Genomic DNA, 72,089 nt, shown 5'->3' on the forward strand with positions numbered 1-72,089 from the left:
AACCCAAAGTTTTCAAGGTTGATGCCACAAAACTACAAAAAATTCCAGTTTGCGCGGAAAACTCTGAACATTTCATGAGGGTTGAAACAGTGCTTAAATTGGAGTGAAAAATTGGAGGCATGCGCTGTGTGATGAGCGTGCTAAAACAAGCCCCTCCCACAACCATAAACCAAACCCATAGTTATAAAAAGCCTTACGCACCAATACTTTCTGGTTTCACCCACTTTAAAGCACAGCCATTTTGCTATTTCTTTTTTTGGTATTTCATTCTAATGTACAGTTTGATGCCCAGTATGCACAGATTTATGTATGTGACCTGTAGGGACCCCAAAATGTAGATTGTGCATATGACTTTTCTTGGCTGACAATTCAGTTACTGCAAACACAGCACCTTTTCTGTGTATTGTCTGTCATAACATAGTTTGTCATCATATTCTCTATTACCCAAGATTAATCTGCTGCTGTTTAATACCTTCATTTTCTCTTTTTCTCATTTTCTTCTTCTCTCCTTTTCTCTATAACCCTCTCTGATGCCTCCACCTTCTTTATCTGTTTACCACTTCTCAATCTTTTCTACTTCTCTCCCAGCAATCGTTTCTCTCATTTAACCTTCTATATACTGTATTTAACTATATTATATTTTACCTCTGCATTGTATTTGCATACAGAAGTGGAGAGGAGCAAAAGACAGTTCCGAGATTCAAAATACTTGCATCCCCGCTGAAGGGATGCTATTTCACAGAAATAAAGAAGTGAAGGGATGTTATCCCTGTGCATCCCTCCCCAATTCCAGCACTAGGGTTAAAACATCTTTAAGTGGTTAAAGGAACATCTGCCATTGACTATACACAACTATCCATTTGTAAGCAGGGGTCATTCATTGTGTACATTATTATAGGAACCATCATGGGCAGCATCCCAGTGGGCATTATTATAGAGAGTTCACATTATTTAGTAGTCACATAGTCTTTTTGTTCTGTTTTTTACTAGCTAAGCTAAGCTAGTATTTCAAGCACCACCTTTAACACTGAGGTGAGAACAGCAGGGAATATATTTCTGGATGCATATTATTTCCCTAGGCTATCATTAGTGTTTATAGGGCATTGTACCTTATAGAGTGAAGAATGTTAAATATGTCTTTAAACTTGCAGGCAGTAGGATACAAATAGGGGAATCTCTCTCCCAAGCTGAGCCCATTCATGCGAGAAAGAAATTTCAAAAAGACCACAGAATGTCTTCTGCTGCTCACTTCATCTCTATTCGGAGCTTTCAGGCATGCATGGGTAAAACATCAATCATTTCTTTAAGAGCAGGCACTTGGGAAAGCATACAATGGGACGTTATAAATATTCATTATCTGTTGTGTATACCTTTCTTGTGTATTTAATTTAACTTAATTTAAAGTTTTCTCTACACGTAGTTAATTTTCAAAAAAAACCTCCAAATGACCCCGTGAATCTGATGCCTATAGTTACACAGTTTGTTATCCACAAAACGTCCCAAATCCTTCTTAATAAAGGAAAGTCCCAAAACACTGGCATTTAGGGAGTTATTTATCAAGGTCCGAATTTATCTTAGTATTTCTAATTAGTGATGGGCGAATTTGCGCCGTTTCGCTTCGCCGAAAAATTTGCGAATTTCGCGAAACGGCGAAAAATTCGCGAAACGGCGCCGGCGTCTCGTTTTCAACGCCGGCGCCGTTTTTGACGCCGGCGCCCGTTTTTTTTCGACGCCGGCGCCCGTTTTTTGGCGAATTTTTACCGCGAATTTTCACAGGCGTTTCGCGAATTTATTCACTCGGCGCGAATCGCGCAAATTCGCCACGAATTCGCGCCTGGCGAATAAATTCGCCCATCACTATTTCTAATATCCAACTTCGAGCAACTCCGATTTCCCAAATGGACCTGACATGGACATGAAGAAAGTAGCCGAAATAATAGGGTCCGGCAAACTTCAGAGTTTTCCGCAAAAACGAAATTTTCTGAGTTTTTTGCTCAGAAACCCCGAAATCATCGGATATCGGTATGGACATCAGCGCAGACACTGGGACCTGGGGTTTTGGACTCTGTGTTTTTAGACCATCGGACTTTAATAAATCTCGCAAAACTTGTCATTTTTTTTTTTGGCACCAAAAACTACGAATTATTCGAGGTTCGGATATTCAGACCTTGATAAATAACCCCCTTAGTGTACAGGTGTGGGATCCGTGAAACCCCAGGTCTTGAACATTCTGGATAACAGGTCCCATACCTTTAAAACGTTGAGCTTGATTTGCCACACAATTTTCCAGTTTTCCATACTTAAATGTACAGTTTTGAACAATTCACAGCAAAGCTATAAATAGTACTTTCAATGTCCACATCATGGTCATTAATGAACTAGTAAGAAAACAAAGGTCCAATGAAGGATCCCTGTTGTACTCCACTAACAACACTAGTCCAATTAGAAAATGCTCCATTTACCACCAATCTTTGTAACTATCCTTCAGCCAGTTCTCTATCCAATACAAATACAGGTATGGGATCTTTTATCTAGAAACCTGTTATCCAGAATGCTCTGAATTATGGAAAGGCTGTCTCCCATAGACTCCATTTTATCCAAATAAATTGGAAACAGAACCAGCCTATTGGGTTTATTTAATGTTTACATCATTTTCTAGTACATTTAATGTATGAAGACCCAAATTACAGAAATATCCATTATCTGGAAAGCCCCAGGTCCTGAGCATCCTGGGTAACAGGTCCCATACCTGTATTATTTTCCAGGGCAGTATACCTTAACTTAACTAGTAAACTTCTGTGTTGTACTGTATCACATGCTTTTGCAAAGTCTAAGTAAATCACATCCATTGCTAACCCATAGTCGGGTTCCTGCTCACCTCCTAATGAAAGGCAATTCAATTGGTCTGGCAAGTGGCAATATCTATTAGGCATAAAACCATGCTGGCAATTGAATTGTGATTCTCAGTCTACTCAAATATCTTATTCCTTTTTACGCTTAAAATAACAATCTGAGACTTGGTGAATTCTATTTTACGAGAGAAAAAGAAAAAGATAGTAAAACCCCCGCACTCTCAAATGCAATCAATTAATTAATATCTAAATTGTACCGTGAACCAATCAATTAATATGAATTAAGTGCATGTGCTAAAGTAGAATTAATTACTTATTTAAAAAACCTTCTAATAAATTAATTAAATGCAAAGCGAATTTCAAACAACCAATTCAAAGGCAGAAAATTGTTTTAGTATGTATTCAAAATTGCTAGTGCTAACGTAGTACAGGTATGGGACCTGTTATCCAGAATTCTCGGGACCTGGGTTTTTTTACGGATAACGGATCTTTCTGTAATTTAGGTCTTCATGCCTTAAGTCTACTAGAAATTCATTTGAACATTAAATAAACCCAATAGGCTGGTTTTGCTTCAAATAAGGATTAATTATATCTTAGTTGGGATCAAGTACAAGCTACTGTTTTATTATTACAGAGAAAAAGGAAATAATTTTTAAAAATTTGGATTATTTGGATAAAATGGAGTCTATGGGAGACAGCCATTCCGTAATTCGGAGATTTCTGGATATCGGGTTTCCGGATAAGGGATCCTATACCTGTAGTAAGATTATCCGGTGTGCGTTGACAATTAATTCGGGATGCTAATAACTTATAAAGTGCTAGTGCTAAATTGATTGCAGTCTCAGACTGTTTGTGGTTCAAAATTGATAATCTTTTAAAAGTGCTAGTGCGTTATATAATATAGTCAAGAGGTAATTCATTTATCAAAAAAATTGTTAAAAAAGGGATCCAGAACCGTCATTCAAGGAACATTGAGTAGGAAAAAGAAAATAGTGTAGAGGTGGAGCAGTCCCAAAGAATCTGCTGCCTATTAATTTTCTATGCCCTGGGACCCCACACGGGGAGAAAGTAGTACACTGAGCACTGTGGTCTCGTGATTAAATAACCTCATTTGAAGAGCTAAAATTTCCTAAAAAAACACAAATCCGCCAGTGCAGATGAAAGAGATTGAATGCGGTTTCTTGGACCAGGCAATAGGCGTTCAGTATTCGGTTAAAATTCTCCAAAGTATTCAAGCAAATTATAAGAATCAGGGTAATATATAAAATCAATTATGAAGAAAGGCTCTGCCGACGCGTTTCGCTAATAACCTTTGTCAAGGCAAATGGTCTTGACAAATTCTATTTTACAATGCTATGGAGAGCCGATATAAAAGGATCAAAAAGCAGCTTTGCTATGAATGCTTGGCTGCTATAAACCAGTAATCTCTTTGAAGACCTCCTGCTAAAAACCCAAAAAGTCCGAATGCAGTTGATTCAACTCAATGCAAAAGGAACAACATACTCTACAATAGGGCGTGCTATGTTCCCTTGTGTTCAGACAGATGTGCCATTAATCTCTGCTTCATCTTCACAGGAAGAAATTGTTCAACAAACTATAATGTAGTATTCAATAATGTTTTATTAATGTACAGCATAAAGTTCTCATATTATATATTTCCCATGACTTAATATTATGTGCCACACTCAAAAATTACATTTCACAGCTCCAAAAGACAGTAGATTTCTCAATGATACACTCAGGCAATACATTATAGAATCCCATTTGCATGTTATATTGAAAGCATCTCTGTTTCATTTTCACATGAGTGAACACAGTTCATTCATTTTCTCACTTGCACATACAAGTAAAGATCAGAGCTATTTCCTTTGCGCAGACCACAAGAACTTCCAAATAGGATAGGGACCATCTCCCATATATATATAAAACCTCGGCAGGTCTGAGAGGTTTTTATTAAAAAAAAAAAAAATAATAATTCGAGTTTTGCCCCAAAAAGCTATACCAGAGTTAAGTAAATAACCTTCTTGGTCTGTAATAGGTTTATATTTTTCCCTAGCATTGGTTTAGTTGATAAACAGCCAAAATCCATCTGCTGGATTGGTCTAAAATTCAGCACGCAGACAGGTCTCTGGGGTAGAAATATAGCCTGATAACTAGGAGAGTGAAATAGAAAGTAATCTTATTGGCAGAAAATGATTGTAGAACTCAAACATCACTGTAGAATTTTATGGGTTCCATTTGAATCCTATTCAATCTTACTGTTTTGTACTTAGGTATGTTCCTGTTAATCTCATCACTTGTGCAGCTCTCTGGCATTGATAAAAATATATGGTTGAAATTATGGGCTTTCAAAGCTGCCAGCGTTCTTTTTCAGGTAGAAAATTACATGTTAGCCCAGTAAAAGGTATCAGGTTCAGCAGCTGATCTATACTTCTGACAATAGCAAAAAAACATGTTGTCTTAAGACTGTTAATGAACAGAAATAAAAACAGCAAACCCCAATTAACAGATGTTCCCTTGGTTATACAGAAGCATTCGCAATCACCAGCGAAAATCTGACATTCTCTTTTATAGCGTGTTTTAATGGGCTTATTAAAGCAGATAAGTAACGTGCTTATAAGAAACATTCATATTTTATGAGATTTTTATACCATCAAAAGCAGAAGTAGTTTGATTTTTAAAAGTGACCTATAAAATAAGTGAACACCCTTTAAACTTGTAGGCAGTATTGAATAATATATGGTGCTGGTTTTACTCTGGGATAAATATGATCATTATCTTTAGAAATGGCCCCTTTATTAAAGTTCCCTATAGATCTGCTACTGGCCCGATTTCAAACGAGGGGTGGACGTGTTCTATTGGTAGCTGCCAGAAGCACATTAGGAGGGGGATAGCCAATCATGGCCCTGCACCCACACAGGCAAAGAAATGCTTCAGTTCCCTATCAGGTCAGTCTAGCTGCTGATTGGTCCCTATTCTACAGTGCAATGAGCTGAGTGCCGTCTGCTTTCCTGCATAGCCTGGGAAAGGAGGCAGCAGGAAGTGGAAAAGATGGGTGGGACTATAGGCTTTTTCGCAGAAATTTTCAATAAATCAACCCCAAACACAATTTTTTCAGCACATTCCTTCTATATTTAGAGAGGTGTAATGCACGGGCACAGTCTTCAAGGAGCTAACAATAATGCAAGATACATTTCAGAATTCAGTATTGAGTGGAAGGTCTTTATTCAGTTAAAATGTTTATTGAGACAGGGTAGAACACAGGACAAATAAGGGTGTGAAAAACAGAGACAGAGGTAATGGTAAACGCTCACAGACTTACCTTTTGATATTTTGAGGAATTTTTGCAAAATGAAAGTAAACATAATTCTAAACTGCTTTCTATTATACAATAATACTATATACAGGTATGGGATCCATTATCTGGAAACCCATTATCCATAAAGCATCCATTAAAGGAAAAGTAATCTCCAATAGACTCCATTCTATCCAAATAATCCAAAATTTAAATTTTTCTCAGTAATTTGTACTTCATCTGATTTAAGATATAAATAATCCTTATTGGAAGCAAAACCAGCCTATTGGGTTTATTTAATGTTTACATGATTTTCTAGTAGACATGAGGTATGAAGATCCAAAATTACCGAAAGATCCGTTATCCGTAAAACCCCAGATCCTGAACATTATGGATAGCAGGTTCTATACCTGTACTATTTTTAGTGCTTTCAAAGTTATTTTGTTATAGTAAAATCTTGCTGTTTATACTCTCTGCACTGCAATGCATCAGAGGCAATGCATCAAAGGTTAGATGATAAACTTGAAGAGAAGTGAGCTACTTGTTTCAGGTAGGAGCATAAAGGAATAAACAGTTACTGCTTTTAATTGCAATTCCATTAACTAACAGCCCTTGAAAAATGCTTCCTCTGCTCATATTTTTCATGGGCCGACACCTCCCTGTTTGGTTGCAGTTCTTAGGGAAAGTGTCTTCTGACCAAAGCATTGGTCTCGCAGTCTAACCCTCCCCTGTTGTAGCTTTTATAGGGAGAGAACTTCAATCAAGCGAAACCAGATAGATCGAAGATTCTCAATTCGTTTTTCCCCCTTTTTTTTTTTACGTTTCATCTCATTGAAATCCGAAAATTGCGCTGGCATCAAACACTCCATTGCTGTACAAAGCTTGTGATTTAAAATATACCTGGGGTCAAATCTGCTGGATAACCAGCCTTCTGAGCAGGACACATTAGGGGCTTATTCTGAGCTCTGTAAAAGGAAAGGATTAAAAAAAATCACCCTTGTTTTTAACCACAGGCTTTACTTCTAGGCTTGGCTCATGCTGGCATTTAAAAGCAGATGAATTCACGAGATGAAGAGAAAAAACAGTAGATGCAACAAAAACTCCAGACCCATAAAAACCTTCAGATAACGAAAGGCCTTTTATTATATTCTTTAAAAATAAGACAAAGTTTTCTATGCTAAGGTAACTCGAGTGACATTGCCAGGCCATAAATACTGTATAGAAAATCCTGCGGCCAAGTTCTTTCCAGTTACCTGCTGATAAAGGCTTCCGTCTGTTTCATTTACACCTCTGATTTAACAGTTGAGATACTTCTTATTAAAGACCTAAGAAAGAAATCTACATTTGGCCATTATGTTCCCTAATGGTACAATCTATTTTGTTTCATTGCTTCAGGTGCTGTATTCAGAGTTCTTTCAATATACAGATCTGAATTATTCATTCCAAATTGCAGCAGCATTTACAGCTCCTCTGGCTTTGTAGCAGTAAATATCTGTCGTATGCCGGCTGGCACAGTAATAGGTAACATTTGTGTTTTGGCTCTTGTTGTATTCATTTCCCAGCATCCTCATCAGCAGATGTGCAGTTTTTTTTTTTACACATAGAGGAGATGGATTAAATGTGTCGTTCACCTTTATGTTAACTTTTAGGGGCAGATTCATTAAGGGTCGAATTTCGAAGTTAAAAATACTTCGAAATTCGACCCTCGAATTGAAATCCTTCGACTTCGAATATCGAAGTCGAAGGATTTAGCGCTAATCCTGCGATCGATCGATCGAAGGATTTTTCGTTCGATCGAACGATTAAATCCTTCGAATCGAACGATTCGAAGGATTTTAATCCAACGATCGAAGGAAAATCCTTCGATCAAAAAATCACAGGCAAGCCTATGGGGACCTTCCCCATAGGCTAACATTGACTTCGGTAGGTTTTACCTGCCGAAGTAAAGGGTCGAAGTTTTTTTTAAAGGGGAAGTACTTTGACTATCGAATGGTCGAATAGTCGAACGATTTTTCGTTCGATTTGTTCGATTTCGTTCGAATTCGAACGAATTTAACCAATTCGATGGTCGAAGTACCAAAAAAATACTTCGAAATTCGAATTTTTTTCATTCGAATCCTTCACTCGAGCTTCATGAATCGGCCCCTTAGTATGATATATAGAATGATGATATTCTGAGACAATTTGCAACTGGTTTTCATTTTTTATTATTTGTGTTTTTTGAGTTATTTAGATTTTTATTCAGCATCTCTCCAGTTCGCAACTTCAGCAATCATGTCGATGAGTAGTGACGTCAATGAGAAATGGTAAATTGCCCATCTTGTGGTATCTTGTGACTTTTACACAATTGCCCTTATTCTGACTGTATAACTAAATATGTTTCTATAAACTATAGCAGGACTGAGGCTGTTGTTATTATTATTATTAGCACATATGAATAAAGGGCAATATATTCTGCAAACATACAAATGACATGACTAAACAGTGCTGCAGAGTGGATAGGAATTGGGCAGGCATGAGGTACAAAACAAGGGGGGGATTGATCAATGCACTTCATTAGTCTCCTGTCTTATGGCACATGAGGTCTCATTTCTGCATTGCTGCATTTTTTCATGCATGTGCAGCGAGGAGCTATTCCTGATTTAATTTTGCTAACTTGATCAAAACATGCACTATCACATTTGCGTTTTGAGACAATTCTGATACAATTGCACTGGAGAACTTTGTAGTGGGAACTTTGCAATAATCTCCATCTTGGAGGTGGCAGTAGCCAGCGCTGGGCTAGCTGGCCAGTCGCATTGCCTCCCATTGCCTGACACGTGAAGGAAGCTTGAGCTCACAGACCCTCTCACTACGAGGGAACAGCCAGGCATGAGAATGAGGAGAGTGGAGAGAGGGTACCGGACTAGGGGTAGGAGGCAGAGAAGTTACGTGCCTGGCGTCCTCCAGCTTTGCGCACTAGGCATGTGCCTTATTTGCCTACCCCTACTTCTGGCCCTGGTGATAGCTCCAGGCTTCTCCTATGTCAATAGGAGCATTTGCTTGTGATTCATCTGAACAGACCAGACAGACACAGTTGCACTTGCCACAGTATACACAAGTGGAATACATTAAGGCACAAATACCTTAAATGAATGGAGTCAGTATTCACAATAACTTCATCCATCTTTTACAGGATCTGGTAACCTAATGGTTAATGTAGTTACAAAAGGGAAAAATATGTCACCTAAGGCCTATTCCACACTGAGGATCGCCTAGGTGTTCCTGAACAATTCCAAGAAATGCAACCAATAACATAACTTCCAACCATGTAATATTTAAGCTGGCCATAGATGTTGAGATTTTTAAAAGATCAGATCCTCATCGTGAGACCACGATTTTCTCGGATCGATCGTACGAATTGACCATCAACTAAAAAGACCAATTTGCCAGGAAAACAAAGGGGAGCTGCCTGCTTGGCCCTGCAAACATAGATAGATTGTACCGGGACCAACAAAGATTTTTTGACCTGGCCGATCAATTTCCTGAAAGATGTCGGCCGAAAAATCGTAAGATGTACGATCGTTGGAATCCCACTAACCGCACGATAATTTCGAAGGATTGGTCGGACTTCCCTAAAATCGGTCGTTCGGCAAGAAGAATCGTCGCGTATATGCGGAGCTTTAGACCATGCTACGGATCCACAGGCCACACGCAGGTACTCCTAGAGATAGTGATACCCTGCCCCTTGAGGTCTGAATATTGGGACTGTCCTACCTAATGCAGGACAACTGAGAGGTAAAAAAATTTATAAATTGAGGATGCCCTGGTTTGGGTTTACCCGGATTCAAGTAATGTACCTAGCCTTTTTCAGCAGGATTTCTATTCAGACAGAATTACCTGTCTCCATCTAGATTTAGATTTGTGAGCATGTGTGGGCGAGAGAGTGTGTACAGTAGCAAACAATTTCTATTAACAATGCTTACTTTTTCTATTCTGCCATCCATAAAAGAGTCTAGTCCATAAGTAGTCTTGTTGGTTATTTCTCCATGGTAACAAGATACATTATATGCAAACATGACAATTGCCCAGCAATGAATAAAAAGGCCAGGTCAGAAAAGGGGGCCTTTGAGCCAAGTTTGGACATTATTGATCGGTATGTATATATCTCAATTCCTATCTATTATATAGGGCATACTGTACCCATTTTTGTAAAACATAAAGGTACAGATCATGGAACTCCAAGGTGACCTGGTGAACTTGTAGCAGACTGATCTCAATTTTAAATGTTGGCATTTGCAACTAGGTACCTGGCACCACTTCCATCTTTGAAGTCACATTTCAGACTGAGAAGCCATAAGCTCACAGCACAGATGAATTTTCAAAGTCCCTCTGAAGTCAATGGATTGAAACGTGTCTCCAATCTGTATGCCGGTGTCACAATGGCCGCAGTGAAAAGTGACTGGAATGCTATCAGGACAGAATGCAGAAGAACACCAGGGTGACTAACAAGGGCAAAGGGCAACAGGTTATTTTCTTCAAAACAGGGCTGTTACAACATGGCTGATAAATTAATTGTGCTCTGTACAGTTTCTTCATCTCATAAAGCATATTTTATGGGAAATGATATGGATTGCACTTAGTGGTTAAAATAATGCTGTTCTGTCATAGTTAAGAAAAATAATGAATAAAATAATAATAAGAATGAGGGCACAGAAAAGTCACAAAACAAAATAATAATCAACAGTGCAATCACTGCCTCTGGAATGAGTGGGGAAGAGAATACCTGAGACAATAACAGAGAAGTTAGGCTGAAAAGAGGGAAATGATTTCCAATTATAATGGGGAATGAGACACACGTTTCCCGGTGTTTTGAGCAGTAGTAGTCAATATGCCTGTCACCATTGGCCACAGAAATCTATGGAAATGCAGGGACGGGCAGTCTTCGGCGCAGAAGCAGCAGAGCAGTGACCACACAGAGAGATAGGGATGTTTAGTGAACCTAGTTTAGTAATTCTGATCCACATTGATTCCATCATAAACCATCAATTTGGGGGCTGGTTAAAGAGTAATCTTACCATTACACTGAATTGAATTAGAGGTAGGGCTAGAGTTGCAGAATGCAGCAATACATCACATCATATTGTTTAAATGGACTGTTCTTCATCTTGTCCCATTTGCCATTATAGGCCGTTGTGGTTTAGAGAGGGTGCTGAATGGCAGAAGTTATAGGGATGAAGAATAATGTGGGGATAAAATGAGGTGGAGAGCACAGAGTATGTAGAAGTAGCAACATGTAATATAGGTTACATGCTTAGCTCCTGACATGGTCATGGGTGCTTCTTCCCCCAGATGCTCATCACTTAACCCATGGGGATTGGAGGTAATAGATAATGTCAAATGCATAAGGGATGCCATATGGAAAACCAACAGTTGTTTGGCAATAAGAGAACAAACGAGCTGTGAGGAGAGATCAATGAGCAGATTGCTTCAAATATATAGTGTGCATCCTGTCTATTGACTCTCTCACAGCAGGTAACCCCAATTGTTTCAGGATTTACCTATCTGGTTTACCTCTTGTTATCTATTTAACCCTCACCATAAATCCCCTATTACATGTGCATCTTAAACTACTCTCCTGCTTATATGCTTGGGCAGGATGCAATTCACCTGGGCTTTTATTTATGCTTGAGCTTTGAGGCCCTACAAAGTGACAGTGACAACAGTGTGGGTAACTCTATAGCCTAACGTTCTGTGGGATAAGGGGACACCCCTGGTGCTTTACTCCCAGTCAGGCAAAAGTGTAAGGGCCTGGAAATAGTTATTTTTTTTTAGCTGTTTTCAGGTCCTTTCTGTCAGGAAACAGCAATATAAGCTCACAGTGATTGGATCAGTCTGATGTTCCCCAGAGGGCAGGCAAATATGGATTCATCTGGAGAGGTCATCAAATGAAGCGACCTTACCCTGTATGCTCAACTTTAGACTAGGGTGGTCCAAGATCCGATCTGAAACCCTCTGTTTACATTATTGCAGGATCTGGAGCCCATACCAGGATTAATTAACAAGTAATTGAGATAGGAAAGCATATCAAGGCAAGCAAGAGCTAATTTCAAATGTTTCATTTTTATAAAAACTAACAGAAAACAACATAGCACACATTCGCAGGAAGCCCTTCCCCAGGGAACCGGTATTTATGCCTTTGTTGCCATATCGCTATAATACCTGCCTCCTCCTATATTAAATTCCAAGGTTACAATTCTAAGCTTGAATACTCCTTTGCTGAATGATCAGGACAGCAGTGGATGGATTTCCCCGAGTGCCTTCAGTTTCCATTAAACCGTTGCTACATATCACATTGTGGAAAATCTCACTCTCCGTGTCCCATTAATCCAAGACATAATTAAATGCCAGTCATGTTGATCTTGCCTGCTGTTAGTGGCAGACCTTCTTCTCTTTCAACATTTTCATTCCACGTGACCCTTAAGGATCTGGGATAAAGAGACACGTGCAATTTAAAGATGTGCATGCATTTGTGCCAAAGAAAATGACAACTCAGTCTGCAAACAGAATAATATTCTCATAGACCTTTCTCCCCCCGAAACACGATTGGATTAATTTTCCATACACAGGATATGGCCGTTAAGCCTGTTTACCCTCTGAGCCTAACTACAAGCAACATCAAGGGCAAGGTTATCAGGGCATTGTAACATAGTAAGTTAGGTTGAAAAAATGTCCATCAAGTTCAACATTTTAACTCCTAACTGTCAGTTGATCCAGAGGAAGGCAAAAAAAACCCCCATCTGAAGCCTCTCCAATTTGCCTCAGAGGGGAAAATAATTCCTTCCTGACTCCAAAATGGGGACTAGTCCCTGGATCAACTTGTACTGTGAGCTATCTTACATAACCCTGTATTGCTCACCTGCTAAACACCATCCAACCCTTTTTGAAGCTATTTAATGTATCAGCCTGTACAACTGATTCAGGGAGAGAATTCCACATCTTCACAACTCTCACTGTAAAAAAACGAGGACCGGATTTCTGTGCCTGGCACCCGTAGGCTATTTCATGCATTCCCCATTCCCGGTGCAAGCGTGTGCGTGCTCATGCGGCTGCTCGCTGTCCTAACAGAGAATGTGGCTGAGCGGCATGCAGCCCCTGAAAATGTGCTGCCCTAGGCCCGGGCCTTTGTAGCCTTGCAACAAATCCGGGCCTGAAAATATCGAATAGTTAGGCGGAACCTCCTTTCTTCTAATCAGATTGGGTGACCCTGCTTCAAATGGAAAGTACTGGTAAATAAAGCATTAAGCATTAAGAGATTATTATATGATACCCTCATATATATATATTCATAGTTAAGAGCCTCTTTTCCAGAGTGAACATCCCCAACTTGGCCAGTCTTTCCTCATAGCTAAGATTTTCCATACCTTTTACCCGCTTAGTTGCCTTTCTCTGTACCCTCTCTAATTCAATAATGTCCCGTTTGAGTGCTATATTCTAGATGGGGCCTTACCAGTGTTCTGTATGGTGGAAGAATAACCCCCCTACTCCCGTGAATCAATAGCCCTTTTAATACTGTTTAAGACCTTATTTGTCCTTGATGCTGCTGACTGGCATTGCTTGCTACAGCCAAGTTTATCATCTACAAGGACTCCAAGGTCCTTTTCCATAATGGATTTGCCTAGTGCAGTCCCATTAAGGGTATAAGTGGCTTGGATATTTTTACATCCCAGGTGCATGACTTTACATTTATCAGCATTGAATCTTATTTGCCACTTAGCCATACATGTCAAGATCCTGTTGCATGGATGCCGCATTGGGCTGGATAGTTTTGTGTCATCTGCAATCATTGATACATTACTTACAATGTGTATTCTTAGCTCTCAGTTGTCCTTTATTTGGTTCTTCAACTAAATTTGTTACATAATTTAAGGACCATTATAGTTACAAATGCGTGTTTATATTAAACCCTATGTTCATTACTGCCTACTGTACCAAAAGAAAATTGTTGTAGTTATTGACTTACAGCAGGTGGGCGTAGGAAGGAGGAATGCTGGAAGCAAGTGCTTTCAACCAACTATTGCTCCAGTGATTGCAAACTGTAAATACAGTACAGGTATGAGACCTGTTATCCAGAATGCTTGAGACCTGGGATTTTATGAACTAGGAGTCTTTCTGTAACTTGGATCTTGTCTACTAAAAAAAGTATTTAAACATTAATGTAACCCAATAGGGTTGTTTTGCCTCCTATAACGATAAAGTATATATTAGTTGGGATTAAGTACAAGCTACTGTCTATTATTACAGAGATACCGTAAATAAAAAATATAAAAATTTTATAATAAAAATTATTTGATTAAAGTGGAGTCTGTGGGAGATGGCCTTCCCGTAATTCAGAGCTTTCTGGGTAACAGGTTTCTGCAAAACCTACACGTATGTGTTTATATGGCTGCATGAGAGGTTGCAAGACGATGAAGGTATAGTAGAGAGATTGCAAGCTTCGCATGTTATTTAACTGTAAGATTAAAAGTGAATATTCAATATACCTGCTGTAATGCCAAATGGACTGTTTCTTACCTTGTCAAACACACCCAGACAGTTATTCTTCCAGAGACTTCTTCCTTTTTTTCTTCATTAACTCTCACCTTCATACTCCCTCTCCTGATACGAAATTCTCCGCTCACCCTCTCCTTCCTAACATTATAAAAACTACTGCAGTACTGGTAGCCATTGAGAAAAGTTACCACCCCAAAAAATAAATTGTAGGAACACTTAGAACTACCCCATGCTACATTAACTAATTACAGGGACATAGGTAAGATTACCACTGTGATTTAAGCCTTTGGGGGGAGGGATAATACTAACACAGCAGTGTATATAGAAAAAAAATTGAACAAAAAGGGCAAGTAGTAATTAATTCATATTCGCATTACATGGCAGCTCAGAAATCAATGCAATTAGCATCAGAATGTATTAATCAGCCCTGTAGCATCAGGCAAATTTCATTTTCTGCTTGATTATTTCTGACAAGCCCTAGCATCTCAACAGCTGCCCAGAGCCCACTGAGCATGTGCAGTGCCATTGACACTCCTAACAAAATCCAAGATGGGAAACTACTGTGACAACACTTTAGGCCTGGATCATTACTGTTATAGGCATGGTGAACCTTAAAGCCATTGCAGTAAGTACAGTATATAAAATACAGCATTTCTAGACATATTTATTTTTAGGGTTTTGTTCTCCTTTTATATAGACATGTTATGGCACTTGGCCAGCATTTAGACCAACATTTGATCAGCCTCCACAACTGCATATTGAGGTATCAGAGGTCAGTTTGTCAGTATCAGCAACCATTTCCACATCAAATTACTTGACTTTAATAGGTTGTGCAAATTGATAGCAAAAATTCTGTTTTTCAGGCAGCTTAAACATAACACAAAGACTTGTAAAATACTGACTATTTGTATTGGCTGATTTCAGGGACTGTGAAGTTTGGTATAAAATTCTGCAAAGGTAGAAATGTACAGCATATGTACACTATTTAATTATATATCCAGAAAGCTCAGAATTACGGAAAGGTCATCTCCCATAGACTCCATTTTAATCAAATCATTCACATTTTTAAAAATGATTTATTTTTTTCTTTGTAATAATAAAACAGTACCTTGCACTTGATCCCAACTAAGATATAATTAATTGTTTTGGACTAAAAACAATCCTGTTAGGTTAATTTAATGTTTAAATGTTTTTTTAATAAATTTAAGGAATAGAGATTCAAATTACAGAAAAATCCCTTATCTGGAAAACCCTAGGTCCAGAGCATTCTGGATAAAAGGTCCCAAACCTGTACTACTTTCAACACTGTATTTCTGGCATGAATAATTTTACACAGCTGATCTGTACGAGTCTTCCAGGTATATAAGCTCAGCAGGCATTCAGACTGTCCATCTCTTCCATTTTGGGTGCTCCTAGAGGGCATCAATTAAATTACATTACATTATTTATTACATTACATTATTTAAGAACTAGTGCAATGCACAGGTATGGGACTTGTTATCCAGAATGATCAGGACCTGGGGTTGCCTGGATGAGGGATATTTCTGTAATTTGGATCTCCATACCTTGTCAACTAAAATAAAAAAATGTAATAAACCTAAAAGGATAATTTTGCTTTCAATAAGGACTAATTAGATCATGTTATTATATCTTGACTTAGTTGGGGTCTATGGGAGACGGCCTTCTGTAATTTGGAGCTTTCTGAATAACGGGTTTCTGGATCTTTTATTCCGGAATAAATGATTGGTTAGTATATTGTTCCTTCAAACAGAAGAGTAGGACAGATAGCTAAAACGGATAAGTAAAGTGATACTTTCCGTACTGCAGCTTGGAGTATATTGTTGCCATATAAATGCTTGCTGGGCAGCAGCGTGTCCGGAGGTGTTTGTTATGCATGTTCCATTAAAGTGCTGCAGCTTAATGGCCAGTAATTAAGTCAGCTCTGTGGTCAATGCAAAAGAAAGCACCAGACACAGCAGAGAGCAGATGGTATAAAATCCCAGCACCTGACAGGAGAGTAATAGCACGGTGGAGATGTTGGACGGAATGAGATGATGTTGTTATATCACACTGCCCCAATCACAAGCCTTTCTCCCTCACCACAGGCTCTCGCTGCCTGCGCTTCCAATGACAGCTCCTGTCACAATGAGGTGCAAACAAGCAGCAATCAGTAGTACTAAATGGAGCTAAATGCAGGAACACCTATTTATCGATCACAGTACAGCTTACTATAGACTTGCTGATTATGATCTTCTACATGGAGCCCTCCTGCTGCAGCAGTTTCACTCATCCTGGGAATAACTAGTAGTTACTGGGCTTCATCTATGAAAAATGTTATATGTGTTCCATACAGTATATATATTGATAGTATTTATAAACCAGGACCCCCACTGGGCACTTGGTACTTGCTGTCTCTATTGTTATGAGCTTAGAGCAAATTCACAGCACCCTGAACCAACATAGGCTCTCTGTAACAAGTTGGGTAAAGCTCCTCGCCTTGCTCCATTCAGATGCTGGTCCAGGGCTTGTCTAGTCGGGTGCAAGCCAAGCAGTACTCTGTCCGCAAACAATACTTGTCAATCTACTGTAGATCCGTTAAAACAAAATTTTATTGGCATGTCATTAAAAACAATGGCCCACAATTAGACCTACTGATGCGTTTCGGGCACATGCGCCCTTAGTCATAGGCTAATGAGAAAGCAAGCATTTAAATAACACTGGGCACAGTACTCAACTCTGTGAGTTATTGAGTGCCTGTCCATTTTTTGCTGATATGGTAAGTTCCTGATCATTGTCATCGTTAGAAAGCAATTAGCATTTTTAGGCCAGGCCCTAAACAAATAGGACATCAGGCCCTGCAAGAGCAGATGGGAGAAAATAGAAGTTACAAGTAACAAATGTCCCACTCCTGCAAAAAAAAATTTGAAGGGGGACCGGTGCACTGCAGCTCTAGCCCAGTACTCCCTCCAATTTCTTAACTATATAGGAATCAGACCCGCAGTCCAGGCCTCCCTGTTCCCTAGTTCTCTATAGTTACGCCAGTGGTAGTCACAAGTATACAAAGGTGGTAGAAATGGTTGGGTAGTGTAGATTGATATCAAAACATTTGGTTGAAATAGAAAACACATGCCACCCTATTTTGGCATAAAAAGACAAATACAAACATTTATATGTCATACATGTCTTAATAAAGCTGTGATCTTCACACATTTAACATAAAGTCGTTGTCTGTGTCATTATTAATGGGTTTTTGGGAAAAAGGTATTTTGATAATTGAGATAAGAGGGCTCACTGGCGGGACACCGGGAAAAAACCCTCATTCCGACCCTGAGGGCTGATGTATTATTGTTATAATTTCAGGGACTTGCTTAGGTGGTAAAATGTGGACAGAAGTATGCCTATAAAAATTCTTGAATTAATTGTTCCTAATACTAGAAATGAGGTTTAGGAGAGCCCTGTAGCAAACATCTGCCATTGACCAGGTACAAGGCATCAAGCATCATTTGCGTATTATGCCCACCCTGAATTCTAGACCAAATAGCAGGGCTGGATTTACATAGTATGCGCCCCTAGGCCCACTGCCGTTCATCACCCCTCTTCCCTCCAGGGGGACAGGAGCAATGGGGATTGGCGCATGGGAAATTTAAAAAAATGGTTGTATCTCCAGTGCATCCCCAGTGTTTTTGAACCAATGTGGGTGTGGTTGGGCAGCATGCCGCCCCCCTAAAATCCTGCCACCCTAGGCCCGGGCTTAGGTGGCCTTTCCACAAATCCGGGCCTGCCAAATAGAGAATTAAACCCACCGTCTGTGTCCTGCAGTAATGGTCATTCCCTGTGTATGGGGGGGATGTTACTTAAGTGTCCCACTATTGAGATCAACTCATTTAATGGGTGGTTCACCTTTCAGTTAATTTTTAGTATGTTTTAGAATGGCTAATTCTAAGCAATTCTAAAGGTATTTGTTTCTTCTTTTTTATATATATATATATATAGTTTTTTAATTATTTGTCTTCTTCTTCTGCCTCTTTCCAGCTTTCAAATAGGGGTCACTGACCACAGCTAGTCAACAAATGTTCTGTACGACTACACATTTTATTACTCATCTTTCTATTCAGGCCTCTCCTATTCATATTCAATTGCTCTGTATGGCTACACATTTTTATTACTCATCTTTCTATTCAGGCCTCTCCTATTCATATTCCAGTCTCTTATTTAAATCAGTGCATGGTTGCTAGGGTAATTTGGACCCTAGAAACCCCATTGCTGAAATTGAAAACTGGAGAGCGGCTGAATAAAAATGTAAATAACTCCAAGAAATGACAGATAATAAAATATGAAAACCAACTGCAAATTATTGCAGAATATCACTCTACGTCAGTGTTTTTTCTACTTTAATATACCTTCAGCGGAAACAACAAGATATGCTAACTATACAGAAAAATAACAGTCTAATCACAGACCAGATCTATATGTATATGATTTAGTTTCTCTATGGCTTTGCTTAATAGAAGTGTTAGAAGCTAAATATATAATTATCTTCCATTTGTTTTATTTCTTTAAAGACTGTGAAGGTTTTACTGGCCACACGCTCTTTATTACCCCCACACTAGTTATTACAATTAAAGAGGGTCAAATGGACAGCAACATGTTCCTAATTATTTTTATATTATTTCATGTTAATCAGTTCAAACACTAGAGGGAAATGTAATATATAAGTGTAATTTATGCCCCACAAATGCAGCCATGCAAAGTTCACTGCAACGAAAATTTTCATTTATAAGGTACTTATTTCCAAAGGTTTGTCTTGTTCTTGTTGAGCTCAGCTGCATTGTCATTGTGCAAATATATCCATTTGCACAGGGGAACCTGGCCAGACCCAGACTGGGATTAATATAGGCCCTATAAATATACAGTAACTACACAAAGGCCCAAACAGCCCCAAAAAATAGTCTATGGCATCTTACAGCAGCCCCTCTTACAGTATGTTACTTCAGCCTCTGTCTGGAATTATCACAACTTTCAAAGATGGTGATAGAGGCAGGTTTCCCAAAGCAACATGAGTCATTTAGTGCAGCAAATGAAAAGGTGATGTTAGGACTCGTGGTTACAAGTAGCATAATCTAACCCCAACTCTACTTTGTGCCCTAGCACTTTTTTTTATTTTTACTTCCTCATGGTATCAATTTTGTTACTCGCCCTGTTGTTGATATCTTTAAAATCGACAGCGGGTATGGCACTGTAAAGCAGCTCATTGAGACTTGATAAGGTTTTACACTATTTTTCCCTTGTATTTAAATATTAGCAGTTTTTGCACTGTTAATATGATGATTTTGAAACAACAGTTGTTTATTCTGATAGGACACAGTCAGTAGAAAATTTAGTTAATAAGAAGAGGAAAGACAGCACAGCTCTAGGCCTTCAGAACTGTTCTTCTGATGTTGTTAGGCTATCTTCTGAATGTCAGTGACTCTGCACATGCTCAGTGTGATCTAGGCTCTTGTGAAGACTGTCAGAGAAACAATCTTAGCAAGAAAGGGTACATTGCAGTTCAGTTGAAATTCAGCAGTAATTGACTCAGGGAGCACTATGATTGGGATCAAGATACACCACCAGCAGTGGCTAACACCTCCCTTCATGAAAAAAAATTCATGAAAAGAAATACTGCTAGAATGGCTGTAACTAATAAACATTTAGGAATGCAGAATGACATATTCCTTTTTATTTGGCCCTAAATACTAGACTAGTGTTATGTGCAGGTCTAAAAACCATGGGATTCGGGGAGGTATGGTGCCAAACTGCCAAGGGACCATGAAGCTCAATACCAAAATCAGAGCTATGTATTTAAAACTGCCTAGTCTTGGCCATTTGGAATAATAATGCTACATGCAACACTCTGACATTGAATTCAGAAACAGGCCAGACAGCTTAAAAAAAAAATAAAAAATAAAGCTTGGATTTTCTAGCCCCTGGGTCTTAGAGTACAAACAGTCCATGTGTATGATAGACTTACTATTTTCTTATCTTAATTAAATGTGTAAATTTACATTGTTGGCATGATATAAATAAAACCATATGTACATGCAGAGTAGGGGCACAGCCAGGAATGGGGTACAAAGTAACTGCTAGAGGGGGATACTATAAGAAGAAAAGTGTAGAATGCAACATTCTTAAAATCTCATAATAGGAATGTGCTTCTGGGAGAGGGTGAAACTGCAGGATTTGGTTCTTGGAGGTGCTTCTCTCTCTGGTATAAATAGGGATGCACCAAATCCACTTTTTTGGATTCGGCCGAACCCCCGAATCCTTCGTGAAAGATTCGTCCGAATACCGAACCGAATCCGAACCGTAATTTGCATATGCAAATTCGGGGTGGGAAGGGGAAAACATTTTTTACTTCCTTGTTTTGTGCAAAAAAGTCACACAATTTCCCTCCCGCCCCTAATTTGCATATGTAAATTAGGATTCGGTTTGGCCGGGCAGAAGGATTCGGCCGAATCTGAATCCTGCTGAAAAAGGCAGAATCCTGGCCGAATCCCGAACCGAATCCTGGATTCGGTGCATCCTTGGTATAAGAAACTCATATTTATTGCTGGTCTGGGCTACCATAGCTTTATACTCGGTTTCAGGGCCCTGCTTGCATGGTTGGTAATCTTTTTCAGTTCCTGGTGTATGAAAAGCGCAGGATGAATATCTACCATAAGCAAGTGGAGCAGATCCATCTAGCCTAACAGCCAACTGGCTCATGCTGGGGAGACAAAAATGGCAGCCATTAAAAACCCAATTACAGCAGCAACACCTCCATTCTGGCTGAATGGAGGTGTTGCTGCTGTAATTGGGTTTTTAATGGCTACCAAATAAAATCTCTACGTTTTTAACTTTTATACTGGCTTCTTCAGTGCTCCATTCATTTACTTCTTCTTGGATACATACTTGGCCAAATGGAATAGTGGTGGAATGTGCAGCATGCAGAGTCAGCAGTCCGTTTAGTGTACCCACTGAATATTTTTGTGCAGGACCCTAATTAATATATATTGGTGAAACAGGACACTCTGGATATGTGGGGGCCCAAAAATTAATTTGCTGTGGGGCCTAGTTACATCTCTGCATGGTTAAGCCACTGACCACGCAGAGGCAAGAACAGTGTAGGACTGGTGGTTTGGGGCTTACCAGGGCCACCACCCTAAGGGCCTACCCAGAGTCAGACTGGGCCGACGGGATATCGGGAAAAAACCTGGTGGGCCCCCTTCAGCCCAGACCTCTGCCTGTCCCATACAAAAACTATTTGTGGCGCCGCACTCACACCATGCGCGACAGTGTTCGTGCTGTCAACGTCCAGTCCGACCCTGGATCCACCACAGGCAAAAATTCTCTGTATAGTATATTTCTCTAAACATCCACAATTTGCCCTTTAGTAAATGTGCCCCAATGAGTGAAAACTGCATGTATCAGAGGCACACATGTGCGTCTGTGACCATCTTTTACAATGAGCAAAGCAGGGGCTGCTGTATATTTTGGAGCCGAACTTGGGTAGCCACCACGGAAGGACAGGGAGACAAGACTTTTACTAACCGCAGGGTCTGACCAGATAAACTTATCTACAACAAGCAAAAAGGCCACGTCTGTCTGCCTGCTCAGTGTTGCTGCTGCAAACCTGCTGCATTCCCCTCCTCAGTAGTGTACAGAAGGGGGGGGGATCAGATTTCAGGAGGACAAGGGAATGATGAGTGCACAGGACTCCGTGCTGAAGGACCTGAGAAGGGGCAAACAAGACATCTCACAGCAGGGAAGGAGGGCAATAGTTCTGGTTTGGTGGCCAGTCTAACCCTGGGCAAGAATATAAAATTATTTAGATGATCCCACAGCCATCACTGGCTTCTATTTATGTGGCACTGATAATGACTTAATACAATGTGTATAGAAAATACATCATATTTATTTGCCTCTTATGAGGCTACTCATCCAAGTCGTACCACTAATGCACACGGTATGCGTCATTAGAAACGATTAAGCAGAACACAAGCGCAATTCTTAGATTGGGGGAAATCAATAAACACAGTAATGACAAAAGAGAGCAGAGAGCCAGAACACTGCACTCACTCCCAAACAAACTGCTCACGGCTGGCTGATTTGTGGCTGAAGAATCACAGCGAGCGTTGTGCAGTGATTCTATTGGCCACCGGCTGACACACAGGCACGTCAATGATCTAAAGCCTATAATAAGAGAGAGAAGGAGGCAGTGTACACAGTAGGCATGTGCTCCACCAGAGAGTTGGCAGATTGCAAATGCAGCAGCCTTGTTGTTGGGACTTATTATTGCTCTAGATGGACAACTTTAGGGGGGCATCAGGGACTACCCACGGCTTTCGGAGTAACCTACTTCCAAATGCACTAACATGACCAGGCACGTGTGGTTTTCCTTACCTTATGCGTCCAAGCCCTTCAGGAGAACTGGTGCAACCAACTCATCGGGTCTCTTCTCCACCTTGTATGGCTTCCCAAACATCTCCTCGCTCTTTAACGGGGACCTCAACATAGACGACATTGGAGACTTTGAGAACGACACTAAATATGAGGCAGAATCGCAGAGTTCCACTGTGAAAGCCCTGCTGATCGTTGCCTACTCCGTGATCATTGTCATCTCTCTGTTTGGGAATATCTTGGTGTGTCACGTTGTCATTAAGAACAGCCGGATGCAGTCGGCGACCAGCCTTTTCATTGTGAACCTGGCGATAGCTGATATCATGATCACCCTTCTCAACACCCCCTTCACCCTGGTGAGAGACCCCCCCCTGGTTTTAAATGTAACCAAAATGCTCCTTGCTTGGTTATTCAATAAGTTACACTTGGTGCTGAGATCACTGAAGCTTGGATGAAGTCTAAGAACAGCCCTCAAAATCAGTTCCAGTATGAAACTTTAACATTCATTCCGTCCCCCTTAGTTCTGATAGATAAGTGGTTGCCTGGGTTTTGTTGTATTGGAAGGTGTGCCTAGTGGCAGAAATACCCCCTTGCTGTAGTCTGTAGCTTCTTCTCTTCTAAGGGTTGTTGTACCAGCTATGTCTCTATCAGGCAGCTCCCAAAGCATTTTAGTGTGGTATAAACAAGGCAGTGCAGCGAATGATTTTCTATAGAAACAATTCCATTCATGCCGTTGCAGGGTCTTTAATAGTCCTTCCTATTAAACAACTCCCAGCAAGTAACCCCTCCCGTTACCTGCCTAAATGTTATAATCATGATTATAATGTACTGGCCACGGTTCGGTTCCTTTAAAGTATTACATTGTCATGGTGTTGCCCATTACTTGTATTTTGGGGCAACAGAAATTCACTCTGCTTAATGGCAGACAGTATATAGAGTGCATTTTTCCATATTTCCTAGATTAAGATGATCAGAGCTCACCCTACTGTTTAGTCTGATTTCAGTCAATAACTGCTGTCTGTAGCCTTGACATCTCAGCAGTCACTTTGAATCACTGCCATTATAAGAGACACAAAAAAAAGACAAGATACTAATATAAAACCAGTGGGAAGACAAGAAAGAAAGATATCTTCAGAGAATATCTAAACTTAGCATCTGCAGTCTGCATGAAAGTGTCACGTCTGTATGTATTGGGTAAGGCTGGAAGTATAACAAATGGTCACACGGGGGGAAAGTGCTTAACACACAAATCTAACGCAAATAAAAGATTAATAAACAAAAGAAAGCTGGAAGTGGGAATATCTACCACTTGCCATATACATATATATAAAGTCCGATGTGCCTGCACTCAGATCCAATTAATGATTTTGAGGTGTAAGATCAAGGTAGCGTAATCAGCACTGATTCCATATTTATTCATGGTGAAACACATCTTAATCCGATGTTTCCATCCCACATGGGACCTTCATCAAGGATATATATAAATACTCTTGTTAGTTTGGATATTTATGTCTATAGGACTTTTGCCAGGGTACATCTATAACTAAAGGACATGCTAGTGTGAGTATATCTATACATATATGATTAGCCAGTGTGGGTGCACATATATATGAAAATAATGTCCTGTACCCTGTATTGGATGCTGATATAAAATTACATCAAATTGTATGGCAGCACCAGCTGTAGTAGTCATGCGATTGCTCATTTCATGCTTGGGGCTGAGATCCGTTCTATAGGTAAATCATGACAGTGCTGAATACCCAAATGTTTATTGTCTCACTGTTGCCTCAGGAGATGAAATGCCAATGTGGAGGGTCCCAACTGTTGCAACTTTCAGAATCCACCAGTTAGTATCTATCCCACCTGCCATTTGCATATGCAACATCACTGGTGTATTGTGTCTGGTTTTAAACAAGGGAGTCCAGTTTTTACACAGCCCTTTCTGGTTCAAAACTGTATGGATTTCTGGTCTCTGCCCTGACCAGGTTTAGACCTGCGGGACACAGGGAAAACCCCAGTGGGTCGCACCCCTCGTGTCAATCCAGGGCTGCTACCCTCCCTCCCTGCTTACCGGGATCTGCAGTCCCTTGTGACAGGGTGTTGGGGGGCAGGATTTCGTGAAAGGAATGAGGGTTGTGAGCCTTATAGTGGCAGCTCCAGTAAGACCTGAACCCCCAGTCCGATACTGGTCCTGACACGCAATTTGGCAAATCACAGGCCACCATTGTCAACTGTCTGTTCCTAAATGTCCTTGTTCAGTAACATCACCCACTCTGCCCCCTGTCCAGATGCTCATGCCGATCAAAGGTGACAATCCTAATTGTGGTGAAAGCTACTCAATAGAATTGTTTGTGCCACCAATATGGATTCATGCAGCTCAGTTACCATGAAGTACAAGCTACTGTTACAGAGAAAATCAAATCATTAAAAAAATTATTTGCATAAATTAATGTATGGAGATGGCCTTCCTGTAGCTCTGAACTTTCTGGATTACAGGTTTTTGGATGTTGGAGCCCATATCTGTACTACTTTATACTGGTATGGTAAAATTAAGGTCTACGTTGTTTTCTATAGTTATCAAGCATTAAGCCAAATGCACTGGATTGCAACATTTATTAGCCCACACTAAAGCATTCAGTTGTTGGTAGATGTTGGGTTGGTTATTATAGTAGAGGAATCCCTCAGCTGTGTTTCATTTGTATTAAACATAGAAATCTGGGGGTCCATACAACCAATCCATACAAGTGGTATCATGTTCTGCATATTCTTTGCTCAACTGGGAGACCACAGGAGGTCCCTGCCATGTGAGGGTCTTAGAAAGAGTCTGATTGCTGCAAAAATATGCCTGTACCCCTATACCAGTCCCTTCTGTACCCTGATATTGGCATCTGAGATAGGTGGCTCATGTTTGATTGGTCAGTTGCTGTTCTGAGTTTTTAACTTGCAAGGCAGGAGACAGCGCCCTACCATTAAACTGATTATTCAAACAGTGAATTATTTCATGAAAAGGAGGCTTCTTTCTGGTTTATTAAAGGGGTGGTTCAGTGTGTTATAGAATGGCGAATCCTAAGCAATTGTCATAATTTTTTCTTTTTTTATAGTTTGCCTTCTTCTGACTCTTTCCAGCCTTCAAATGGGGGTCACTAACCCTATCTAAAAGGATAAGGATACATATTTATTGTTATTGCTAATCACTCATCTTTCTATCTAGGCAATCTCCTATTCATATTCCAGTCTCTTATTCAAACCCGTGAATTGTTGCTAAGGTAATTTGGACCCTAGCAACCAGATTGCTGAAATTGCAAACTGGAGAGCTGCTGAACAAAACGCTTAACTCAAAAACCCCAGATACTAAAAAACAAGGGCAAATTGTCTCAGAATATCACTCTGTACATCGCACAAAAAGTTTCTTTAAAGATGAACCACCCTTTTAAGTGGGTAGTAAGTGCAGACTTTACAGGTGAATATGAAGAAAACTTTTGACGAGGTGCTAATCTCTCTCTTGGAGGGGCAAAGGGAATGCCTGTAAGAATATTTTGTAATAGACAGTTCTCCACATCATTCTCTAAACATACTTGAAGTGATGTTGGCAAATGCATCTCATAGCGGAATCATTCTAATACACTGTATCAGGAAATTGTCTCTTCAGCCTTTGGTGAGTATAATGGAGAAACAATGATACAGTACAACGTGTGGGCTGTATAAAGTGAATGCTATAGGTATTCCGTCACACTGTTCTAACCCACACACACACACTGTGACACAACATGAATAGAGCACTTACTCTCAGAGCATAACCAGTGGGTGAAGAGCACTAGCTATGGTTTGTGTCTTGCACAGTGAAAATCTGTGGGTCCTTGTGTTGTAGGTTGTGTGAAAATTGGCAGGTTTAGCAAGAATGCTGCAATGTTTTAAAGCATTACAGTTCTGGGAGTAATATAAAGCATTGTGTGTGAGTAATGAACTCAAGATGCTGAAATTGATGTAGAGTTGTACCACACAGTGTGCTTGTGCCAGCGTGTGCCTATATGTGGCATGTGCCACTTTGCTAGGCACAAGGAACAGTATGCTGTGGTGTAAGGGATGTTTGTACATAGCACCTGCTAAGTACAGACAGTATTGATATGGGACCCGTTATCCAGAATGTTTGGGACCTGGGGTGTTCTGGATAACAGATATATTAAATAAGCCCAATAGGCTGGTTTTGCTTCGGATAGGACTAATTATATCTTAGTTTGGATCAGGTACAAGGTATTGTTTTATTATTACAGAGAAAAAGGAAATCATTCTTAAAAAAAAATTGGATAAAATTGAGTCTATAGTAGAATGCCTTTTAGTAATTCAGAGCTTTCTGGATAACGGGTTTCAGGATAACAGATCCCATACCTGTATAGGGGCCCTAAGTATAGGGGTCCCTTTGCATATTGCTGCTGTTGAAGTAGGTGAAATGTACAACCTTGTGCTCTTTGTGTGCTGCCCCTTCCCTCCCAGCTGCAAGTTTCCCAACGGGCATCCCCACTGAGCAGCAGCAGCAGATCTTTGTGCCTCTAGTATCTGGTGCAGTCAGTCTCAGGCTGAGGCAGTGACCGGGTTCAGGGAGTGGGTCTGGACCCACATCAGTTTTTTTCCCGGTGTCCCACCTCAACAGTCCAATATTTAGCAACTGATTGCTGCAGGGGATTCGTCGCGAATTCCCGAGATTCGTGAAACTGGCACAAAAATTTGCCGGTGCCAAATGTGCTCCGGTGTAAAAAAACGGACGCTGGCGTCAAAAACGGACCCCGGCGTCAAAAACTGACGCCGGCATAATAAACAAAGACGCTGGTGCCATTTCGCGAATTTTTTTGGCGTTTTTTTTTTAATTTCCCACAAAGCGAAATTATTCGGCAAAGCAAAACCCCACAGTCACGCCATCACTACTGCAGGGGGTTGTTACTGTGGAATTATGGCAATGAATGTTTCCTTGTGGAAAGAAACTTCAATGATTTGCATAGATATATTTGCACTCACTTTGTTATAGGAATAACACACTACTGTGTGTCACTTCGCCTGAAAGTCTTTTAAGTTCTTTTTCTGCTGATACCAAATAGAGAGCTCATGCTATTTGGTGACTATGTAAGAAAACCCCACCATTTGCCCAGAATTTAGGTGCTACCCTATTCTATATATTAGAAGATGTGTCAGACCCCCCCAATCCTTTTCTTGCATTCTTTTGCCTGGGACCTTGCTTCGCTCAGTAGCCCTTACCATTGTCTTTTGTTCAGGTCAATGAGAATTTCTGTTTGATCTTAAAGGGGTTGTTCACAATCAAATTAATTTTAGTACAGGTATAGGATCCCTTATCCGGAAACCCGATATCCAGAAAGCTCTGAATTACGGAATGGCTGTCTCCCATAGACTCCATTTTATCCAAATAATCCAAATTTTTAAAAATGATTTCCTTTTTCTCTGTAATAATAAAACAGTAGCTTGTACTTGATCCCATCTAAGATATAATTAATATTGGGTTTATTTAATGTTTAAATGAATTTCTAGTAGACTTAAGGCATGAAGACCCAAATTACGGAAAGATCCGTTATCTGGAAAACCCCAGGTCCCGAACATTCTGGATAACAGGTCCCATACCTGTATGATGTAGAGTGATATTCTGAGTACATTTTTTGCAATTGTTTTTCATTTTTTAAGCGTGGTTTTTGAGTTATTTAGCTTTTTATTCAACAGCTCTTCAGTTTGCAATTTCAGCACTCTGGTTGCTAGGGTCCAAATTATCCTAGCAACCATGCATTGATTTCAATAAAAGACTGGAATATGAATAGGAGATGGACTGAATAAAAAGATGAGTAATAAAAAGTAGCAATAACTATATATTTGTAGCCTTACAGAGCATTTGTTTTTTAGATGGGGTCAGTGACCCCATATGAAAGCTGGAAAGCGTCAGAAGCAAAAATGAAAACCATATAAAAAAATAAATAATGAAGGCCAAGAGAAAAGTTGTTTAGTATTGGTAATTCAATAACATACTAAAAAAAATATTTTGATAGCAGCGCTGCTGTACAGAGCCAGTTTATTACCATGCGGAAGTTCTTAATGGGTATTTTGCCAAACACGTCAGCCGCTAGCTGCACTCATTTCAGAACACACCCAATAGATGTGCTAAGAAGCACTGTAGGTTAGCTTGATACAGTTGTTTTAAGGCAATTAAAGGGACCATAGTGCATAACTTCCTGCTGAACTGCGATTGGTAAAGGGGATCACATACTGTGCTGCCATAACTGGCCCTTATAGAATTACCCAGTATAACTCAGTGCTCATAACTCATTTCTGCATACTGAATACCAGAGCTGGGCCAAAACTTTCTAGGCATTTTAAAGATTAGAATTTGGCTTGACCAGGCACAAGGATTCGGTCAAATCTGAATCCTGCTGAAAAAGGCCTAATCCTGGCCAAATACAGGACCAAATCTTGGATACAGTGCACCCTACTATTTAAAGGTATTTCCAGTGAAACCTGCTCCTTACATTTCTACATTGTTGTGCCGAGTGGCTTTTTTATTCGTTTGAGAAAATGCATGTGCTTGCCCCTGTTGATGCAAGGGAACACTGGAGCTGCCACACCCTGAATGTGTCAGAAATCCCAGGGTTCCCAAAGTAGGCTCTGCCAATGGGAGCAACAGGCTTTCACTTAAAGAACCACATGCTACGTGTGTTTTAATGGTGGTAGTAACACCTTTAAATGCAAATATCCATCTAGGATAGGGATCCCCATCTTTTCTTTCCAATGAGCAACATGAGCAACATTCAGATGTAAAAAGAGTTGGACAACACAAGCATGAGAATTATCCTAGGTGGTGCAATAGAAGTGCTGTGATTGGCTATTTTGCAGGCCCTATACTTGCAGACAACAGGAGGCTCTGTTTGGCAATACCACTGTTTTTTATGCAACCAAAACCTGCCTCCAAGTCAGGAAAACAAAAATAAGCACCTGCCTTGAGGTCACTGGAAGCAACAACCATGGGGTTGGTGAGCAACGTTGCTCCCGAGCCACTGGTTAGGGATCACTGATCTAGGACATGATCTAGGACATGAGTGGGCTGTTCCATCAAGTAAATTCTATTGAGAGCTTCACGAGAGTGACACTTTGTTGGAATAAACTTTATACATTGGTAAACTGGTGTTTCATGCATATTGGTATTGGTGACAACAGTAGCACACAGAGGTTGCTGGGGTTCCAAGAATACTAATCTCAAAAGTGCAGACAGTAAAGATAACCCATAATTATTCATGGGGTGCTGTAGCTAAACAGTTTGAAAGTCAAACAGTGAAACATGCCCTCAAAATTAATTATCATTATAGATGAAGGCTTGCATGTGCAATTTTCTCATGCTTTTCTCCTTCTCTGTGAAGGTTCGCTTTGTGAGCAGTACGTGGGTTTTTGGGAAGCTTATGTGCCACGTGAGCCGATTTGTCCAATATTGCTCGGTCCATGTTTCTGTGCTGACCCTCATGGCTATCGCGCTGGACAGACACCAGGTGAGAAATGTGATATTTTCCTTATTTGCTAATTAGACATAATAATTATTTATTAACTTAATTAGTACACTTGCTAATTAGCTCTCAATCTGTTTGTTAGATTTGTTTCCATAAGATTTTTTTTTACAAAAAAAGCACTTTAGCAAATGGTTCTCTAGCAATTTGGTTCCAGTTTATTAAAGTGAATGTTACCTTCTAAATGTGCCACCTCAATGACACTTGGCACTTTTTTTTAAAGCGCTGCCTCCTGGTAAGTGGTATGCTGTAAAGATGGTACAGTATCTTTAAATAAAGTCATTAACCTTTACCTATGCCTGTGCATTATTGAAGAATTGTATTTCCTCCTATCTGTACTCATTCACTTTAAGGATGATACGTTAGTCTACATTAGTACTATACAGGTACGGGACCTCTTATTCAGAATGCTAGGGACCTGGGGGTTTCTAGATAATGGATCTTTCTGTAATTTGGATCTTCATACCATAAGTCTACAAGAAAATTATTTAAACATAAAGTAAATAAATTTTTTAATTATTATTGATTAATTATATCTTTGTTTGGATCAAATACCAGATACTGTTTTTTATTACAGAGAAAAGGAAATATTTTTTTAAAAATAAACATTGGATTATTTGGTAAAATGGAATATATGGGAGACAACCTTCCTGTAATTCAGAGCTTTCTGGATAACGGGTTTGCACATAATGGATCTCATATCTGTATTTATTTATATAACAAGGCAAGTGCATGCAGTCCAATCCCCTTTGGAAATGGGTAACAGATTCCTTGTCAGTTAGTCAGTGCAGCCATCAGGGGGGTACAGGGGTTACAAGTGTACTGGGCCTGGGCTTGAAGGGGGTGGCCGGCTCTACTGCACTTTTCTAAATAGCCTGGCACCCCTTGACAGTGCCAAAGCCATGCAGCCTCTCCTGAAGTCCCAAAAAGCCAAAGTGCTGAACAGCCGAAGTCATGAAAGCAGCTGAAGTTGAAGTCATGAAGCAGCGAAAAGACCCGAAGTCACGAAAGCAGCCAAAATTGAAGTCCTGAGCAACGAAAAGACCCGAAGTTACGAAAGGAGCAGAAGTTGAAATCCTGTAGCCACGAGTTCAGTTTTACTGAACACAAATGTGTGTGTTTTTTTTTAAACCCCTGGCCACCAATGTTTTATTTTAATCATCTATAGGCCCCTGCCACCAATGTTTTTTTTTAAAAAAAATTTTTTAACTTGTAAGGGATGCCCATGTCAATGTTTTTTTAAAAAAACTTTTAGTGGGGACCCTGGTCACCAATTTTTTAAAAAACTTTTATGGGGGACCCTGGTGACAGTTTTTTTTTTACTTATAAGTGCACCCTAACCATCAACAGCTTTTTACAACTTGTGTGTGTGTGGGGGGTTTACCGTTTTTAGCAGTGAGGAGGGGGTGCAATTGGGCCAGGGCCCCCACCCCTGCAGGGCCCCCTGCAGTCACGCGCCCACTGCAGCGGCTGCAGCGCCGCACGGAAGAGGGTGGGGGCGGGGCCCGGCTGCACGGCCCGCCTCCACCTAGTTCCGTCTCTGGGGCCCCATGATTTCTAATGGCAGCCCTGCAGTTACTAGTATGTATAACTATGCATCGACTATCCCCATGTCTCTCCAGTTCATGAAAGAAAGCAAAAATGAAAGATAGCAGTATAAATAATATAAAGTATATACAGAACAACACTATTTATTGAAATAATAAGTATTTACAAAACCGAATGGCTATGCATTGCTTGGGGGTACAAAGTCAGGTGTTGTTGGATTAAGGTTTCATATATGTTATTTGGCAAAACTAGCCCTATTCACTTGAACATCACTATCCTTACTTCAAACCAATACAAACCAGTGCAGTATTCCCTCTTTGTCATAAGATGTCCCTAATATTATATTACTCCTGCTCCCCTGTTCATATTCCAGTCAGAATCCATAGCCACCTTGTGCAGTGAGAATATACAGTATACATGCGTACATCTTGCAAAATAAATGAAACACATTTCATTTGCAGTTCTACTGCATTATGTACAATAATGAGTTATGTAAATATTCTCTATCTAGAGTCCATACTGTCCATTCAGTTTAGTTCCAGTCAGTGATTTCTGAAGACTTCTAATGAATATTAAGGAGTTCTTGTGCCATTCCGTTCAATGTATAGTTGTTATGCAGTATGCTAAATCTTGGGTCATCTAAACTGGGGATGCCTATGCTGAGAGAAATACGTACCTCATTCCAGTTTTACACACAATTGCATGGTAAAAAAAAACCTTCTGATAGAAATGTCATTCATTAGAATTCCAGGAACTCAAATAGCCAGCAAACTCAAGTCCATCCAAATATATCTAAGGTCTGTGCTTGGTGCAGAGGAAATCACTAAGCCTCCTCAACTGTCTAATAATTATTATAACCAGTACCAGTAATTGCCAGTAATTTTTATTTATTCATGAGTATGAATCCGTTATACTGTATAATACATAGAAAGTAAGTTGGGTTGAAAAAAGACAGATGTCCATCAAGTTTAAACCCTTCCTGACTCTAAGATGGCAATTGGACTAGTCCCTGGATCAACTTGTACTATGAGCTATCTTCCATAACCAGCGCCGGATTTCACTTTTGGGCGCCCCTAGGCTGCGCGGTCCGACCAGGCGGCCGCGCGGTCCTAGCGCCTGCCTTCCCAGCGCGCCGGCGAAAAAACGCCGGCGCAGCTGGTGCAGTTGAACGGTGGCTGGGCGGCATGCCGCCCCTATTTCTTTGCCGCCCTAGGCCCGGGCCTATGCGGCCTTGCCGCAGATCCGGGCCTGTCCATAACCCTGTATTCCCTCACTTGGTAAAAAGTCATCCAACCCTTTCTTAAAGCTATCTAATGTATCAGCCTGTACCACTGATACAGGGAGAGAATTCCACATCTTCGCAGCTCTCCCTGTAAAAAAACTCCTTCAGAATATTTTGCTGGAACCATGTTACTTTTAATCGGAATGGTTGCCCATGTGTCAGTTGGAAGGACCTACTGGTAAATAAAGCATTAGAGAGATATAACTATTAAATGATCCCATTAAATATTTAAACATATGTAGGGACCAATAGTGTTAATGTGCCCCTGTGGTGTAAAATCCCTACACTTCCTGATCTCCCTAGTTGCTGGGCAGATGCCCATGTAGCTAATTGTAATTTGCATATCACAGTTATTGGCCAAAAGGTGCTGTGATCACATCATGTCACACTTTGGTATAGTGAGTAAGAATGGTGGATCTGGATCGGCCAGGTTTAAAAATCTTTATTGGTCCCAGTGCAATCTATCTATGTTTGCAGGGCCAAGCAGGCATCTACTCTTCAGTTTCGCCTGAAATAGTCTTTTTAGTTGATTGACACATCGTACATTTAAAGATCATTTCGAGATAATCGTGGTCTCACGATAACGATTGGATCTTTTAAAAAATCTTTACATCTATGGCCACCTTTAGACTCAGATTTCATCTGCAGCTGGAGTCTGTCCCTGGCACAGATGTTTCACTCCTCTCCGGTTATAAATTCTTTCAAGTGGTTATTGATTGGATCTCACAGAGGTTGAGAACGGATCAAGGGAGAGAGACATTTCTTTGATGGTGAATGAGGAAAGCATTGCTAGAGGGTGGGCAGCTGAATCTGATAATAGGTAACTGGTCATGTCACGTTTCTCTGCATCCCTCTGTATCCTTATTCTCATTGTCATGGACAAAAGACTTTAATCAAAGAAATATTTCTACACCAAAATAATAATTTTCATCCCTTGACAACTTGTATTGTTATTGTTCATGCATATAGTGGCAACATATATGAATCACAGTCTATATTACTTTTTAATCAAATAGCTACTCCTTTGTGTATAATAGCCGTAAGATATTTTCTCATTAAAAGAAAAAAAGCTTTTTATTTAAAGGCAAATATGCTTTGAAAAAAAACAGATAATGTATATCCTTATAGCCAACCTATCAAGCAATGCTATCAAACTGGGATACATATCAGTAATTATTTCTCTTTAAAATACTTTTCTGTGATCCTCTATTTTGCATTCAATGTAAACCTCAACAAGACAGGAAAAAAATATCCATGGTAAATATTGCATATAATATAATACATTTTTCATGAAGACTATAATCATACAGACTATAGAATTGAGAAATATCTTAAGTTGCAGTTGCCTTTTAATTAGAATAGCACAGGTCATATATTCATTTATGAGATGACAAACTGTAAAATGTTTGTTACTGTGGCTAAGCAACTTGCAATTCAAGAGAATATCTTATCTATATTTAAGTAGGTTGGATCGATATTGAGCATTTAAATAAGAATACAGATCCAGTAATAGAGTCCATACAGTGAACAAACAGTGCACCCAAGGGACTTGAGGAAAAGAGAAAAATAAAAGGTTCATGTATGTCATTGTTTTGGATCAGGTTCACTAAGCACAGAACAGGTATAGGATCTGTTATCTGGAAACCCGTTATCCAGAAAGCTCAGTATTAAGGGAAGGCCATCTCCCATAGACTCCATTTTAAGCCATTCAAATTTTAAACATAATTTCCTTTTCCTCTGTAATAATAAAACAATACCTTGTACTTGAGTCAAACTAAGATATAATCAATCCCTATTGGAACCAAAACCAGCCTATTGAGTTTAATTAATGTTTAAATTATTTTTAGCAGTTATAAGGTCTGGTGATTCAAATTAAGGAAAACCCTATATCCGGAAAACCCCAGGTTGGAGCATTCTGGATAATAGATCCTGTACCTATATATATATATATACACACATAGAAAGCTTTATATATGTATCTCTATAAATGTTAAAGAGATCTCTTAGTTTCATTTGTCAACAAAGAACATGGTGGAGTGTAGGAGATTGGTGGAGTATAAGCACATTATGTTGCCTTTGTACCCTTTCTGGTATGATTCTTAATTATAGTTTGAGCAATTGGAAAGCTGTCAATGAATAATTCAATGGGTGATAACCTAATTCCAAGCTAAAAGTAATGTGTTAGAAATTGCAACCAAATTCAAAGAATGATGGACCATCATAGTCTACCTTATACTGGAGTGCAAACTACTGGGGTGATATAAGAGGTTATGGGTCCTTGTAATCCACAGTGACCAATAAGTAGCATTGACCAGTCTTTTGTTTACATTTATATCCAAGTGGTATGACATGGACCAGTTGGTTTATTGCAGTACCAATGAATGTGCCATCCTGTCTTGTAGATCCCAATAGCTTGTGATTTAAATACCTTTTTTATTTCCAGGTTATTATGCACCCATTGAAGCCCAGGATGTCTACAGTGAAAGGCATCATCTGCATCATTGTCATCTGGTTTATGGCTAGTGGTTTCTCCCTACCACACGCTGTGTACCAAAAGCTAGAACAATTTTTTATAGGGTAAGTAGATCAAGCTTTAGTGAATGATATGCACTTTTTAATGTCCTCCTCACACATCAACTAACAGTCTCCTTTAGTGCCTTCAGTGATATCATTTCATTCTTAATGGTTATGACTGTTTCTCAATCCCTCTTTAGACTTTTTTGGTAATGCCCAGGTGGACACCTTATTCCTTATTCATGACAGTGGCTGCTGCTAATTATAGAGGTGTTCAAAAATTACATTCCGGCTCTTGTGCTATTGACTTTTTTCTGTTAAAGGAGAAGGAAAGGTAACATCACTGGAAAGCCAAATTGTTAGGCACCCCTTGGGGATTCTAGATGCTTCCCTGCTACACCAGGCTGGCACTTCTCTTTGTCAAAAAATGCAATAGTCTTGTGTACCGCTTGTTAAGTGCTGCATCTCCATCTTCATTTGCTTTTACAGGCTTGGGCGATTACAGCACTGTACAAAACTTTTTCTGAGATTCCAATACTGGATATGCACCTTTTTAGAATTGGCATAGGGGACACCAGGGAGAATGAAAAAAGATGGAATCACAGCTCTCAGCAAACAGTACCCCAGTCAGGTGCATTTTTTGAAGAAGAGGGTTACCAGCTCTGTTAGCAACTTACATTACAGGGGGGTCCTAACACCTTGATACCTCCAGTGATTTTTACCTTTCCTTCTCCTTTAAATCAATAAGCAAAATAATATAGCTCATACGTAGCATGTGTGGATTATGGCTCACGAATCTCTCAATCTAATCTGTTGTCTCTCTTCTCCAGCAACACTGTTAGGATGGTTTGTCTTCCCAGTTTTCCATATCCAGCAGACCTTTTCTGGAAATATTTGGACTTGGCCACCTTTGTGCTCTTGTATGTTCTGCCCTTGATTGTTATTTCCATCACCTACACCACAGTTGCAAAGAAGCTTTGGTTAAGAAATGCCATAGGGGACATTACTATGGAGCAGTACTACGCCCACCGCCGGAAGAAAAAAATGACCCTCAAGATGCTCATGCTGGTGGTGGTGGTCTTTGCAGTTTGCTGGTTCCCGCTGAATTGTTACCTTGTGTTGATGTCCAGTAAAGTCATAAGCAGTAACAACGCCATATATTTTGCCTTTCACTGGTTCGCCATGAGCAGCACATGCTACAATCCGTTTATCTACTGCTGGCTGAATGAGAGCTTCCGCTCTGAGCTTAAAGCTTTGCTGTGCGTGTGTCGGAGGAGAAGCCCAGCCCAGAGCCATCCTCTTCAGTCTGTTTCACCTCAGTTCCGACATGCCTGGACCGAAAACTGTAACTTTAAACAAGGCAGTAGCTCTCAGGCTGCTGGATCTGCAACCAATGTAAATTCAGGAAGGACTGATATCTCTAGTGTGGAACCCATTGTCACAGTCAGCTAAAGGTGCCCAAGAGAATCTGGCAGGGCAGCCATCTATGTTAACAAAAGGACAATGGCAGCATTAAAGGAAAAATATCACAAAACCAGTTGCACATATTTACATAGCTATACATATCTATATCTAGCAACCGACCAGTAGGGATGTAGCGAACTGCCGTTTTGGTGTTCGCGAACGCCGTTCGCGAACACCGGCAAAAAATGCGAACGGTTCGCGAACCGTTCGCGAACTTCGAACACCCGCAAAATCGTTCGATTCGAACGTTCGAAGGATTTTTCGTTCGATTCGAACGTTTGAAGGATTTTCATCGTTCGATCGAAGGATTTTCATTCGAATCGAACGTTCGAGGGATTTTAATCGTTCGAACGAATGGAAATCGGTCGAACGAATGGAAATCGTTCGATTTTAGCGGTCGAATGGTCGCGAACTCAAATTGCGAACGTTCCCAAACGTTCGCGAACATTAGGCGGACGCGAACGGTCGAAGTTCGCGCGAACAAGTTCGCAGGCGAACAGTTCGCTACATCCCTACCGACCAGGGTTACCATTGGACCATGAAAAAGGAGATTTATTTCTTCTTGATTTCTCTGTACACTCGAGAATTTATTTCTTCTGGACAACTCTGTACACTAGTGACGTTGCACTTTTATCTCCACCACAAATGTGAACTAAGCTGTAAATAAATGTTAATTTCCATGCATTGTTGATTACAGCTGACATAAATCTGAAGTTTAACACATGTTTGTATACAGATATATATTTGCCTCTTTTATTCCATTGCACCTTCGCTTCTAAATGTTCTTTCGTTCTGGAAATAATTTCTCGATATTTATAAGATAAAATGGTGTTTACCTCAAGATTGCCAAATATACAGTATTGCTGTAGTAACTAAAAAAATGTAATTTCTCCAGCTACCTCATAATAACTTACAGATGGAGCACAAACTATTGGAGACACTCAGGTGTGAGTGGGGGTGTAGTCATGCTGGGGACTTCTCCTTTTTCTCTGAGCAGAGAGTTTTCAGGCAAAGCAAGAACGTGTATCCTCTTTTGATCTAATTTCCTTTTCTGTGCAATAGTGAAACTCCATCTGTACTTCAGCCAATTTGCTTCGACAAATCAGATTTAAGCGTGCAAAAGACACTCAAGACACTCAAGATCAAAGCCTAGATATTATTTGCAGGTGATAGATCCGAAAGGATGAACTCATAACAGGTGCCAAACTTGCTTCTAGTCTAGTAACCTCTAGCAACGGATATGATAGTTTGGTTGCTATGGGTTACCGAGACTAGGAGCAGAATATTCTGCTGACTGGCTGCTAAGAAGTAGAGCTATGCACCCATTAAAATATTTATTTTCCAGGGATACATTTGTGTATTGCACATTTTATTTTTTGTATTCTTTCACTATTAAGCATTGCTGTACAGACAATCTATATATTAAAGGCAAGCTATGGATTTTGAAAACCAAATGAATATGGCTCTTTTTTTTGGTGTTTCTACAATGAATGCAATTCAGAGATTTGGGCCTGGTAAAATACAGCAAACTGTGTATCCTATTTCATGATAATTTGGCCACTGGGCCCCATTGAGTGATATTTGATTCCTAAATAGTTGGTGCAACAATTCACCTTTATATTTCAAATCCTGCAAGGCCAAATAGTAATATTTAATGCAAAAACACTGAGAAACTGGTAATGTATTTAGAAAGGCCAAACAAGTCAGCCCTGACACCCCCCCTTAAAAAACAGGGAGGTATTGTCTAAAACATAACTTTTATTCAACCATTAAAAAGAAAAAATGCACCCACAAAGAAACCATTGAAATAAATTCAGCCAATCAGCTACAATTTATGGGATCAGTTATCTGCAAACACATTATTAAGAAAATTCCAAATTACCGGAAGGCATTCTCCCATAGGGGGAAATTTACTAAAGGGCGAAGTGGCTAACGCTGGCGAAAATTCGGCACTTTACTTTATGGTCGCAGGCGTAACTTCGCCAAGGAGATAGACTCTGGCGCAACTTTGCACTCTAACGCCAGGCGAATTTACGCTCTTGCGAAAGAGCGTTACTATGCAAATTCACAAGTTTTTTTACTGACCGTTACCTCTATCACCAGACTTGCCTTCACCACCTCAGACCAGGCGAAGTGCAATAGAGTAGATAGGAGTTCCTCAAAAAAGAAGTTGAAAGTCCCAAAAAACGCTGGCGTCTTTTCCTTTTTACAGGGTGATAGGCTGAAAAAGATCGAAATTTTTTTGGGGTACCCTCCTTCCCCCCTACATTTGATAACATAAGGCACCTAAACTAAACTGTGGGCACATGTGTAGGGCAATATAACAACTCTATATAATTTTATTAAGGTTCCCTGGCCTTGTGTAGTGTAATGTATTTGCTGCAGCATATACGGCTATTGTACTTTAACTGCACACCGTATGCAAATTAGCCAACGCTAGTGTATTTTCGCTAGCGCAACTTCGCCAGCGTTCTGTACCCTGTGCGCAACTTCGGATCATCATGAATTAGCATTGTCCAGGCGAAATTCCGCCTGGCGGAGTGTTGCTATGTGCTGGAAGCCAGCGCTGGTGAATTTTCAGCCGTTAGTGAATTTGCCCCATAGACTCAATTTTATCAAAATAATCCACAATTTTAAAACTAGGGATACAGCATATCAGCATAAGTATACAGATGATATATGAGAATACAATAAACTTTGTTTCATTTGAACATGGCTATAAGCATCCAAAAGAATACAGCAAACAGGATAATACATTATAAAAACTTGGTTATTTCATTTTAGAAAAAAAAAAACATTTCTAGAAGAGACATATGCATAAACCAACAGACAAAAAAGGTAAAGTAACCAACAGAAATACAGGTATAGGATCAGTTATCTCGAAACCCATTATCCAGAAAGCTCCGAATTACAGGAAGGCCATCTTTCACAGACTCCATTTTAATGAAAAAATGATTTCCTTTTTCTCAAATAATATAACACTACCTTGTACTTAATATAATATAAATAATCTTTGTTGGATGTAAAATAATTCTATTGTTTTTAATTAAAGTTTAAATAGTTTTTAGTAGACTTAAGTTATGATGATCCAAATTACAGAAATACCCAGGTCCCACGCATTTTGGATAACAGGTCCCATACCTGTATACCAGTGTATCAATTTATCACTGTTGATTAGTTTAGCTCTTGGGAGTTAGCATTGCCAGGCAGACCTAATATCCAGAAACTGGGGTGTTTTGTTTTTATATGAGAGCAATCACATGTTTAGAATATTATGTACAAAATCTGTAATATTTTTAAATTAATATTAGTAGTAAAATAATACTTAACTATGGGAGAGAGCCTTGCTTGCAACGACCCCTTGTCTAAGGTTTATAGTGTTAAAGATCTTATAGGATCCTGCATCTTCTGAAAGTAGTTATGTAGGGCTCAAACAAGAGAAGCAATAGCACTTATTCTTCAATTATTCTTAGATTGCTTTCTGGTATTTCATACTTTTTTACCAGTCTCTAGGGAGAAGTACAATTGAACGAATAAGTCAGCTGTCTTAGCTTCATTTTATTCAGAAGTGCTGTATGAATGCCAGTGTAGCGAGGCACCCAGGACAGAAATATATATTTATAGTAACAGATATGTGACAGGTCTATTTTTATAGCATTCTGGAGTTGAGAATCTCCTATAGAAAAACAAGATTTGTTAATGGTGTTAGTGATTAAAGGCCAGCCTGTCATCTCAGCCTGATGGATGTCAAATCAAATGTCAAAAATTGGGAATGAACAACCACCCCTAGTATCACGAACCAATCACATTGTTGCATTCACTGATCTTCCAAGAATAGAATAAAGCTTTTACCTAATCAGTTGCTACACGTATTAACCCAAGATGGTACTATGAATATTAACCCCAGAGACTGAAAAGAATAATGCTTGGGAGGATAAGCTGCACTTTATCAGAACAAGATCTAACAAGATCTAAGACAACAAGGACAATGTTGAAGGCCTGGATCATTACGGTTATAGGGCAGCTGAACCTTAAATCTGGTACCGAAAATCAGCTATATAAAATTCAGTATTTCTAGCTATATTCTATATATTTCTAGCTATATGCTATATTCATTTGTAGTTTTTTTTTCTCCTTTAAAATGTACCAAAGTGGACTTGTCACCCGACACAAAAATCTGTATAATAAAAGTCCTTTTCAAATTAAACATGAAATCCAATTTCTATTTTTTATTAAAGCATTTTTAAGCTCATTTAAAAATCTCAGCTGTCAATCAAATATTGTCTGCCACTCTTCTATGCCCTGGGCATAGAGGCGGGGCAGACAATTACTTTCACTTTCCATTCAGCACTTCCTAGATGTCACTGCTCTCCACATATTCCCGCATTCTCTTCACCATTTAATTGTGTAGCCAGGGCATGGGGATGGACATCGCGTCCCCCATTGTGGTGCACAAACAAGATTCTGAGATGATGTAAGGCTTGCCTTAATAAGTGTACACAAAATGGCTGCTGCCTGCTTGCTATAATTTTGAAATCCCAGACTGAAGGAAACAAGTCAAATAGATGATTCAAGAAGATTCAAATAATTTATATAGTTAAATTTAAGCTCATTTTGCTTGACTAATGTGATAAAATAGGATTTTGGATATTGTTTTTGGGTGACGGGTCCCCTTTAAAGGCTAAGGCCACATCCATGGCATGCATATTCAGGGGCGTAACTATAGAGGAAGCAGACACTGTGGCTGCAGGGGGCCTAGGAAATATAGATACCCCAATGAATGAGCAATTTCAGCATACTGTATATTGGTAAAACAGGACAACCTCTGGGTTTGTTGGGAGCCCTAATATTCATTTGCTGTGGAGCAAAGTAACATCTACTTAGACCACTGTGTATATGGCTTTCTAGTATTGTTCAGGCCAAGGATATGCATTCTCAGTTGGTTTGGTGAGGAAATCAGAAATGAGCACCAGTGAGGACAGTGCATATAAACTTGTCTGGAATAAATGTACCAGCTTTATCCACACGTAATACTGTAACATTTGTAGTAGTGACTTCTTGAACATCAACAGCAGAACTACGGCAGATCTTAGCAAAATTTCCTACTTTTGTGCATTTGCGGCACCGTTTAGCTTTTGCAGGACATGTAACATGATTTGCAGTGTGTTGTGTTGAACCACAGCGAAAGCAGTATTTTCTATTTGTATTTGCTGCATGGTTTTGCAGTGTAGGTGAATCCCTTTCCTTAGCACTGTATTTTGCCAGTGACTGTGCATTATTAGGCCACAGTGCTGAATCCACAATCTGTACATTCCCAGCAGTTCCCTGACTGAGAGTTTTAGCCTCTGCAACTGCTGTTTCAGTTTGGCTAGCAACTGTAATAGCCTTTGCAAGGGTTAAATCCTGCTCTAGGAGCAGTCTCTCTTTAATGCGAGGTGAGTTTGTTTTTTCCACTATTTGGTCTCTTAGCATTTCATCTGTTAGATTCCCAAACTCACAGGTAACAACCAGCTCTCTAAAAGCTGCTACAAATTGTTCTGTGGATTCGCCATTGCGCTGTCCACGTTGGCGGAATTTATATCTTTCAGCAACCACATTTACTCTTGGCACGAAAAAGTTCTGCTGCAGAGGTAGAAGAGACATCCTGTCGCCAATTTGTTATGTTTTGGTAGCCGATGAGTAGAGTATTAGCAGGCTCAGGCAACCATTACACAACAGTAACTTTCACTTTTAAGCTGTCCAGGAAGTATGCACAGTATAAGTCTTGAGCACAGTGACATCTACAGGCCATTTGTATAAACACCACAACACAGAAGGCAAATAATTAAAGAACTATTTAAAAAAGGCCTATTGAAAGTTGTTTATTATAATTAGCCATTCTATAACATACTAAAAGTTCACTTAATGTGATCTGAGCACAATTGTAAAACCTCCATCATCTGTGAACAAATACTGCCAGTTGTCAGGCACTTTAAAAAATCTGCATCAAGGGTTAAGATTTGGTTAGTTTGAATTCTAGGGTTTAGCCAAATCTTGCAGAAAACAAAAATGTCAGGGTAAAGCTGAATCGCAAACTGAACCTTTGATTTGGTGCAATCCTAATCTTAAGCCTTCACTGTACACTTCCAATTAAATATATTCATGTATTATTCATATATATATTAAGTTATGTGTGTAGCTGCTCATGACAACAGCCGTGGAAAACATTACATTCCAATTGATATGCCGGTGTCGACATTATAGAAGAATCTGCCTAAGACAGCCGGCAAAGTAAGAAGCCTAGTGGAGCAGCACTGACAGGCTAAACAAAGCACATTACTTTACAATGCAGAGAACATAAGTCATAGCTTTGTTTAGCAGCAGAATAAAACAAGGCCAACAGGCAATTTGTTTGTTGTGATCATTAGGAACATTATAATAAGGTTTATCTGCCTCTACTTTTTTCTTGAAATTATATATCTTTATTTATAAAGCTAAATGATGTAAGCATTCATGTCTGTTTGTGGAATGCAGAAAATAACAAACACGTAACAGGGATACCCATTATATATATATTGTTTATGGCTTTGTTTATGTTTTTTTGTTAGATTTGACAACAAATGAGAGAAGATTGCTTGCATGCTTAATGTTTGTCCAAGCTCTTTACATGTTAACAGGCAAAATCAGCATTCATGGAACTTTATTTATGTACAAAACTTTAATGGTGTGACATTAAAGTTTTGCACATAAATTAAGTCCCATGAATGCTCCTTGTTCTTCATGATGACTTTTTGGGCAGCATCTGGGATTTTAATCTTAAATTAATGCTTAAATTCTGTATTGAAGGATAAAAACTTCACATCACCATATATGTGCACATATCATTCGGCGACGTTTCGAGCCATCTTGGCCCTTTCTCAAGCCATGTGTATCAATGGTATGATACCATTGATACACTGAATGCTGTCCATTCTTTCGTTTTTATATATTTATATATTATGGGAAGCTATGGGAAGCTGACCGGAGTATCCCGAAGGACGAGCACCACATCCATGTTCACTTAAGCGTGAGTGCTGTTACTAACCTTTTGTATATATCTTTTTTTTTGTATGATCTTTTCAGGATCAATGACCCCAGCTGGTAAGATTTCTCTCACACTGTCACATTTAATGGTTAAAAGTAAGAACTTACTACGTAGGAGGCTAAATGTATTTTGGAACATAATATGCCTAGAAGAGTATTTGACTCGGGGCATTATCCCAAGAGGTCTACGAGTACAAATTTTTCCCTCGTTTGAGGATACTCCACAGACCTTTAAAACTCAATGGGAAGGGGTATTAAGTGAATGTTCTTGTAAACTTATGTCCCTCCTCAAACAATATAATATTGAGGAATTAGAATCAATTAAGATACAACAAAAAGGACTTTGGGATCAAAATAAAGAATATGAACTGAGTGAGGAGTTCAAAAAGATGGATAGTGACTTAAAAAGTTTTATGGACAAACTTAATGCAGAAGTTATGCAGGTGAAAAAACGCAAATTTGAGAGAGACACCCTTGACTATGAGAATAAACACGTTTATTTATGGAACAGTTCGAAAAAATGGAATCAGGTCACCCAGAACAGGAAGGGGAACACGAGGGGTTTTCAGAGGGCACAACAGAGAATGGGCACTTTGGGAAATTCGGATCGGGACACTCATTCTGAAAGTGAAATGAGTGGTTCTGACACATCAATCTCTACACAGAAACAATTTGATAGGAAAAAGCGTAAATTTAACACTGTTTTTCACAAGGAACAGGTCACGTCACAGGTGGTGCAGGAGAGAAGTGTCCAAGCTTCATCCCTGCCTAATCCTTCACAGAGCACATCAGCATTTTCTGGCACGAGTTTTTACAGTCACTGAGCCTGTGACGAGCACAGGCAATAGCACTTTTGAATCATCTTACGATGATACACAAATTATCAATCTTTCTAATTTCACTCTCACCCCTTTTTTCACCAATGTACTACGGAAAGGTCTCACCTTTGTACCGTCTAAATCAATTGACCACTTTTCATTAGTCAAGGATGTTCATCTCTTTGCACGGAAATTACTTTTAAAATTACAATGGTCCAAGGCTAACCGCCAGACGGAATTGGACTTAAGCCAATTTAATCTAAATGACTTCAAAACCTTAAAAATCTTATTTGAACTATGGGATGATCCCCGAGTGGAGGAGGAACAAAAGGTGTTACAGGATATACAGGATTTGTGGTTAGAGAGCTCAGGGGATAACCTCAGGTTACCATCTTGCAAGAAAAAGTCTTGTAGGTATCCCAGCACCACTGAAAATGGAGCTGTTGACACCTTCGTACGAAGGGTCACTGAGGATATTTCATCTCTGACCACAAAGGTTAGACATTCTAATCTCACAAAAGAGGAAGAAAGTGCATTGAGACTATTGAGGGAGAACCCCGATATAGTCATTAAACCATCAGACAAAGGTTCAAATATTGTAATTATGGACTCCTCTCAATATGTTTCAATGTGTAAAAAAATTCTGAATAATAGAAAATGGTACCAACCAATCTTACTACCACAGGTACAAAGATACAAGGAAAACCTGTTTAATTTGATAGATCAAGCACAACGTGATGGCATTATTGATCCAAATACCATGGACTTCTTGAAGGTTAAGTGTCCCCGGATGCCGACATTCTATGCCCTCCCGAAGGTCCATAAGTCCATTCATGAACCTCCGGGGAGGCCTATAGTGTCGGGTTGCGGGTCCCTCACTGAGCCAATTAGCGGCTACATTGATATGGTCTTACAGCCATTAGTGACACAATTAGACTCGTTTGTTCTAGATACCTCTCACTTGTTGAGAGAAATAAATGGACTGACACTGGGCTCTGACTGCATTTTGGTAGGCCTGGACGTTGAAGCGTTGTATATGAGCATTCCACATTCATTGGGCATAGAGACTATAAAAAACGTTTTTGAACGTATACACCAACCACTCTCTGAGGAACATTCATTCATATTGAAAGCACTAAGTTTTGTGTTACACCATAATGTGTTCATCTTCAATGGTGTGTACTATTTACAGCGACAGGGCGTGGCTATGGGCGCCAAATGCGCACCGAGCTACGCAAACTTATTTTTGGGAGAGTGGGAGCGCCATGTTTTTTCAGCGGAAGAATACGACGAGTATCTGTGTCACATTTTACGGTGGCACAGATACATCGACGATATTATGATCATCTGGCAGGGCCCTGAACGAAAATTAAAAGAATTTGTGGTCAAACTGAACAGAAACAGCTTTAATTTAACTTTTACCATGAATTACCACTATAGCAGATTGGAATTCCTGGATATAGAAATAAAAAAGGATGAAAGGGGCCAGCTTTCTACCAATCTCTTCCGCAAAAAGACAGCAGGGAATAGCCTTTTACATGCGGAATCGATGCATCCACCCAAATGCATAGAGGGCATCCCCAAGGGACAGTACCTCAGACTACGGAGAATCTGCTCCACAGAGGAGGATTTTAAACGGGAGGCTTACCAACTGTATTTAAGATTTAAAGCACGGGGATATAAAACACGTAGTTTACGTAGAGCCTACCAATTTGCCTTGTCTCGCAGCAGGGACGAGGTGTTATATAAACACCAACAATGTGACACCTTACATGTGCGGCGAAAGGATGAAGATAGGACTAGATTCATCCTAACATATGGTATGAAAGATCAGGAAGTCCGTGCCGTGATCCAAAAACATTGGCATATTTTGTCTAACGACCCGAATATAGGGAAATGGGTTACTACCCGCCCCTTATTTGGTTATAGAAGGAACAATAGTATAGGGGACCTGTTGACTCGTAGCCACTTTCAAAAGTATTCAGGAGCATCTTGTTGTAAAACACCAGGGAGCTACAGATGTGGAGCCTGTGATCAATGCCAATACATTAAAATATCGAGGGAATTTGGCAATAGGAATGCTAAGTACAACATGTATCATTATACAAGCTGCACCACGACCCATGTTATTTATTTGTTCACATGCCATTGTGGCAGTAAATATGTGGGCAAAACGAAGAGACCTCTGAAAAGACGCATTTACGAACATATGCGTGACATAAATAATTGTAACTTATTGTCATCAATTGCCAAACATATCTACTGCATACACAATGGTGAACATAGGGGGTCTTATTTCCAGGGTATTGACCGCCTGCATGGCGACATAAGGGGCGGTGACCTGGATAATAAGTTACTAGGGATGAAGCGAACGTCGGAAAAAAAGTTCGCGAACATATTCGCGAACTTGCGCAAAAACGCGAGCGGTTCGCGAACGGTTCGCGAACCCCATAGACTTCAATGGGAAGGCGAACTTTAACATCTAAAAAAAAAATTTCTGGCCAGAAAAATGATTTTAAAGTTGTTTAAAGGGTGCAACGACCTGGACAGTGGCATGCCAGAGGGGGATCAAGGGCAAAAATGTATCTGAAAAATCTGCCTGTGTGTGCTTGGAAGAGATAGTGTAGGGGGAGAGCTGTTAGTGATTTCAGGGACAGATGATAGTAAGTTTGCTGGCTAGTAATCTGCTTGATACTGCTCTGTATTGGAGGGACAGAAGTCTGCAGGGATTTGAGGGACATTTTAGCTTAGGTAGCTTTGCTGGCTAGTAATCTACTGTTCTCTTTAAACAACTGCCATACGTTGACCTTGTAGGCATTGTTTGCCCAGTTTTTTTGGACGCAGCCACTGAAGCACAGTTGCCAGAAAAAATATGCCATATAAATGCTGAAAATAGTCATTTTTCGCCATACGTTGACCTTGTAGACATTGTTTGCCCAGTTTTTTTGGTTGCAGCCACTGAAGCACAGTTGCCAGAAAAAATATGCCATATAAATGCTGAAAATAGTCATTTTTCGCCATACGTTGACCTTGTAGACATTGTTTGCCCAGTTTTTTTGGTTGCAGCCACTGAAGCACAGTTGCCAGAAAAAATATGCCATATAAATGCTGAAAATAGTCATTTTTTGCCATACGTTGACCTTGTAGGCATTGTTTGCCCAGTTTTTTTGGTCGCAGCCACTGAAGCACAGTTGCCAGAAAAAATATGCCATATAAATGCTGAAAATAGTCATTTTTTGCCATATACGTTGAGTCAACGTATGGCAAAAAATGACTATTTTCAGCATTTATATGGCATATTTTTTCTGGCCTCTGTGCTTCAGTGGCTGCGGCCAAAAAAACTGGGCAAACAATGCCTACAAGGTCAACGTCGTTGACCTTGTAGGCATTGTTTGCCCAGTTTTTTGGCCGCAGCCACTGAAGCACAGAGGCCAGAAAAAATATGCCATATAAATGCTGAAAATAGTCATTTTTTTGGTCGCAGCCACTGAAGCACAGTTGCCAGAAAAATTATGCCATATAAATGCTGAAAATATGCATTTTTTTGGTTGCAGCCACTGAAGCACAGAGGCCAGAAAAATTATGCCATATAAATGCTGAAAATATGCATTTTTTTGGTTGCAGCCACTGAAGCACAGAGGCCAGAAAAATTATGCCATATAAATGCTGAAAATATGCATTTTTTTGGTTGCAGCCACTGAAGCACAGAGGCCAGAAAAATTATGCCATATAAATGCTGAAAATATGCATTTTTTTGGTTGCAGCCACTGAAGCACAGAGGCCAGAAAAATTATGCCATATAAATGCAGAAAATATGCATTTTTTGGACGCAGCCACTGAAGCACAGTTGCCAGAAAAAATATGCCATATAAATGCTGAAAATAGTCATTTTTTGCCATACGTTGACCTTGTAGACATTGTTTGCCCAGTTTTTTTGGTTGCAGCCACTGAAGCACAGAGGCCAGAAAAAATTAAACCAGTAGGGTTTGCACCCTAGTTTGTAACGGTGGCGGAGGGAGGAGGAGGACGCTAAAGGACAGCTGTGTGTGGAGTCATGAGGCTTGAAGAGAAGGACAGCTGCATAGAAGTCAGAACAAGTCTTCCGGCGTGCAGTAACCCTCCGAGATCCACCCCTCATTCATTTTAATAAAGGTCAGGTAATCGACACTTTTGTGACCTAGGCGAGTTCTCTTCTCAGTTACAATCCCTCCTGCTGCACTGAAGGTCCTTTCTGAGAGCACACTTGAGGCTGGGCAAGACAAGAGGTTCATGGCAAATTGTGACAGCTCTGGCCACAGATCAAGCCTGCGCACCCAGTAGTCCAGGGGTTCATCGCTCCTCAGAGTGTCGATATCTGCAGTTAATGCCAGGTAGTCCGCTACCTGCCGGTCGAGGCGTTCTTTGAGGGTGGATCCAGAAGGGTTGTGGCGCTGCCTTGGACAGAAAAACATTTGCATGTCTGACGTTACAGACTGGCCAAAGGGCTTTGTCCTTGCAGGTGTGCTCGTGGCAGGATTACTGGCACCTCTGCCCCTGGAATGTTGATGAGTTCCTGAAGTGACATCACCCTTAAAAGCATTGTACAACATGTTTTGCAGGCTGGTTTGTAAATGCCGCATCTTTTCGGACTTGTGGTATGTTGGTAACATTTCTGACACTTTATGCTTGTACCGAGGGTCTAGTAGCGTTGCGACCCAGTACAGGTCCTTCTCCTTAAGCCTCTTGATACGGGGGTCCTTCAACAGGCATGACAGCATGAAAGACCCCATTCTCACAAGGTTGGATGCAGAGCTATCCATCTCCGCTTCCTCATTATCAAGGACTGCATCATCCACGGTCTCCTCCCCCCAGCCACGTACAAGACCAGGGGTCCCCAAAAGGTCACCACTAGCCCCCTGGGAAGCCTGCTCCTGTTGGTCCTCCTCCTCCTCCTCCACAAAGCCACCTTCCTCCTCTGACTCCACTTCTGGCACCTCTCCCTGCGTTGCAGCAGGTGCCTGGGTTCGTTCTGGTGATTCCGACCAGAAATCGTGCGCTTCCAGCTCCTCGTCACGCTGGTCTACAGCCTCATCTGTCACTCGTCGCACGGCACGCTCCAGGAATAAAGCGAAGGGTATTAGGTCGCTGATGGTGCCTTCGGTGCGACTGACCATATTTGTCACCTCTTCAAAAGGTCGCATGAGCCTGCAGGCATCGCGCATAAGCACCCAGTAACGGGGGAAAAAAATCCCCAGCTGTGCAGATCCAGTCCTACCACCCAGTTCAAAAAGGTACTCGTTGACGGCCCTTTGTTGTTGCAGCAGACGTTCCAACATAAGGAGCGTTGAATTCCAGCGAGTCTGGCTGTCAGAAATCAAACGCCTGACTGGCATGTTGTAGCGCTGCTGAATGTCAGCAAGGCGTGCCATGGCTGTGTAGGAACGTCTGAAATGGGCCGACACCTTTCTGGACTGGGTGAGAACGTCCTGGAATCCTGGGTACTTGGAGACAAAACGTTGGACTATTAAATTTAACACATGTGCCATGCAGGGCACATGTGTTAAATTGCCTAGTCTCAACGCTGCCAACAGATTGCTTCCATTGTCACACACCACTTTTCCGATCTGCAGTTGGTGTGGGGTCAGCCACCGATCGGCCTGTGACTGCAGAGATGACAGGAGTACAGATCCGGTATGGTTTTTGCTTTCCAGGCACGTCATCCCCAAGACAGCGTGACAACGGCGTACCTGGCACGTCGAATAGCCTAGGGGGAGCTGGGGGTGCACAGGTGTGGAGGAGGAGAAGGAGGACCCAGCAGCATAGTAAGAAGAAGAAGAAGACGAGGTAGAGAGCGATGGAGGAGTAGAGGTGGTGGCAGAACCGCGTGCAATCCGTGGCGGTGACACCAACTCCACTGTTGTTGTTGAGCTACCCATTCCCTGCTTCCCAGCCATTACCAAGTTTACCCAGTGGGCAGTGTAGGTGACATACCTGCCCTGACCATGCTTGGAGGACCATGCGTCAGTAGTCATATGGACCTTTGGCCCAACACTAAGTGACAGAGATGCGGTAACTTGGCTCTGCACATGTTGGTACAGGTGTGGTATTCCCTTTTTAGAAAAAAAATTGCGGCTGGGTACCTTCCACTGCGGTGTCCCAATTGCTACAAATTTGCGGAAGGCCTCAGAGTCCACCAGCTGGTATGGTAAAAGCTGGCGGGCTAAGAGTGCAGACAAGCCAGCTGTCAGACGCCGGGCAAGGGGGTGACAGTCAGACATTGGCTTCTTACGCTCAAACATGGCCTTCACAGAAACTTGGCTGGTGGCAGATGACTGGGAATGGGAACAGGTGGTCAAGGTGGAAGGCGGAGTGGAGGGTGGTTCAGACGGGTCAAGGAGAGCAGAGGTAGAGCAGTAAGATGCTGGACCAGAAGGAGTGTGGCTTTTAGTTTGCCTGTTGCCTTTGAGGTGTTGCTCCCAAAGTGCTTTGTGCTTGCCGCTCATGTGCCTTCGCATAGAAGTTGTACCTATGTGGCTGTTGGGCTTACCAAGGCTCAGTTTCTGACTGCACTCATTGCAAATTACAATGCTTTTGTCAGAGGCACACACATTAAAAAAATCCCACACTGCTGACTTTTTGGAAGTGTGCGATCTGGCGGTAACAGTAGAAGTTGGCGGCATTGGCGGCAATGGCGGGTGCGTTGGCCGGCTGAACACAGGTGCCGATACATGTTGTTGCCCTACTGATCCCTGCGGGCTGTCCTCCCTGCTTCTTCTAAGTCTTATTCTCCTACTGCCTCTCTGACTCTCCGTCTCTCCATCTGAACTACCCTCCTCTTGCTCTCTTCTACTAGGCACCCACAAAACATCAATCTCCTCATCATCATTCTCCTCAGATGCATCAATTTCTTCTGACACATCACAGAAGGAAGCAGCAGCGGGGACCTCCTCCTCATCACTCATTATGTCCATCTCTGTCGTGTTCTCTGCCAGAATTAAATCTGGTGTAAGGTCCTCATCTCCTTCATCTTCTTCTGGCAATAATGGTTGCGCATTACTCAGTTCAAGAAACTCATGGGAAAATAACTCCTCTGACCCCAGTGAAGAAGGGGCACCGGTGGTGGAGGAAGTGTTACGTGGGGTGGCCATAGCAGTGGAGGATGAGGAGGATGTTGTGGTAAAGTTAGAAACGGTAGAGGATGGGGTGTGCTGTGTAAGCCAGTCAACTACCTCTTCAGCATTTTGGGAGTTCAGGGTCATTGGCTTTTTAAAACTGGGCAATTTGCTAGGGCCACAGGATTGCATAGCAGCACGGCCCCTAGCACGGCCTCTGCGTGGCGGCCTGCCTTTGCCTGGCATTATTTTTTAAAAACAACAACAACAACAAAAACTCAGTTGGTTTTTCTGGAAACGATAATACACACAGCTAGATGGCGGGTTGAAGAAAACAGTGTGCAAATAATGCCTACAAGGTCAACGTATACACTACTACAGCGGTGGATACGGATTACGTAAAATATATTATGGCTGCTTGAAAAAAGTCACTCCGGTGTTTTTTCTGGAGACGGTAATATTATGGATATTTAGACAGAATGTGAACAAGGTCACACAGCTAGATGGCGGGTTGAAGAAAACAGTGTGCAAATAATGCCTACAAGGTCAACGTATACACTACTACAGCGGTGGATACGGATTACGTAAAATATATTATGGCTGCTTGAAAAAAGTCACTCCGGTGTTTTTTCTGGAGACGGTAATATTATGGATATTTAGACAGAATGTGAACAAGGTCACACAGCTAGATGGCGGGTTGAAGAAAACACTGTGCAAATAATGCCTACAAGGTCAACGTATACACTACTACAGCGGTGGATACGGATTACGTAAAATATATTATGGCTGCTTGAAAAAAGTCACTCCGGTGTTTTTTCTGGAGACGGTAATATTATGGATATTTAGACAGAATGTGAACAAGGTCACACAGCTAGATGGCGGGTTGAAGAAAACACTGTGCAAATAATGCCTACAAGGTCAACGTATACACTACTATAGCGGTGGATACGGATTACGTAAAATATATTATGGCTGCTTGAAAAAGTCACTCCGGTGTTTTTTCTGGAGACGGTAATATTATGGATATTTAGACAGAATGTGAACAAGGTCACACAGCTAGATGGCGGGTTGAAGAAAACACTGTGCAAATAATGCCTACAAGGTCAACGTATACACTACTACAGCGGTGGATACGGATTACGTAAAATATATTATGGCTGCTTGAAAAAAGTCACTCCGGTGTTTTTTCTGGAGACGGTAATATTATGGATATTTAGACAGAATGTGAACAAGGTCACACAGCTAGATGGCGGGTTGAAGAAAACACTGTGCAAATAATGCCTACAAGGTCAACGTATACACTACTACAGCGGTGGATACGGATTACGTAAAATATATTATGGCTGCTTGAAAAAAGTCACTCCGGTGTTTTTTCTGGAGACGGTAATATTATGGATATTTAGACAGAATGTGAACAAGGTCACACAGCTAGATGGCGGGTTGAAGAAAACACTGTGCAAATAATGCCTACAAGGTCAACGTATACACTACTACAGCGGTGGATACGGATTACGTAAAATATATTATGGCTGCTTGAAAAAAGTCACTCCGGTGTTTTTTCTGGAGACGGTAATATTATGGATATTTAGACAGAATGTGAACAAGGTCACACAGCTAGATGGCGGGTTGAAGAAAACACTGTGCAAATAATGCCTACAAGGTCAACGTATACACTACTACAGCGGTGGATACGGATTACGTAAAATATATTATGGCTGCTTGAAAAAAGTCACTCCGGTGTTTTTTCTGGAGACGGTAATATTATGGATATTTAGACAGAATGTGAACAAGGTCACACAGCTAGATGGCGGGTTGAAGAAAACACTGTGCAAATAATGCCTACAAGGTCAACGTATACACTACTACAGCGGTGGATACGGATTACGTAAAATATATTATGGCTGCTTGAAAAAAGTCACTCCGGTGTTTTTTCTGGAGACGGTAATATTATGGATATTTAGACAGAATGTGAACAAGGTCACACAGCTAGATGGCGGGTTGAAGAAAACACTGTGCAAATAATGCCTACAGGGCAAATAATGCCTAAAAGGTCAACTTATACACTACTACAGCGGTAGTAAAATAAAAAAAAGTAAAATAAAAAAAAAATGAATATTAAAAAAAAAAATTAAAGTTGGTGCTGCTGAACTACTAGGAGCAGCAGATTAGCACACCAGTCCCACTCCCCAACACTGCTAGACTAATAGCACTGGGCTCTTATAGTAGTAGTAGTAGTAGTAGTAAAACAACAAAAAAATAAATAAAAGCAGTCCTTACAAGGACTACTGTTATTGCAGCAGTCAGCAGATGAGATCAGAAGCAGGACAGCTGCCCACTGCAGCTACATACAGAGCACTGCAGTAGAAGGTAGATTACTAGCCAGCAAAGCTACCTAAGCTAAAATGTCCCTCAAACCCCTGCAGACTTCTGTCCCTCCAATAACAGAGCAGTATCAAAACGATTACTAGCCAGCAAACTTTCAACTGTCCCTGAAATCACTAACAGGCAGCAGCTCTCTCCCTACACTATCTCTTCAGCACACACAGGCAGAGTGAAAAAACGCTGCAGGGCTTCGGTTTTTATAGGGAAGGGGAGTGGTCCAGGGGAGAGCTTCCTGATTGGCTGCCATGTACCTGCTGGTCTGGGGTGAGAGGGCAAAAAAAAGCGCCAACAATGGCGAACCCAAAATGGCGAACGTCGCGCGACGTTCGCGAACTTCCGGCGAGCGCGAACACCCGATGTTCGCGCGAACAAGTTCGCCGGCGAACAGTTCGCGACATCTCTATAAGTTACTCCAAATGGAAACTAGTTGGATCTTTAAGCTCAATACATACAAGTCAGAATATGGACTCAATGGCCAATTGAATTTTCAGGCATTTATAAACAAATGAAGATATACAGGAACGGTCTCCTACGGTTCCATTGAAACAACGTTTCTTTTCATCCCCTTTTCTCTTTTTCTTTTTTTCCCTTTTTTTCTCCTTTTTAATTTTCTGTTTAGGTATAATTCTGTCATTTATTATAATTTTTTGCTGTTTTCGTTGTGTGTTGATTATACTAATACATTCAAAATTGGTCTAAGTTCATATAACTTGATTAATTATATATGCATATTATTATGAACATAAGAAGAAAAATCTCACACACTTTTCAATTCTATTGAACCTTGCCACATACGTAGTCTAGATGTAACAGAGTGATTTTGAGGATGTTTATTTTGAACAAACTATTTGTCCTATTGATTGAAGTGTCCATAAGATACATTTTATCTAGGACACATTCTAAAGGATACAAGAAATATCATAGCAGAAAATGAAAGGAACATTTGCAACTCTGCCTGACAAGCCGGGTTCTTTGGGACTTGTAACAAAGTAACGACATGGAAGATAATTCACTCTGGTCATGTGACGACAAGTATAAAACGACGTCACGTCCGGCTCTCGGCCTCTTGACAAAGCCACGTTTGGTGGCGAAACAGCTGTCGGGGTTTCGCGTTGCTAGCTGAGTAAGACGGGATCCCTCTCCCGACCAGGGACTTGGAAGGCGCCGCAGGGTTCTCCAGCAAAGCACACCTACAAGGGAGCGTTGAGTTACGCACGGTGCAGACGTGATCACAGCGGTCTGTATAAACCTATTTGGGCAATAAGAGGCTGGGATTGGCAGGACTTATTGGGCTAACACGCAAGGTGATTGTCACAATTTGCATCACCTTGGGCCGTGGCCGCATTGCGACCGCTGGTAACGGCGGGCGGCCATTATTATCGAGACCATACAGCACTACACGGCTAACTCGGCCACAAGTAGAGCCATCCAGAAACCTCTCCCCAATTTACTCCGCTCCCAATATATGGAGCATTGACCCTTACCACACCCGATGCATGGGAACTGTTTAATAGAAACGAGCAAGTTGCAATATATCGTGGTGAAACATTGTAATTGATTTGGACGGTGTGGATTACAAATGGCTTACCTCCTTTCCCTGTGACCAATTGGAGTTGAAGTACCTACATTTACATATTGAAGTGGAATTTTGGCTGTTTAGCCACATCATATAAGTGAATATCCACCATAGCTATATATAGGAGCTCCTCAGAAATTGGTTTTAGGGTACAGGGATCCCTACACCCAGCGCAGCGCTATTTCTATGTTTTAAGTGGTTTTAATAAGTATGTGGCATGGTAGTTAATAAAAATTGCATTTTATCCTTAATTACAACATGGTCATGTGATAATTTTGTATAATTTGGGCCTATGGGGATAAGTCCCATTCTGATATTTTGTGTAGTTATATCTATATATATATATATATATATATATATATATATATATATATATATATATATATATAGATATAGATATATATATATATATATATATAGATATATATAGATATAGATATATATATATATATATATATATAGATATATATAGATATAGATATATATATATATATATATATATATATATATATTGACTAAAGTTCTTTATGCTAACGCATATCATAACCAATGTCCAATGATTTACTGGCAGGGCATATAGCATCTCACATTTGCAGGTCATTTTTATCAAACTCATTCCAAGAAGCCCAGCAGCAGATTAGGAATAAAACATCAAATGAGGCTGGTGAGCATCTTAATATCTGATATCTGATTGATGGGCAATGGCTGATAATGATTATAACAAAAACAGCATGCTCTGCTGATTATTTCTAAATCATATATATATAGATAGGCACATAGCAGCAGGTAATTATACCGTCTCAATATGTGCTGGTCATTAGGCATGTCTTCCACCAGCAATGTTATTTGTCAGAATGTGTTTAATGTTGAAAGCCAGTGGTTTCGCTTTTATTCCTTTTTCTGCCCTAGTTTAACTCCTGATCACAGAAACTCAGCTGGTGCTAGCTCCCATTGATCTTATACAGCAGGTCACAAAGCTTTATGCAAACCACTATGTTCCTTTTCTAGTGAAAAATGTAGAAGCCAGTATGGAACGCATGTATATGTTCTTATACATGTTCTTAGATGTTCAGCATGAACCGCATGTAAAGCAATTGTGCTTCATCAAATGCCACTTTGTCATCACCACTAGCTACATAAGCATTTGTTGGGAAGGGTCACTTGAATATGCAAGTAAAATGATGCTTCTTCACAAACTTCTCCTCAACCAGTGTGAAATTCTAGCAAGTGATTTGCAGTTTGAGCAACTGGAGATTTCCAAGCCATGCAATCCCTTCTTGAAGATATCTAATGTATCCGCCAGTACAACTTATACTGAGAGAATTCCATAACCTCAAAGCTCTCCCTGTAAAAAATACCCTTCAAATATTAGGATGAAGCCTCCTTTCTTCTAATTGGAATGAATGCCCCTGTGTCTACCGGAAGGACCTACTGGTGGATAAAGCATTAAAGAGGTTATTGTACGATCCCCTTATATTTATACATAATTATCATATGCGGGGGAAGAAAAAGTACCCCCTCCTGCCGTGAATCGATGCCCCTTTTAATACAGTTCAGTTTTCCCTTTCAATTGCTGCCTGCCATTGCTTGCTACAGACAAGTTTATTATGACTATGTGAATAGAGTAACAAGTTATTTTTTCTAAGGGGGGCAAATTCGTACTGAAAAAAAGTATTGAAAAAAAGTATTGAAAAAAAGTATTGAAAAAAAAACATTTTTAATTCTTAGGCTGGAGAGTATTGTATATTTGGCCTGTCTGCAAGAAAATTCAGTTGTTATATCACATGGCCTTTATTAGTATTCTTTATATAGAGAAAGTCAACAGATTCCATAGTAAACAACCATGTATCAGCTCTTGTCTTCTCAAGGGAAATAATTCAGGGATCCACAACTCAATCAGATAATCCTATTTATAGTAAATGCCATGCAGTGTCAGTGCACTGATAAACATTTCTGCCTACATAAAACTTATAATTATATTGTGGAGTTCTGCTGCCATTGTGTCACATAGATAGAAATAAATGAAGGAATGTCACTGACACATGGGCCAGCCGTGACTGATCCAATATCTACTGTATGTCAATACTCAGATCACATTCAGTTTTGATGGAGCACATTGCACATATCCAACTGGACCACAAAAGTTTTTACTTATAGGTCAGCTGATGACCCTCTTCATGCTTAGAAAAATCATGATATTGTGACATTGTATTACTTTACAGGCCATTAAACAGAATTTCCAGCTAGAACAAAAATTCTTTTTATTACTGGTAGTGTCACTGAAAAAGTAAATTACCTATGGTACTCATTGTCATCAGAGAAAATGTTTTGGCCCCAGGGCACTGTCTCTTGTTAATGGTCTCCCACTCCGGGGAACTAATCTGATAGATGTTACAATGGATTGGTGGCTAAACAAGACATTACTCAATTCAGTATCTTTAGATATTTTCTTCTTGTTTAAAGCATAACAAGATATATATATTTTAAGTTGCTTCATTAATCTGTTGGAGCATTTTGTTTGTACTTTCTTAGGAGAACCAATAGTTCTAGTCTTTGTTATTTTACACTGAACAAAACAACAAAAATCTTTTTTTTTTTCTTTAAGCAATGTGTGATGTTTTCATGTGTGAAAACTGCTTTGAGCCCACAAGACAATAAAGAAAACAGAAGCAGCAAGTGTTCATTAATGATGTTTCCTGGGATACAAAATGTACCGTACTTTGTTAGTCTTAAAAAACACAAAAAACAGTGAGAACATCCGTCTGTTCCAGCTACGCATTGGTACCCATTTGCGTTCAGCAAAAAAATGATAGTCTTGTCTAATCCCCCATCTAAGATAAGGTTATGTAGGGTGACTGGATGGCATTGCAATACATTCTCATATTATTGAAAGTTCAGTAGATAAAAAGTTGTGTTTTTATTCCCATTATCCTTTTGGGTGGTGCTGCAAAATGTGTTGCTGTGTTCATTTTTTATTGCCGCCTAATATTTGGAACCCCCCTTCAGCCCAACTATGACTCTCCCTGTTATGGGACACTGGGAAAAGGCCAATCCATACTACAATTTATGGAGCTCCTTTAAAAGGGCTGATCACCTTTAAATTAACTTTTAGTAGGATGTAGAGTGATATTCGGAGAGCATTTGCAATTAGTTTTCATTTTGTATTATTTGTGGTTATTAAGTTATTTAGCTTTTTATTGAGCAGCTCTCCAGTTTGCAATTTCAGCAGTCTGGTTGCTGGAGTCCATATTACCTTAGTGACCATCCATTCATTTAAATAAATAACTGGAAGATGAAAAGGATAGGGCCTGAATAGAAAGATGAGTAATAAAAGAAGCAATAATAATACATTTGTAGCCTTACAGAGAATTTGTTTTTTCTAGATGGGGCCTGTGACCCCCATTTGAGAGCTCGAAACATTCGGAAAGCAAAAAATGAAAAAACTATACTGATGAATAAAATAAAAAAAGTTTCTTATAATTAGCCATTCTATAACATACTGCAAGTTAACGTGAAGGGGAACAACCTCTTTAAATTGTTGTAACTTTAGTAACGTTGTTACTAAAGATTTCCTTGACTTATAGGGTGATGGGTAGGGATGGGTGAGAATTCTGTGTGGCCACAGGAGAGTGCTGCAGAATGGGGACTTATGAGGGCTGGCAGGCAAGTGTATTTTGAGTCCTACCTGCTGACGAAGAGACATATAATCCCATGCAGGTTTGTATATTTTTGTCACTATACCACATCTGTCTAACTTATGTTCTGAAAGGCATATGGCACACACATGTTCAAAGGTGTAATTGGCTGTAACTTACTCTAAACGTGGCAACATGCACCAACCAGGCATGGTATCTAATTAAGTGGCTCACGGATGTATAACATACAAACAGCCTTTATATTCTTCAGGCCTGCTGTCCAGAACAATCGAAACAGTGAGAAGTGAAGTTGCACGTCTTCTTTGTTGCTGGCTAACCAACAGAATTTGCAGATAATCCTCATTCCACCACGACTGCACCAATTGGCCATACAGTACATACCCTGATGTTCAGGTACATGGTTGAAATCGTCCAAAACCCCAAATAAATCTGAGCATGTAAGGCCAGCCTAAAGTTCTGATGGTTCGGATCCCGCTAGCGTTCTTCATGTGCTGTGCACTGAATGAAAAACCTATTACAATAGGGACTCGCTTCCCAGCTACAATAAGAAGACGGATACTTGACAAATAATAGTATAAAAATATCAACAGGAACAGAAGCTTTGCCAGCCATGGAATGTGTATTAAGGTCTAGTCGAGCCATTTTGCAGAAACTTGCTTGGTATCACAAGTCGTTCATTTAAGCAGTCTCACAGCAGCTTCCCCATTGATCAGCCAAGCAAAACAAAGATTGCCAATTATTACAGTGTTTAGCCTCGACTGATCTAGCTCACCTCTGCAGATTAGTTGCAACAAAAGAATCTCATGACAAGCATTCTTTTCTTGTACAATGCCAAGTGACATGGAGCGGGAATGAAAAGTCCGGTGAGTGCTGTAAAGTAGGTTGAGAAGGTGCTTGGCATTATAATAAGTGATTACTTTCTTCTAGAAATACCATTAATTAAACCCTGTAGGAGCTGTTGATATTCTCTGCACTATTGCACCAAGGACACCCCAGATGCAGCCAATTATTAGAGTGTTACAACAACTCGGATTCATTTCCATGGATCCCTTGACTTACATTTTCTATCCTCACACATACTATAGAAAGATTAAACAGAAAGCAAGGCATTGCTAATTTGAAGCGAGGCGAAAAAGCGCAAATACGCCCATCACTAATAATCTGCTACGTGTAAGGAAACCATACAGTAGATGCGTTGGATGTTCAGTATATTGTGCTGCTTGGGATCTGGACTCAAAAAGTATCAAAAAGCAACATCTTCAACTCAAAAAACAGGTATGGGATCCATTTGGAAACACTCCATTTTAATGAAATAATTCACATTTTTAAAAATGATTTCCTTTTTCTCTGTAATAATAAAACAGTAGCTTGTACTTGAGCCCAGCTAAGATATAATTAATCCTTTTTGGAGGCAAAACAATCCTATTGGGTTTATTTGATATTTAAATTAATTTTAGCAGATTTAATGCATGGATATCCAAAATAAGGAAAGATCCTTTATCCGGAAAACCCCAGGTTCGGAGATTCCGGATAACAGATCACATACCTGTATGTTGTTTGTCATTGCATTTAACATGCAGTGTCCACCACTGAATTGCAGCCAGGATGATGTATAATTTGTCCAGTACTTTGTACAAATTATAACTTGTGGGTCTAAAGATATGATTGCCTACAAAACATCTGATGGATATCTGTTATTCCCCATGGAGTGCTAAGACTCAAAGATATTTAATAAAGTGTGAATTTTCTCCTTGTCTAACTTCACCAAAAGTCGACTCTATTCACCAGGTGTATTTTCCCAACAGATCTCATATTTACTAAAAATTGTAAACCCCAAACAATTGCAGTAGCTTCAGACTGGGGAGGTCAGGGCCAACTGGGGCTTCTGAATCAAACCCCCTCAGCCACTTCCAGAGCCTCCAGCCCTGGCCACATACCACCTCCACCCCCTGCTCTTTTCTGTTGGGGTCCAGGAGCACAGCGGCTGTGGAGAGTAGGTCTGGGCCGGTGGGGCCCACCCATTTTTTTCCCGGTATCCTGCTGGCCCAGTCTGACCCTGAATTGCAGTTGGAAAAAATTCTCTGGAGTATTTTGACCATGACAAAATGTGGAAAATTATCATGGAGTTGTGATGTAGATACAGCTATGTGATCCATTATCTGGAAACTTATTTTCCCTGGCCACACCATGTCAGCTACGCCTGGGTAAGCCCCTCCCCGCGCTCCATACAGAAGGATCCACCCCCAATAAACTTTAAATAGCCCCACAGCCCAGTACCTGGTGTCTTTTTTTCCTTCTGTCGGTGCTCCTTTTCAGAGGAAACAGATTTTTGATTTTTACTGCAAGCAGCAGGGGCTTCGCCGAGAAGGCAGTCCAGGGACGGGGGTTTTTTCCAGCATTGTAATTTTTCCCCCAGTACAGATAGCTATTCCCTCGCCGTGAAGGCGGGAATATTGTCCCTCCATCCACCCTGCCATACCGGCTCGAGTGCTCGTGCGGCGACCTAAGGGATGGGGTCAAGAATTTTTGGGTGGATGGGAGCGGGGGCAGCAGGTCTTCAGAGGTATCGCAAAATCCCATTGCAGCATCATCCCTAAGCTCGAGTGCGTGGGCAAAGTGGCGGCGGCCATGTTGGTTAGGGGAAGATGCGCTCTGCGCATGCGCAAGTTCCCGGCGGCCATTTTGTTTAAGGGCAAAGACGCAGAATGGACGTCATAGTGCGCCCCAAAGGTATTCACGGACGGAACAGGCGTCACTACTATGCGCCTAATAGGGTTAGGCCTATTTAAACGCCAGTCTGATTACCAGGGGATTGCTGCCCAAATAATCTATTGCCCTGTCACGCTGTTGGGATCCTGCCATATTGCGGTGCTGTTTTTTTTTCCAGACCTGTGCAACTCCAGGTAACTAGTGGCTCTGGGATCAGGGGTTTTCTAACCTTATTTTTTTTTTTGGGCCATCCGTATTTATTTGCAAACAATTCTTTTAGGATGGATTCTGATCCAGAGCCTGCTGCCCCCCTCAGAAAGACTGCTTCCAGTTGTAGGTAAAAAAAAAAAAAAAAAAAAAAAAAAAAAAAAAAGAAAATTTATGAGAGAATGATGAAATTATTTGTATACACATACATTATGTTTCTATTTCAGTGTGACCCTTACTCCTACGGGAAAAGAAATTAAGAAGGTCAAGAAGGGATATTCTTCCACAAAGAATCAGGGGACTCCCCTGCTAGATCCTAGCCAAAGGATAACTTGTGCAGCCTGTGAGCTTCCTCCAATGCCAAACAAAAGATTGTGTGAATCATGTCTCAGGACTGCGGCAATCTCAGAAACCTCACCAAATCAGGATATGTTAAACCTGATCAAGACAACAGTAAGGGAAGAGTTAAGATCCTTTAAACAACCAACAGCCTTTGAGTGGCAGATGTCAGATAATGAGGAGGCCGGACCAAGTGGGTTAGTTTCGGGAGAAGATTCACCAGCAAGCGGTAGTGGGGAAGAAGAAGAGGATTACTCCTCTTCCCTAGATACCTCCATTATTGCTCCTCTTATCAGGGCAGTAAGAGAAGCATTGTCTCTTAAGGATGCAGAACCCACACCAGTCAAATCGGCATTTTTACCATTAGTCAAGGCGAGTCTCAGTACAAAAAAGATTCCTCAAGTACTATCCGTTTAAAGAGGAGGACGTAAAGGACTTATGCAAGGTCCCTCTGGTAGATGCCCCTGTAGTTCATCTCTCAAAACGTACGGCTCTTCCAATTGATGACGTAGCCACTCTTCAGAATCCCATGGATAGAAGAATGGAAGCTGAATTAAAGAGGGCTTTTACAAATGCAGGGGAAATTTGTAAACCTGCAATGGCAAGCATCTCGGTGGCTAAAGCCCTAGAAGTCTGGATTGAAAATGTAGAGCAGGCTCTCAGAGCAGGAAGAGAGAGGAGTGATATCCTTGAAGGATTGGTAGAACTAAAACTAGCAGCTGCCTTCCTCACCAATGCAGCTGTAGATATAACCAGACTAGCTTCAAGATCCATGGCCTTATCGGTTTGTACCAGAAGAGCGTTGTGGTTAAGGCCCTGGGAAGCAGACACAGCCTCCAAGATGGCCTTGTGTCACCTACCCTTTCAAGGCCAAATACTGTTTGGGAAGAAGTTGGAAGAATTAATTTCGAAAACCTCTGGGGGCAAAAGCCAGTTTTTGCCACAATCCAAAAAGAGGAAATATCCATTTAAACAATCAAGTAGAGGGGGAAATGCATTCAGAGCCCGTAGGAATACTTCAGACAATCGTTCCTTTCTCAACAGACCGGACACTCCAAGACAGTCACATTGGAGAGGAGGTCAGTCAGGACTTTTCAGACAGACTAGAGGAAAGAATCTTCCCCTTCCTAAGAAGCAATTCTGACGGTCTGCCAGCCCAGGGGTTTTGTATAGGAGGCAGATTAATGGAGTTCCAAAATTCCTGGGCGGAATCCATCAGAGACCAGTGGGTTCTGGAGGCCATAAGTCTAGGCTACAGACTAGAGTTCATCGAACCCATCAAAGAAAATTTTTTCATTTGTTCCCCAAATCCTCAAGAGAAGGAGAAAGGTCTGGCACTTGTGGATTGCATTCAGGATCTTCTGACACAAGAAGTCATTTCCCCAGTCCCAGAAGAAGAAGAACGCAAAGGGATTTATTCCATCTTCTTTTTAGTAAAAAAACCATCCGGAAAATGGAGACCTATTCTGGATCTAAAGAAAATCAACACATTTTTACAGGTAAAGAAGTTCAAAATGGAGTCACTATCCTCAATAAAAAACTCCCTGTCCACAGGAGATTGGCTATGCAGCATAGACATCCAGGATGCATACCATCATATTCCAATATATCCCAGACACTTCAAGTTCCTGAGGTTTGCCGTTCAGGAAAAACATTATCAATTCACCGCCATGCCTTTTGGTCTCTCAACGGCTCCCAGAGTTTTTTCAAAGATAATGATAACCTTAATTGCCTACCTAAGATTGAAGGGAATAAGAATATTCCACTATTTGGACGACCTTTTGATTGCGGCTCAATCCAGGGAAAAATTGTTAGGGGATTTACAGATAGTTATCTATCAACTAAATGCCCATGGTTGGTGCCTGAATCTTCGAAAGAGTCAATTGAAGCCAACCCAGTCCCTCCAATACTTAGGAGCTTGGATAGATATCCCAAGAAACTCAATAGCTCTCTCTCAGGAGAGACAGAAGAAACTAACAGTTCAAGTGAAGACATGTCTAGGAAAGAGGAAAATTCCAGCACGCCAGTTTATGTCAATGTTGGGCTCCATGTCGGCCTCAATAGGTCTGTTACCTTGGGCCCAATGGCACACGAGAGTTCCCCAGATTTCATTTCTCAAGCAGTGGAAAAGACAGAGTCTGGATCAACCAATCATTATCAAAGAAAATGTAAAGAAAGAATTAAGATGGTGGCTAGATCCAGGAAGACTAAACAAGGGAACAGTATTATTTCCAGAACCTTGGTTAACCCTAACCACAGACGCCTCGGGAATAGGCTGGGGGGCAGTCCTTGGACAACAAGTAACACAAGGAAAGTGGCAAGTTCCCTCAGGAGATCTGCCATCAAATATCTTAGAAGCAAGAGCGGCATTCCAGGCACTTCAGGTCTTTCAGAGAAAGATTCAAGGGAGAAATGTAAAGATACAATCAGACAATGTGACAACAGTAGCCTATATTCGGAAACAGGGAGGTACAAAGAGCATCTCCATGTTGAAGGAGGTGTCACCTCTCTTTCAATGGGCAGAACTTCACTTGGTGGACATAACAGCTATACATATTCCAGGTCCACAAAACAGAACTGCAGACTTCCTAAGCAGAAAAAGTCTGGATTATCACGAGTGGGAGTTAAATCAGGACATATTTCTCTCCTTAGTAAGAAGATGGGGATCTCCCTCAATAGACATCATGGCAACAGAAAGGAATACCAAGTGTCACAGATACTTTTCCAGAAGAAAAGAAGAAGGTGCAGAAGCAACAGATGCCCTGGCTCAGAGATGGAACTTTCCTCTAGTTTACATATTTCCGCCAATTCCCCTAATTCCGAAAGTCCTTCAGAAGATCATAGCAGAAAAAGTGGAGGTAATAGGAATATTTCCCTTTTGGCCTCGCAGGCCCTGGTTTACAATCATACAGGGGCTGGCGATAGATCTTCCTTGGAGACTTCCAGGAATAGAGAATCTACTACACCAGACAGGGATGTATCATCCGAATCCCTCAGACTTGAGCTTGACGGCTTGGAGACTGAGCGGCAAAAACTCAGGTCATGGGAGTTGTCAGAAGAGGTAATAGATACTCTTCTCAATTCAAGAAAAAGCTCAACCAATGCAAGGTATTGGAAGATTTGGGAGAAATTTCAACTCTGGTGTAGAGCCAAAAAGATTAAAGAACAACCCAATTCAGTGGCACAAATTTTGGGGTTTCTTCAGTCCGGCTTGAATAAAGGGTTCAGTCCTTCAACTCTAAAGGTCCAAGTATCAGCCTTATCATCCATTTCAGGGGTTAGATGGGCCCATCATCCACTGATAGAGAGGTTCTTCAAGGCTACCAAAAGATTGATTCCAATCAAAAGAAAGTGTTGTCCCCAGTGGGATCTGCCCTCAGTGTTGGGAATTATATCGGAAGCTCCTTTTGAACCTATACAGGACATTTCCTTATGGAATTTAACACTTAAAGCACTTTTCCTAGTAGCTATCACTTCGGCCAAAAGGGTAGGAGAACTCCAATCCCTGGCTTATGATTCTACCAGTCCTATATTTCACCTGGATAGAGTAGTTATTAAATTCATACCAGACTTCAAGCCAAAGGTTATATCCTCATTCCACGAAGAAGATGAGTTAAATCTTCCCTCTTTAGACAAGGAAGATTCCAGACTAAGAAATCTGGATCCGGTAAGATGTCTGAGAGAATATGTCACAAGAACAAAGGACATTAGAAACACGGATAGACTGTTTGTCATTCCAGGAGGTAATAGGAAGGGTTTAGCAGCATCAAAAAGTACCTTGGCTAGATGGATAACGATTATCATCAAGAAGGCTTATTCCTTAATGGGCAAAGCAAGTCCGCTACAAGTAAGGGCTCACTCTACAAGAGGCATTTCGGCTTCATGGGCAGTGAACATGGGCACACCAATGGAAGTGGTCTGCAGGGCAGCTTCTTGGTCATCTCCGCACACATTCATATCCCACTATAAAGTGGATGTGGCTAACTCAGCAAGAGCCCAATTTGGTAGAAATGTTCTACAATCTGGATCAATACAAGAATAAACAAATATTTGCAACATTCAGAGTGTTGGGAGATTAATTACTTGCCCGCCCAGTTCGCTTGGGCACTTCCCAGGCGTAGCTGACATGGTGTGGCCAGGGAAAAGGGAAAATTACTACATACTTACCGTGATTTTCCTTTCCTGGCCACTAACCATGTCAGCAAGTTTGCTCACCCACCCCTTCTAAGTAATAGACAGCTTGATACGAGACACCAGGTACTGGGCTGTGGGGCTATTTAAAGTTTATTGGGGGTGGATCCTTCTGTATGGAGCGCGGGGAGGGGCTTACCCAGGCGTAGCTGACATGGTTAGTGGCCAGGAAAGGAAAATCACGGTAAGTATGTAGTAATTTTCCCTTATACAGAAGGTTCCAAATTACAGAAAGGCCATCTCCCATAGACTCCATTATAAATCAAATAATTTTAATTTTTAAAAATGATTTCCTTTTTCTCTTTAATAATAAAACAGTACCTTGTACTTGATCCCAACTAAGATATCATTAATCCTTATCGGAAGCAAAACCAGCCTATTGGGTTTATTTAATGTTTAAAAGATTTTAAGTAGACTTAAAGGGGTTGTTCACCTTTTTAGTATGATGTAGACTGATATTCTTAAACAATTTTCATTGCATTTCATTTTTCATTATTTGTGTTTTTTTTCGTTATTTAGCTTTTTATTCAGCAGTAGTGATGGGCAAATCTGTGCCGAAAAATTTATGAATTGACAGCAAAATTTGTGAAACGGCGAAAAATTCACGAAACACATTGAAGTCAATGGGCGTCAAAATAATTTTGACAGGCGTCAATTTTGACGCAAGCGACAGTTTGTATATGTGTGACAATTTTGTCCAAATGCATTAAAATCAATGGGCGTTCTAATAATTTTGGTATGAGACAATTGTTATATGTGCGTCAATTTTGACGCAGCAGATTTTTCGTTGCAGTTTCGAGAATTTATTCGCTGGTGGCAAAATGAGGAAATCCGCCCATTGCTATTCAGCAGCTCTCCAGTTTGCAGTTTCAGCAATCTAATTGCTAGTGTCCAAATTACCCTAGCAACCATGCATTGATTTGAATGAGAGACAGGAATATGAATAGGAGAGGGCCTGAATAGAAAAATGAATAATAAAAAGTAGCAATAACAATACATTTGTACCCTTACAGGCATTTGTTTTTAGATGGGATCAGTGACCCCCATTTGAATGCTGGAAAGAGTCAGAAGAAGAAGGCAAACCATACAAAAACTATAAAAAATAAATAATGAAGACCATTTGAAAAGTTGCTTAGAAGCGACCAATCTATAACATACTAAAAGTTATTTTAAAGGTGAACCACCCCTTTAAGGTATGAAGATACAGATTACAGAAAGATCCCTTATCCGGAAAGCCCCAGGTCCCAAGCATTCTGGATAACAGGTCCCATAGCTGTAATGAGATTTCCACCTGGAGAAGAGAATTGAATTACGCCAATGCAAAGAAAGTGGTGAATTTGCAAAGTTAATTCTCCAAAACCTGCTGTATTCTCCTTTTAGTAAATTGGTGATGTTGAGGGGGTATTTTCAATGAAACTACACCAAATTTTCACTTTCACCCCAAAGTGTGGGATTTTCTTACTTGTTTAATAAATATCTGACTTATTAAGAGATACGGTATGAGTATGTGATTTAAAAAAAATAAAATCAATTATAGCAATTTTTTTTTAAAATAACACAATACATCTATATCAGTTTATATGTCTTGTAAATTTTAGGTATGATAGTAACCATCTGTCTAAAATCCATAAAACATGTTCTATCTTACTGTCCTGTAAACCCAACATCTTCCACAGCTTTTACAATAATTGATATTGATTGGAGCAGGCATGCTGTACAGAGTGCTCTTTTGTGATTGGACGAGAGTGCTCAAGCAAATCTTTTGTATATTTTGTTCAGTTAGTGAAATGTGAGCAGTAGGCACTTTTAGCTGGTTTGAAGCTTGGCTGGACGATTGATTCTCTGTATAGATAAAGGCTTCCAACCTTCAGTTTCTAGCCAAGATCTTTGTTGAACAAACTCACTTAAGGGTCAGCTTTGATTTTCATGAAATATTTTCCAAAATCATTTTTATTTCTAAAGATGCTTTCGTGACAATGTATTCTCCTTTCCTATTACATGCCCAGCAGCAGGGAGTCTAGAGTTTATTTAATTTCACCAGTAACATTACCATGGAACATTTTGTTGCTTTGGACTTAGATATTTGCAATTCATTGTTTTTTGGGGGAAAAAACCTGCTTATTTTAATTCTGTACTTTTCTTATAATATTGCATGCTTTAACCTGAGTAGGGTTCAAAAATGGGCACAGTTTTTCATGAATTGATGTTATTCATGAAAAGTACTTTGCACTTACACAAATACACAAATATAATTTTGATGCAGAGTGCATCAAACCCATGGGTGTGCATTTTCAGGCATCGGACACCCTGTACTTGCTTTCATTAATTAATTAATCATTTCTGACTTTAACTTTTGTGGAACCTTTAGGGTGTGCAAGATCTGGTCTCCTAATCTTGTGTGTTTTTCATGATATTTTTGGGGTATACCAAAAATATGGCATTATTATGTTCAATATGAATGAAAATGAAATTAAGTGTATGCACAGGAGCCCCCTGACTTGGATGGATTCTGTAGCCTTGGTCATTAGTTCCCTGGCCTTGAGGCAGAGCCACCTGCTTGTCTGTAAGAGCAGTTCTATTTTTTTCTGTGCTGTGGAGCAATATCTCTATGTTCTCCCACCAGTAACTCCCTTTTTACAAGTTTATAGAAACTCTGTGATTCCTTTGTTTAGGGTTTTGACTCTTTGAGAGCTCAGAATCTATGGAGCTTGTGTCAAAAAAAATTTTTCTTTCACCTCAAGTGGTATCTGGTTCCTGAAATTCTACGACAAAGATAACATGGTTCAGTGGCACTGCAGAGCATCTTTGTATAAATCAAGGCAATACATTTATGTCTGCTTGTATCTCCTTCATCACACAATAGTTTGCATCACTTATCTGCAAGGTAATGCTATCTGATCCATAGAACCTCAAACAAGTCCTTTCAGAACAATTGACCTGATTTGATTTACAAAGCAAATTTTCACACTGATGACAATCATCCAATCACGTGGCCCAAGCTAGCAGATACGACATATTCCAGGTGTTAATAAGACATTTTCCAGGTGTTAATAAATGCTACAGAATGTGATGAGCTACTTATGTATGCTATAAGCATCAAGCCAGAGATCAGGCTTCACAAGTGAATAGATAAAGCAGATGTCAGGACCAGCTACATATAACAAAAAGTGAGATGTAGGAAAGGAGGTCAAACAGGCATCAGACTGGGAAAATAGCAGTTAAAAAGAATGGGTACATATAACCAACTAGGGATTGGATCCATTATCCAGAAACTTGTTATCCACTAAACTCCACATTACGGGAACATTACCAAAGTTTTCCTGCATTTGTTACCTTGTTATGAGCTGGGGCCAAACCAAAAGATTGACCTTATTTTTCATTAACCCACTTTCTGTTTTCTTAAAATATTATCTTATAGTGTGGAACAGAACTGAAAATAGAAAGAACGAGCGAAGGTGGCATTCTGGAGCTGTTCTTCTTTTTCTCTGGTTTAAAATGTTGACTTGTAAGTCCATGTTATCTCTGGAACTGAAGCTCTTGAAAAGTAGATGCAAAGGTAAGGGAGCTGAGGTTGGAGCAGGGATTTCTGAAGCAGATGAAAATGGAAGTGAGCATTAGCTATGGCTCTGGAACCAACCTAGAATTGGATTTAGGCAAATGAACCCAATCCAGAACCAACAAACCCAGAGTTAACGCTTAGTATGATGAGACAATGTTTAATTACTTGTGGTTTTTGAGTTATATAGTTTTTTTTTCAGCAGCTCTCCAGTTTACAATTTCATCTGTCTGGTTGCTAGGGTCCAAATTAGCCTAGCAACCATGCATTGCTATGAATAAGAGACTGGAATATGAGGAGGAGAGGCCTGATTAGAAAGAGGAGTAATAAAAAGTAGCAAAAACTATAAATGTGCAGCCTTACAGGACATGTTTTAGATAGGGTCAGTGACCTCCATATGGAAGCTGAAAAGAGTCACAAGAAGGCAAAAAACTAAAAAAAAAGTATATAAAATAAATAATAAGGACCAATTGAAAATGTTGACATTCTATAACATACTAAAAGTTATCTTAAAGGTAAACAACCCCTTTAAACTGTATTTAATCAGAATCCTGAATATGCAGTTAGTACCACATAACAAATGTTCCAACTGGTCCTCGGCTGCAGTGCTCTAAAAATTCAGTCTCTTTGAATGTACCATTTGGTTTAGCAGTGCGTATATTGTGCACCATCCAAGTCTTATAATTATGCCATTAGAGTCATTAAGCGTGCATCCCAAAGGAAGCGGAGATCATTATTAGCAGTTTCCCTGTCTGAGAAATACTTTAGCGATAGAATTGGCAAGTGATCTGTGACACAAAACTCTGCAGTTGATGAGCTTTAATCCCCCAGGAAAATCAATTAGAGGACACTTGACTGCTCAGTAGTGACAGAAACTCATAATTTAGACCAGAGAATAGCAACTTTACCATTGAAGTACTGTGAATAGACCAGATGTAAAAAAAAAAAATCCGTTTTTTAATGAAGGAGTTGTTCTGCTTAATCATGTTGTGTGCTCTGTGCAAAAAATTGAAAAGCACGTAATGCTACTTGTTCTTTTTCTCTGTAATAATT

The 72,089-nt window shown here is 40.3% G+C and overlaps 1 protein-coding gene across 1 annotated transcript; it reads left to right on the top strand.

Moving 5' to 3' along the window:
• Positions 1-22,921: 22,921 nt before the first annotated feature.
• On the top strand, positions 22,922-37,569 carry gpr83.L (G protein-coupled receptor 83 L homeolog). The gene is made up of 4 exons (XM_018241104.2): positions 22,922-23,453; positions 30,501-30,626; positions 35,915-36,048; positions 36,816-37,569. The coding sequence occupies exons 1-4, from the start codon at positions 23,073-23,075 to the stop codon at positions 37,435-37,437; spliced, it is 1,263 nt and encodes a 420-aa protein (XP_018096593.1). The 5' UTR covers positions 22,922-23,072; the 3' UTR covers positions 37,438-37,569.
• Positions 37,570-72,089: the final 34,520 nt, after the last annotated feature.

The sequence above is a fragment of the Xenopus laevis genome, chromosome 8L (genome assembly GCF_017654675.1).
Source record: "Xenopus laevis strain J_2021 chromosome 8L, Xenopus_laevis_v10.1, whole genome shotgun sequence".
Classification (NCBI taxonomy): Eukaryota; Metazoa; Chordata; class Amphibia; order Anura; family Pipidae; genus Xenopus; species Xenopus laevis.

Bases quoted from the DNA above. Each gene is read 5' to 3' on its own strand.
- gpr83.L (XM_018241104.2), top strand. From the start codon at position 23,073: ATGACCAGGCACGTGTGGTTTTCCTTACCTTATGCGTCCAAGCCCTTC. The intron at 23,454-30,500 runs GTGAGAGACCCC...TTCTCTGTGAAG, and splicing joins TCAACACCCCCTTCACCCTG to GTTCGCTTTGTGAGCAGTAC. The intron at 36,049-36,815 runs GTAAGTAGATCA...TCTCTTCTCCAG, and splicing joins CTAGAACAATTTTTTATAGG to CAACACTGTTAGGATGGTTT.